Genomic DNA, 71559 nt, shown 5'->3' on the forward strand with positions numbered 1-71559 from the left:
CCGAGAAACCCCATTTATCATCTACTGATGTCCCAGCTCCAAGATGTTCCAGTAACATCCTGATGGTTAAACTCCAAAATTGAGGCTTTCTGCATACCCCCACTGTTTTATTCATTATTTTTCTTCTGTTTGTGGAACTACCTTTCTGGGGCTGTTCAATCTCACTCTTCCGTCCAAGGCTCCAAACAAGCATTGCACCACCATCTCATTCCACATTATTTTGGCTCTCCATTTGACCTACCTAATCCAACCCTCTTACTTGCATTTCCTCCCCTCCTCACACTCCTGCATTTCCTCCCCTCCTCACACTCATTTTTTTCTGTTCATTCACTCCATTGCTTATTATGTCTGACTATTACCCGACAGTCAGTTACTTGCCTTATTACCCTCTTGATCTCACTCTTGTATAATAATACATACACCAAGTTCTCCATTTATGTTGCTCCAATTTACATCATTTCACGAGAACATCGCCCATGAATTGGGGAACAGAATTCAATTTAATATGCATTTATTCATTATGTTATTTTGTAAAATTGAAAAATGATTTATTGAAAGAAAACAACTCGTGCGAAATACTTTGGGCAGTGTTCGTAATGTCACGCAACACCCATCACTCTGCAGCATACCCTAGCATAAGTGACAAAATCAATACCATATCTACTATAAATGGATGAGGTGTGTGTGTGTGTGTGTGTGTGTGTGTGTGTGTGTGTGTGTGTGTGTGTGTGTGTGTGTGTGTGTGTGTGTGTGTGTGTGTGTGTGTGTGTGTGTGTGTGTGTGTGTGTGTGTGTGTGTGTGTGTGTGTGTGTGGCATGTTTTTTGTGGAGTTCTACATGAGCATTCTGATGTGGAATGTGATACACCAAAATGATCGTCAAGACCTCCTGAGTTGATTCAGCTCATCAACGACAAAGAACCTGGAAGAATTCCCACGTATTAAATGCATGCCATGTTAAGGTGTAAAAAAACAGCTTAATAGGTCCTTCCACAGTATGTCATTTGAATTAGAAAAGAATGATAATTGTCACAAAGTATATATATTAATACTAATAATATTAACAACAATAATAATAGTAGTATCATTTGACAATAATAATATCGAACATATAATTCCCACCTTGGCCCAAGCATATCTGGGCTTGGTGAAAAGGCAAGCTAATGTTCAAGCAGTATGGCAAGCAAGTATGCTCCAAGGCCATGAAGACCAATGAAAATTTGGTCCAATGGACCAACAGGCCCACTATAGTTTGTTAAGACCCAGTTGTGTAGTGCACATTTATTTTGAGTTTTCACCTGATAAACCTGAGCAAAACGGCCTGCCAACACGAGTTCAAAACCACCAGCAAATAATTGTTACCTCTACATCAAAGGTGAGGAAAGCCATTTATTTTGGAGGTAAAAATGGATGTGTTAAAGCAGTTTGATGCATGAGAACGAGCTGTGGACAGCAGCATGACACTTGGCCAAGCAGCTACAACGGTGAGAACAATACATGCCAATGCTGATAAAATAAAAGAATGTGCTCAAAGTATGGCCCCATTAACTGCTGCTAGAATAACAAAAGGCAGAGATAAGGTGATGGATAATATGGAGAGATTGTTAAGGGTTTGGATCAAGGTCAACGGAACCTCCTGCGAGTTTGGTGATGATACAAAATCACGACTTTAGGACTGAAAGAGCATGGTGAGGTTTCAACTATGGAAACCTTTTCAGCAAGCCATGGTTGGTTTCAATGGTTGACAACCTCTGGTGAGTATTCACTTGTATTATTTATTACCCCACGTACAAAAAGCAAAAAGAGGGGTTTAGCGATCGGTTCACTTATGTCTGTCTGTCGACAAATGTCAGTTTATGAATGAGGAAAGACTTAATTTGAATTGAATGTTATACATTGAACACGAATTGGAAAACAAACCTGTAATTTAGCAGTACTTTAGCTCTGAATTTGATCCAATCACACAAGCGCAGATAGAAGTGAGATAAAAAAAAATTTACTCCATCTGTCAGACAGTCAAACAACATTGAAAATCATTCCAAACAGGAAACGTGTTTTTAAAAAGACGTCATAAAGGACACAAACAGGCACGAATAACTAATGTAATGTGTTAAATAAGGTGGTGTATAAGATGCTGCATCAATGGCAGAAAACTTCTGAGAATTTCTTTTTTCGACAATTCCAATCTTTAAAATGTTTGTTTTTATTTCAATTCAATTATATACTTGAACACTGTATAACACAAATCACCTCTTTGTTACCTTCAAAAAAACTTCCATTTAGCAGTACCTGGAAAAGTATTCATAGCTCTGAGGGCAGGTAACTGAGAATCAGCACTAATGCTGTGATGTCCTGAGGGTAGAATAACTGAGATTATGACAAATATGGAGGTGTATAGCACGGTGTGGTTACCATCACTCCTATTATGCAAGGTTTACAAACAAACGTAGATCATGTTCAGAAACGCAAAGCCAGAGCTTAAAAGACCCTTCCCATGTCCTTTTCCTCAAGACTGCACAAGATCAGGTATTCTATGAACTCTCCAGTTTAAACATGTTTTATATTTTGTGGTACATGTAATTAATATCTATTCTGCAAATTTGACCAAAATATGCCCCCAGGAATGTTTCCTAAATTTTTATCGGCAAGTCAATGGTAAAATAGGATTTTATTTATGTCGTTTTGCCGAATGTCATGTTTTCCAAGCATGCATACTGTAATAAGAAAACATATTTTGCACCACAAATAATAACTTGTCTGCTTAATTACTGTGTAATTCATGGAGTTTACAAACCCAATTAATATCCACCTATAATAATGGCTGCATATAATATAATAGGATGTACTATGGCAGGTAAACCACCCTTACTATGTCAGGTAAACCATGCTTACTATTGCAGGTAAAGCACCCTTACTATGGCAGGGAAACCACCCTTACTATGGCAGGGAAACCACCCTTACTCTGGCAGGGAAACCACCCTTACTATGGCAGGGAAACCACCATTACTATGGCAGGGAAACCACCATTACTGTGGCAGGTAAACCACCCTTAATATGGCAGGTAAACCACCCTTACTATGGCAGGGAAACCACCCTTACTATGGCAGGGAAACCACCCTTACTATGGCAGGGAAACCACCCTTACTATGGCAGGGAAACCACCCTTACTATAGCAGGTAAACCACCATTACTGTGGCAGGTAAACCACCCTTACTCTGGCAAGTAAACCACCATTACTATGGTAGGAAACCACCCTTAATATGTCAGGCAAACAATGCTTACTATGGCAGGTAAACCACCCTTAATATGGCAGGTCACTCGCAACAGCCAAAGAAGTCCCCAATTGTAACGTTTTTTGTGCAATTGAAAGCAGACTTCTGCAGCCAAGAGAGTGGAATAACCCCTGTGCAAAGGCCTCACCACTTTAAATAATTTACCAACACAAGTTTGTTTTTGTTTTTATTTGTGAGGTTAATCACTTCCCAAGTTTTCCCTTTTCCTTCTCCTCTACCTTTCCCTCTTCAATTTTCAGACCCCTTTTCCTTCTTTTAATTCCATCCTTTCAAAAGTCCTACAGCAATGGGGGAGTGACAAAACGATAGGTGAAGGTGATCACTGGCAGTCGTAGCCATAATGCTGCACATAGGTGGCATGAGACTTTGGTCATTCTGCTCTATATTTTGGAGCCACACAGAAGTTCAGCAGCATCCCAGGCTGTTGAGCAGTCCTTAGGACAGCACTGCTTACTATTTTTGAGGGAAGGGATGAGAAAAGGTACCCTAAACATTGCCTGCTCTAATTACATCTGGTCAGCAAGCCACGGCCGACAGATCATCTATATAGCGGTCGAGAAACAGAAAAAAAATCATGCTTGTAGCATGGAATGTCCAAACACTTATGGACAGAGACAATACCACAAGGCCTGAGAGAAGGATTGCCCTTCTGCCAAAAGAGCTTGCCCATGATAACATTGACATGTTGTCTGTGAATGTAAGGGGCAACAAGTCCCGCAGCAAACTATCCTATAAAAGGCATTAGACTGGCTGTTGGACTCATTTTAAACTGTGACGACGTGTGGCAGGTTTACAAGAGCTCTGCATGGTTGTTGTGGGTCTTTTTTTTGAAATGTACACACATTGGTCAAACAGCTACTGGATCCCAACCACATTTGTTGCTCGACTCCACCCACCATGGCCCCAGCCAAAATATGACCGCCATCTTGGTTTTCTGGTAGGCCTAAGACATCAGGCCTGGAGGCCTCTGCCGATTATACACTGCCCAGGTTTCCATCCATTCATTGGGACCATTCTCTGTACAGAGCATCGGTGTTGCCAGATAAGTCTCCTGGGCTATTGGGCACAATCCTAGATGGGTCACCACTCCGACACACGCTACTCGAATAGCTCAATCATCCCAGCAAGCTGGTACTCATTTTGCTGACCTCAGAAGGATGACAGGCAGAGTCAACCCCACCTGGTATTAATTCAATGGTAAAAGCGGGATTTGAACACAGGACCCTAGGATCCCAAGCCCACCACCCTAACCATAAAGCCATCACCAGGCTTTGCCCTGGTTTGTTGCATCAGATTTCCATTGGCTTTGTTTGGGTCGATTGTTACTCCTGATGAAGGACCCTGAAAAATCTAATCAATGTTGAATAAAAATTATTAGCAAGGTTTAATCAAGCCCGTACGCACCTCCCTAAAAAAATAGCGATACGTAATTTTTGAACGGCCCCATATTGGGGTTAAACAATCCGTGACCGTGTGACAAATCAATCAGCTCATTCTGACAGGTTGACATGTGGTTGACATCTGTGGCGGAGGTTGACATGGTTGAGAGGTGTCGAGTTAATCTTTGAATAAGCGCAATCAATGTGCGTTTCCCAATCGCGCCGTCATCTTTTAAGAGTGCTTTAAATGCGCATTTCTCAATCCCTGTGACCAGATTTTGTCACAGGTTGTGACCACAGTGCGGTCATTCTTGTCGAACATTAAATGTTAAAGAATTCAAGTAAATGTGATGGTCTTTGAAGGGTGAATTTAATTAATCCCAAACTATTAGAAAGAGCTGGAAATAAAAACACAATCAGATAAAATCACCAACGTGGAGCCATGTTTGAGACAACGATGAATTCCCTCAAATCACACTTCACAAAGATCCATGTCTGTCTGCTCCAGGCCGATGAGAGAAAGAGCGGCATTGTAATTGCAACAAAACACGCAGCCAGACTTGTGACCATAGTTTTGCGGCAGACTGGATGAAACGAATCGTCTCCCCCCTCCCCGGATCTACACCCACCCAATCTTGCAGTCACCCCATGCATCACCCCATGACATAATGCTTCTGGAACAGCAGTTTCCCCGCCAAAGGGCCAGACGTGACCCAAAGCACGATAGGTGAAGAGCTGTGAGTGTTCCCATTACACAGCACATAGAGCTGGAGGGAACAAAGCACCAAATCTCTCGTCGATACCCAAAACAAGGCCACGGTCAAAACTAATGGCAAAGTCATCGATATATTACATATGAAGAATTGCAAAGGTTTTAAAAACCCAACTAACCCCCTCCCCTCCCCCACCCACCCACCACCACCCCTTTCTCTAGCCCAATCCTCAAATGTCTCAGACATTTGATTCCCTTCCTTTAATCCACTTTGCAACTAACTTTTTCCATTCCCTCCCATTATATTTCCCATCATACCCCCTTTCCCTTTCTTTCCTGTTTTATTTCTTTCAATTTACAATCACTCTGTGTGTGCAATAAATCCATAATTGACCCAACAAGGGAAATGACCCTTTCAAAGTAACAGAGTGTATGCATACCTTCACTTTCCCAAGTAGTATCTCTTTGGCTTTGATCTCCCATTGCAGATCGTCCACCATACGCTCCTTCTCCGCCACCAAGCATTTCTTCTCGCTTTCCAGCAAACTATGGTCCTCCAATATTGCTGTCTTTTCTCGCTCGAGCCGCTCCGATTCCTGCTTTACATAATGCAGTTCTGCTTCATCACCTTTCTCATTGTCCATATCCCACTCCTCCTCGGTTCCTTCACTGGCCGAACTCTCCTCCCTGCTCCCTGAGTGGGTCACCTTTCTCTTGTGGCGCACGAGGCTCCTTTTCTCCAGCTGTGTCTTGAGACGTGCAATCTCCTCCTGAAACTCACGAAGAAGAGCTTCCTTAGGGTCCTCGTTGATCCGAGGTTTATTCTTGATGTTCTTGGCGCGATTGGCGTAACGGAGCGTCGTGAGCGTCTCTTCGTAATTATAAGCCGCAGGACCAACTGTTGCTACCATGATGGTCTTTGCGTTTCCTCCAAGAGAATCCTCCAGGATTCGAGTGAGCTTGGAGTCACGATAGGGAACGTGCGTGCTCCGGCCATCGACCAGAGATGAGATTACGTTGCCAAGAGCAGACAATGACAAGTTGATCTTGGTCGCCTCTTTGAGACGCTCACCTTGCGCACCAGTCTTAGCCTGCCGCTCACTCCCGGCTAGGTCCACCAGGTTGAGCTTTCCAACACGGATATGGCTCTCACCATCATCTCGCACCTCACTGGACTCCACTGTGATGACAAAAATGGCATGCGAGCGCGAGCTATGCTCATTCATATTTGTCGCTCCGATGGAACGATTCCGATTGCCAACACTCATCAGGTGATCGATCTCCTGCACACTTTTAGTCACAAGCGAAATGAGGTCTTTGACATAAACTCCAGTGTCCGGTCGCTCCTTTAGCTCCAGCCGGTGGTTCTGGTTTTTGGCAAGCAGGTCTCTGATCTCCTCCTGGTAGATCTCGAGGTACGAAGCCCGCACAAGATACTGTCGATTTTGCGAGCGCGAAATACGCGTGAAGATGTGATCGAAGGCATTGGGGATGACACCCCGGCGTTCGGGGTCTGTGTGGACACCTTCCATCGTGTAGGTCTTACCGGTGCCCGTCTGACCGTATGCGAAAATAGTTCCATTGAATCCCTGGAGAACCGAGTCGACCAGGGGCAGAAAGGTCTCATCGTACAAGTCCATCTGTTTCGAGTTGCTGTCATAGACTGCGTCGAAGGTGAAGGTCTTGGAGAGGTCTCCAGGTGCAGACCGTGGATTGTGCACACATACCTGACCCAGCTTCACGTCCAGATCGATAACACCTTCGTAACCTGCTGCAATCTCCCTGTAGTTCATGGGGCGGCAACGAAGCACGACCCGCACCGTCTCCGAGCTCTTCTGCCGCGACATCTTTTTCCTTCTGTCACGGGAGGACACCGAAACACATCTTGGTGCACACTCACACTCACAGCACACTCAATTTGAACATCATGTACGAGCACCGTTACATCCGTCCCTCTCTCTTTCTCTTCAGCAGGATCTAGTCGGAGCCACGGACATCACCCGCTCCTGGCGGTAAAGATCGAAATAAATAAACAATGCGCGCGCGCGTGCGCGCCGGCTCGACATCAAAGGGAGTGAGAAAATAACTAAATAAATAAATAAATAACGAAATAAATAAATAACTGCACGGGGGGGCGGAGCGAGAAACGGCGCGCGCTTGGATTCCGATAAGACTCCACAGACAAGAGGCACAAAACGGAGTACGACGAGCACGAGCGTCACTCTCACCGTGCCCGTCACCGTCTGTCACATTCACCTCCACATCGGCGCACTGATGCACTGGCTCGGGTGGAATCACTGGCACGAGCAGCAAAAGCGCATTGGCCGCTGCGTCATGACGTCAATCGCTCACGTTGTACCGGAACGCACGAGTGATGACGCAAGACGCCGGGCTCACTGCGCATTGATCTCCGTGGTCCGTACACAAACTGTCGTACTCGTACGGTGTTTTCATCCAAGGGATTTCTGCTTTTACCAACTTTTCCGGCGTCTTAAACTATTTTTTCCACTCACCTCTACGTTTTTGGGTTTTCTTCTTTGTTTTTCTTGATTCTTGGCGATAATATGGACTGATGGACGCAAATCGTTTGCATGGTATGTGGAGGGTGTTTGGTGACGTCATCCAATTGTGCGCACGTACCATCGCGCGGCCATGTTGGAGTACAAGTGGAGGACAAAGGAACGTCCATTCATGATCGGTGAAGTAGAAAATTTTAATGTTTTTGTGCTTTGTCACGGCCAAACAATCAGGGTAAAAGCTTGTCCTAAGCTTGAGCATGTCGATACGTTATGACAATATTATAACAATACAGGCTTAGGGACAATTCAGACCTAATATTGCTACGAATCTTAAAACCATGCGCACTCAACAATCAGGTCCCAAAGTTAGTTATGTCGATAAGTATGTATACAGTTAGAATCCATCCCCTTCTGTCTAATAGGAATTACATGTGTGCGCTACGGGTTTTTTTTTAGCTAGGTTTTTACATCAACAACTACAACAATGACAACAACATCACTCCTTCGCTCCTGCCACCATCAGCCTTCCTCACGCGCATGCGTGCTGAGCGCAAACGTGGGCGGGGCTTCCATCGCTTTGGCTCGAAGCTCCGCTCCAAAAAAGGGCATGGAATGTTTTCCTCTGCCCAATGAGCCAAGGGCGAGCATCGCATGCGTGCCCCAGCCAATGGGAGGCGAGTGTGCCGAGAAAAGAAATCGCTCAGACCTGAAAAGGAAAAAAAAAAAGAGGAGAGGACGGAGACCCGGTGATCGTGGCGACGGCAGAGTGGTGGTCGACGAGGACTCTGCAGGATCACGGCGATTGCGGTCTACGGTCATTTGTGGTGGCTCACCGTGGTGGTGGTGACCAAACAGTGCGGCGGCCGAGCAGCCAGGGACAAGGGCCGTGGACTTCGGGTCGTGGGTTCGAGTCCCACCAGTGGCTTCCAAGTCGGTGTAACCACATGAAACGGGAAGGTCCAAGACAGGCTCTCACCTCCAGCTCACCTTCCCTCTGAGCTGGGGTATCAATAAAGGCCGCGGCCACCATTTATTTTGCGTGTGTGTGTGTGTCTGTGTGTGGGCCCGTCTGATAAGTAGAATTGTTAAGTGCTTTTTGTTGTACATTATTTGCATTGCTTATTCGGATAACTCTGCTCTGCGTCTCCCTGCCTATTGTAAATAAATATCTGTTAAATGTTCCAGCTTGTTTCTGTGTTTCTTTCATTGGCTTAGCACGGTGTGTGTTGAGAAATAGCGAGGCAGTAAATTGTTCATTTGGACTGACAGGCCTTGGTAACCTCCGCTCGGGTTACACACGGTTCGGGCACGGTAATGGCTCGTCCCGCTCGAGGTCTGTCAAGGGTGTGAATTCCCCGGAAGCTTTGCCGCGTGGGTAATTAGGTATATTGAAGTTTGGCAATTGACCCGACTCCACACGGTCGAATTATTGGCGATTCATGGTCCTGTAAGGGACCCGTGCCTTCCAAACTTATCCGAGGGTCACGACCTAAATTCCCATGTGTTCGGTGGAGCCGACTCTACTGCTCCCTCTAGTGGTCGTGCTCGCCACCGATACCCGGCCCCGCAACAATATGACCAAATACTGCATGGTCCAGAAGTGTGACGACCTTTCGAATCATTTTATATCCAGGTTTCTTGAATTATCTTTTACTGACAAAAAGTTTTTACATCTTGGAAGGCATGAAGGTATGGAAAAGTTTGGATGCTTACAACCAGTTGACGTCTGGCTGGATCAGTGATGTGACTGTTTTTTGTGAATAATGGTGATCATGTTGTACGAGCAAAGGTAGGTCGATAATGCATCAATGACACTGACTCATGTTATCAAAGCAGATACGCATGATCTTATACATGTTAACATCATGCTTATCTGCTCTACCATCTCTATCAACACTCTCGGATGTTTTTTTTCGGGCCACAAAGCTTCTTCTTTCGCAAACTCTTCAAAAAAGACATCAACTAAACAAATAATGTCAGCAAATAAGACACCGAGCTTGACGTCCATCCAAGGGTTGGTGCAATCTGTGAGGCTGTGAAGAAACACCCTGCCTATGAAGCACCGATTGGATAGTTTGTCGTCTGGTCGGGGACAGCTTGAAGGTAAGTGTTCTGCCTCTTGTACTGTCTTCAGCCACGCGCAACAAACAAGGACACGAATACACCCTAACAACCAGTAGAAGAACATCCAAAAAAACAGGAAAGGTCACACACCGACTATACATGGATGATTTCAGGCTCTTCGCACCGAATGATGAAAAATTGACTGAACAGCTAAAATTAGTAAAACGGTTCTCTGAGGACATTCAAATGAAATTTGGACTAGATAAGTGTGCCAAATGCACGTTTGTGGAAGATTAACCAAAAAAGCAGACAGCATAAAAATTGACCTTGAAACAGTTAGAAAACAAGGAATCATACAAATACCTCGGAATATAAGATGGCCACCAAATACAGTCATGGCCAAAAATATTGGCACCCTTGGACTTTTCTCAAATAACTCAATTTTCTCCAAAATTGACAAAAGTATTTTGAAATTGGCAATTGAAATTGACAAAAGTATTTGGTCTCCACAATTCTTTATTTCACTATTAATATTACAGAACCTTTGTTTTTGATTCATAACTTAATATATCCTTTTAAATCAGAAAATAATAAGAAATGGCATTGACAAAATTATTGACACCCGAGACTTAATATTTGGTAGCACGGCCTTTGGACAAAATAACTGCAGTCAAGCACTTCCTCTCGCCATGAATGAGTTTCCTACACCTCTCCACTGGTGGTTTGTCCCACTCTTCTTGTGCAAACTGCTCCAGTTCTCCCAGATTTGAAGGGTGCCTTCTCCCAACTGCTGTTTCTAGATCTCCCCACATGTGTTCATTGGGATTTAAATCTGGACTCATTGCTGTCCACTTCAGAACAGTTCAGCGTTTTGTCTTGAACCATTCCTGGGTGATTTTTAAGTCTTTTGGGTCATTGTCCTGCTGCACGACCCATGATCTTCGACGGAGACCCAGCTTTCTGACACTGGGTTGAACATTGCGCTCCAAAATGCCTTGGTAATCTCCTGATTTCATGATGCTATGCGCACATTCAAGGCACCCAGTGCCAGAGGCAGCACAGCAACCCCAAAACATCAATGAACCTCCTCCATGTTTGACTGTAGGGAAGGTGTTCCTTTCTTTGAAGCCTTCATTTTGTTTTCTGTAAACATAGAGATGATGTGCTTCACCAAAAAGCTCTAATTTGGTCTCATCTGTCCATGGGACATTCTCACAGAAGGATGTTGGCTTATTCAGGTGTGTTTTGGCAAACTCCAGTCAGGCTTTCTTATGTCTCTCTATTAGCAGTGGGGTCCTCCTGGGTCTCCTACTACAGAACCCCCTTTCATCGAATTGGCGACGGATGGTGTGCGATGAATGGCGACGGATGGCAATGTAATTGAAACCGTCGTACCTTGTGTCTGATGGTCAGTTTGAATCCGTTTGGCAGCTGATCGAGGTGCTTTCTCCACCATTTGAACAATCCTTCGCTGCGATCTACGATCAAGCTTTTTCTTGTGACCAAGTCCAGGGAGGTTTGGCGATGGTGCCATGGGCCTTAAACTTACTGATAACATTGCATTGGATGGACACAGGAACATCAAAGTCTCTGGAGATGGACATGTCGCCTTGAGATTGTCCACGCTTGGCTACAGTCTTGTGCCTGACCTCTTCAGACAATTCTCTGGGTTTTTTGCTTTCTCCATGCTCATTGTGGTACATACAGTGACACAAAACAGCAGAATGACTCATTTTCTCTATTCAAACTGGTTGAATGAGTGATTTTCATATTGCAGGCACCTGCAGCTCACCACAGGTGAGTTCATTTCCAAAGTAAAGGAGAATCACCTGCTTGACATCTCATTATTTCTAACTTCTAAAAGGTACCAATAATATTGTCCAGGACATTTTAGGATTTGTGTGAAATAAAGTAAGTTTTAGGAATTTTTTTTTAGCTTTTTTTGGTTTTGTTCCACTGCAAACCAAAGAAATACGTATGTGAATACCAAAATATTTTTTAATTTCAACAATTTTCTGGAAGAAATGATGATTTATTTGAAAAAAGTGCAAGGGTGCCAATATTTTTGGCCTCGACTGTATGTCATAAACAAATGTGTAAAGCAATCGCCAAATAATACCTACGTAGAATGAAGCTGATCCTGAAAACGTACCTCTCCCCAAGAAACAAAATCAAAGCCATAAACCAACTCGCAGTACCAATGTTAAGCTGTTGAATAATAAACTGGCCCCAATCAGAAATCAATAAGTTAGACATCAAAACAGGGAAACTCCTTAACATCCACAAAATGTTCTACAAAAACCAGTGCATTCCAAGAATGTACCTGGTGAGACATGAGGGAGGGAGTGGCCTGATGGAACTCAACCAGGTGCACAGAGCGACGAGTGTAGGCCGAGCTGAGCATGTAAAATGCTCAACAGACTATCGGATTCAATTTCGAAACAAACGTGAACACAAAAAACCTGCAAAAATTATCCCAAACTCACCATGCAGATAATTTCCAAAAACAGGTGAAAATAGAAGATACCACACAGGAAAATTAAACAGCAACAAATACAGCCCCAATAATTGCAAAAAAGACAAAATAAATATATAAAAAGAAATATCAACTAATGTACACCAACAACTGGGAGAATGACAAAAGAGCAAAATATATATATATATATATATATATATATATATATATATATATATATATATAATTAAACCGAGTTGGGATTGACAAAGAAGGCTCATTGGAATGGCTAAGAAGCGGTCAGCTCAACTGGGATGGTAAAAGAAAAAGAGCAATCAGAGATTGCAGACCCTCTCTAGGACTTGTTTTGTGTAGTTTTGTGTAGTGTATTTTGTGTGGTGTATGTGTACTGGTATGCCTGGTGTTGGCTCAGTGGTTAGGGTGGCAGCTTGGGATCCAAGGGTCCTGAGTTCAAGCCTCGTTGCCCGCTGAATTACTTCACCAGGGGGTTGACTCAGCCTGCCATCCTTCCGAGGTCGGCAAAATGAGTACCAGCTTACTGGGATGATTGAGCCATTCGAGTATCGTGTGTCGGAGTGGCGACCTGTCCAGGATTGTGCCCAATAGCCAAGGAAACTGCTTTGGCAACATGACACTCTGTACCAGAGTATGGTTTCAATGGATGGATGGATGTGTCCTGGTGTGTTACGTAATTAATAAGAGACATAATTAGAACTGCCATTCTATAACAGCTCGCAGTGATGACCGGGTACCAAGACATCTCGCTTTGACGCAACCCTGCTTTGATTTGACACCACCCTGCGTTGATTTGACACCACTGACCTTGACTAATGATGTTTATTATTGTTCAACTGAATTCAGAATGGGATGAAAATAAAATTCAATTCAAATCAAATGGAAGACCAAATAGGTACAGTCTTGTATTGGAGTAATCAGAAGGAACCAAAACAAGCAAAAAGCAAAGATGAAGTCATCAGGAGAAACCTGGATAGGATTCACATTTCAGCTGCTTCTCCTCTACCCTCAAACCCACCCAGGCACAGCCAAGTGAGCTTTATTCAAAAAAAGTCAAAAGGAACCCAGTTCAAAAAAGTTAAATAATCCTGGTTGCCAGACCATGTATCCGATCAAGTTGAAATTTAATACATCTATTCCCCATCACTGCAAGATCATAATTGTGAGGTTTCATGTCGATTGATTAAGCGGTTCCAGAGAAAACGTTATTTAATATTTTTCTTCAATCCAATATGGCTACTAAACCATATGACCTATCAATTATTCCTTAAACTTGTACACCCAAGACTTGGGGAACATTTGTGTGAAGTTTCCCCTCAATCTGTCCAGCCATTCTGGAGAAGAATATTTTTTCTTCTTAGGGTAAATCCACGATGGCTGCCAAACCATGTGACCTATGACATCACATGTGTGAACATTTTGTTACTCATGGATAGGCGGTCTAACATGTAAAGTTTTGCCTCGATCTCTTCAGTCACTTCATAGCCTGGTGTTGACTTAGTGGTTAGGGTGGCGGCTTGGGATCCCAGGGTCCTATGTTCATTCCCGTTGGCTGCTGAATTAACACCAGGGGGTTGACTCGGCCTGTCATCCTTCCAAGGTCGGCGAAATGAGTACCAATGTACTGGTCCCGGTGTATGCCCTGGTTAGAATAGGTGTACCATATCCCTGTGTATGTCGTAAGAGGTGACCAGGGTTGGCATCAGCAAAGGCATCCGGCCATAAAACATTGCCTCAAGAAAAAGCCCAACCCCTGCACAGCAGGGAAAAATGGCTGTAAAAACGGTCATTTTTTTATATTTATTCTTCAGTCACTTCAGAAAGGATGGTTTTTGAAGGCTTAAAAAAAAAAAAACATAACTGCCGAATCACGTGACCAATGACGTCATCAAGTTTTTTTTGTTTTTTTTTTCCTGCGGACTATTAGAGCTTGGTGTTGGCTAAGTGGTTAGGGTGGCGGCTTGGGATCCTATGGTCCTGAATTCAAATCCCGCTCAGCGGTTGAATTAATACCAGGTGGGGTTAACTCAGCCTGTTACCTTCCGAGGTCGGCAAAATGAGTGCCAGCATGTTGGTATACTGTGTCGGAGTGGCGACCCATCCAGGATTGTGCCCAACGGCCAAGGAGACTGCTTTGGCAGCACCAACGCTCTGCACAGAGTATGGTCCCAATGAATGGATGGTTGGGGTTGACTCAGCCTGTCATCCTTCCGAGGTCGGTGAAATGAGTACCAGTGTGCATTGGTGGAGGGGCACTGCATCAGCAACACAGTCGCGTTTCCAAGAAATGATAGCTAACCCGGCAGCTAAGCTGCCATACGCAAGAAGAATGTGCACCATTTTATCCCAAGATGACACTCAAAATTTTTTATACTGATCAGATGTAGCATTCTACATATGCAATTGTGGCGTCATAATGACGTCACCTATAATGTCATTAATAAAATTACATTTAGTCCCCATGACGAGAACTGGAAAAGTGCCAAGTATCAATTTTTTCCATGGAGCGGTTTCGGAGATACAGAGTTTCAAAGTTTTTCCTTTTTCCAAAATGGCTGCCACACCACATGACCTATGATGTGATGTCATAATTATCATTAAAACATTCGACATGAGGAGTCACACCTATAATTAAAATTTTGTGTCAATCGGAGAAGTGGTTGCAGATAAAACAGAGAAAATTATCACATACAGACACACAGCTCTGGAAAAAAAATATGAGACCACTCAAATTAATTTAAATCAGCATCTCTACATGAATGGCAGCCATTCCATTCCAGTGTCTGTTGAATTCCAACACAGGCAAACCTCATTCTACTTTGTGAGATACTGATTCGGTGATCACCTGAACCGAATCTTATTCAACAAGGAAAAGTATAAAAACCACTACTGTGGTCATCACTATCCTCTTGCAATAGGACCAGCTGGATGGCAAAAACAGTGCTAGTAGAACCTCAAAAGTAATTGGAATCAAACAAATAACTATTGACCATGCCAAAAGAGTTGAAAAGAAAAGTTTTGAGTGAGGAAAAGAAGGGTTCCATTCTAGCTTTACTGGCAGAGGGATACAGTGAGCGTCACGTTGCTTCCATCCTTAACATTTCAAAGACGGCGGTTCATAAGAACAAGGTCAAGCAGCAGACATTGGGGACAACAAAGCTACAGACTGGCAGAGGGCGAAAACGATTTTCCACTGACCAGGATGACCGCCAACTCATTCGAATGTCACTCAACAACCGTAGGATGACATCAAGTGACCTACAAAAAGAATGGCAAACGGCAGCTGGGGTGAAGTGCACGGTGAGGACGGTTCGAACAGGCTCCTCGGGGCAGGGCTAAAGTCGTGCAAAGCTCGAAAAAAGCCCTTCATCAATGAGAAGCAAAGAAGAGCCAGGCTGAGGTTTGCAAAAGACCATAAAGGATTGGACCGTAGAGGACTGGAGTAAGGTCATCTTCTCTGATGAGTCCAATTTTCAGCTTTGCCCAACACCTGGTCATCTAATGGTTAGACGGAGACCTGGAGAGACCTACAAGCCACAGTGTCTTGCACCCACTGTGAAATGTGGTGGAGGATCGGTGATGATCTGGGGGTGCTTCAGCAAGACTGGAATCGGGCAGATTTGTCTTTGTGAAGGACTCATGAATCAAGCCACGTACAAGGTTGTCCTGGAAGAACACTTGCTTCCTTCTGCTCTGACAATGTTCCCCAACTCGGAGGATTGGTTTTTCCAGCAGGACAATGCTCCATGCCACACAGCCAGGTCAATCAAGGTGTGGATGGAGGACCATCAGATCAAGACCCTGTCATGGCCAGCCCAATCTCCAGACCTGAACCCCATTGAAAACCTCTGGAATGTGATCAAGAGGAAGATGGATGGTCACAAGCCATCAAACAAAGCCGAGCTGCTTGAATTTTTGCGCCAGGAGTGGCATAAAGTCACCCAGAGCAATGTGAAAGACTGGTGGAGAGCATGCCAAGACGCATGAAAGCTGTGATTGAAATCAGCGTTATTCCACAAAATATTGATTTCTGAACTCTTCCTCAGTTAAAACATTAGTATTGTGTTGTTTAAAAATGAATATGAACTTGTTTTGTTTGTATTATTTGAGGTCTGAAAACATTCAATGTTGTTCGTCTTTCGGCTGCTCCCGTTAGGGGTCGCCACAGCGGATCATCCGTTATGATCCGCATACTGATTTGGCACAGGTTTTACGCCGGATGCCCTTCCTGACGCAACCCTGGTCACCTCTTACGACACAGAAATAAGGATTGGGTTTTGCAATGATTCCGGCCTGCCCTACACCCTCTCATAGCGCGGCCCAGCACAGAGCTCCCGTCGTCAATCGATCCTCTAACCCAAGCCTCCGAGTAGCCTGATTACAGACGCACGCCACTACGCCGGTTGTATGAAAACACTGAATCTTTGTTGTTATTTTGACCAGTCATTTTCTGCAAATAAATGCTCTAAATGACAATATTTTTATTCGGAATTTGGGAGAAATGTTGTGAGTAGTTTATAGAATAAAACAAAAATGTTCATTTTACTCAAACACATACCTATAAATAGTAAAACCAGAAAAACTGATAATTTTGCAGTGGTCTCAATTTTTTCCAGAGCTGTATATACGAACATGTGGATGGACAACCTGAAAACATAATGCCTCCGGCAACTTCGTCAGAAGAGGTGTAAAAATGTAATGAAGCTGCATGTGTAAAAAACATTGGAACCCATTGGCTGCAGAGCTGGTTACTCAACCCACAATGGTTGGGAAGAAAATCCTGCGTCCACCATGTTGGTTTTTTTGGTAAGACTTGTATGAAATGCAAAATGTTACATATATCACAATGTATTATAAATGCACATAAGCATTTTTTGCTTTGTGGTACGCAAGCTGGGTTATTTGTATTTAACGAATGACGCAGCAAACTGTTGCCAATTTACACCACCCAAATAAAGGGATCAACAATTTGTATAATAAAGGAAGGCTTTTGTACATAACATCAAGGAAGGATGACTTCAGGAAACAATTGCAGGATCACATCAAACAGTGATAATTTCCACCAATTAAAACGTAACCCACTGACGAGTCCCTCCAATTTGCCATTCAACAAAACCAAAAACGTTGTATCGAGAGAATAAGTGTTTTGCCATAAAAATCTGACATTTTTTTTTGCAAGCAACACTGCAACGGGCAGTCGAGTATCTTACTATAATTCACCAAACGTCCGTCCGTCCGTCCATCTGTCTGTTCCTAGGTACCGCAAAAATGGCTGAACCGATCACAACCGTTTTTTGGGTGTGTAATCCTGGGACCCCTTGGAGTAAAATAGGCATTAACATGACCCCCTTGATGGCTCCCGTAGGGAGCGGGTGCTTCTAGTATCTATCTAATATATAAAGTTAATTCGAACCACTGACTTCTGACTGCCTGATATCAATGTTCAGTACATATCGGATGACATAGAAAGCCGAAATTTTGTGTGCTGATGAACATCGAAACTGGTAAACCAGAAAAAAAAATCACAAAACCGTCGGAAAGCGTCCATAAATGAAAATAAATAAATAAACCAATGTCACCCGCAGGGTGACCCGTATCTTGCCAAAAGGTGACCACGTGTGACTTATTTAAGGTCACACTGAGGTGAATAGAGCAGAGCTGCTATCCACCAGGAGCGACTCCTTGAGGAATATCTGCCTACGAGAGATTCCGATGAGAATCGTTCTACAGAGTAACCATGAAAAATATGCGTTTGCCTCATAACATCACCAAATGACGTCATAATGTCTCAAGCTTGACATATCTAGAAAGCATTCATCGAGGTGTTCAATTTGAGGTACTACACGATATGGTTCCTAAAACTTGAAAATTTGACCTTGGGGTCAAATATGTTTGACCTCAGGCACTAACCATGAAGGTCAAGGCCAATCGCCACCAAAAATTAATCAGCTGAGCGCCAGACCACATACTACATTCCCATAAAGTTTGGAGACGATTCGATTAAAATTACTCAAAAAATAAGGGTTTTGTCGACTCCCCTGATTTGCGAAAAAGTGACCTTGACCTTTGACCTTGACCTTCAAAATTTTGTGCGCTGAAAGGGACCTCTATAGGCCTCTGATATGCGAAGTTACAAAAATTTCCAATGATAACTGTGCTCTGCAGAATTTTTTTATACGTGATTACAGACAAACAAAAAAACAAACAAACAAAAAAAAACATACAAGCTGACTAACATATCTTGCAAAAACTTCGTTTTGGCAAGATAATGAAAAATGAAATTCAGTTGAGCGACCTGAGACAACGAGGAAGCACGGTTCGTATGCTTTTACAAAGTCCACAATGTGTAGGCATGCTTACACAATGTTTGCAATGTGTAAGCATACCCCTCTAGTATGTATGTAAATATATGTTTGTGTGCGTGTGTGTGTGTGTGTGTGTATGTATATATATATATAATATATATATATATATATATATATATATATATATATATATATATATATATATATATATATATATATATACAGGGTGAATCAAAAGTAGCACCCGATTTCTGTTTTTCGGCTGTCAATTTCTTTCTGGGAAGTCATGTTGTTAATAATTGTTTTGCAGGTTATTAATTTTCGTAATCTATTTATTGTTTATTTTGTTTTGCAGGTTATTGCTGCGAGTTTGGAAAGTTACTGAATTTGCACCAAATTGAGCTTAATGGCACAATTAAAAGACACAATTGTGTCTACTGGGCTGCGAATAACCCAAGAGTGACAGTTGAGGAGGAGGTAAATTTACCTGGAGTGACAGTTTGGGCAGCCATATCTCCATTAGGGATAATTTGACCCTTTTTCTTTGAGGGATCTGTCACTGCAGAAATTTACCTGGATATGCTGCAAACCTGATTTTGGCCCAGGGTACAAGATCAGGACTGTTATTTCCAGCATGATGGAGTTCCACCTCATTATGGACATCATGCTCGTCAGTGGCTTGATGAAAACTTTCCCAGAAAGTGGATCAGCTGCCGCGGTCCGATCGAGTGGCCGGCACGCTCCCCAGACCTTACACCTCCAGATTTCTTCCTTTGGGGGCTCATGAAAGACCTTGTTTATCGTGAAAAGCCTCGTACCATTCAGGAATTGAAGGCTCAAATTACTGCAAAGTTTGAGGAAATTGATATCAAACTCTGCAGACGTGTGTGCCGCTCTGTGCTTGCTCGGCTGCAATTGTGCATCGATCACAAGGGAGGGCACTTTGAAAATTGCAAGTAAAACAGCTTGGTACAGTTCCGTAATAATTTTTTCTTGAATAAATGGGTAGATAAAAGTAGACTTGAAATCCTGTCGACTGTTGGTTAAAACTTGAGACAACATTCTGAGGAAGGCTGCTCCATGATGGGTGAGAAAAGAGTGGTACTATGTGAGAGAATGGAGCTGATTGTTGGAGCTTATACCTGGAGAGGGTCGACACGACGGAATGGTTTCTGCCTGAACGTGGGTGACCTGGAGAGGCAGTGCCTGGCTGGAGTCAAGATGAGAGACCGTAAGGAAAGGTCTCATGGGTTTCCAATTGGAGCAACATGATGTCTTAATGAGAGGTGCTTCATGGAGAGCACCATGGTGTTTATGAACTGAGTCAAGTGAACACTGAGGTTTGAAATCCTGATTACTCCCATCGTGGTGTTCCATGCCAACTCCATGGTATATTGGGATTCGTTGTCCCGTTGAGGCTTTTATTTGCGTCGTCAAGGGTTTTTACAAGGCAAGCTTGGAGATTACATTGTATTAACTAGAGGGGGAGCACTCGGTAGAGGGCAAAACCTCTGCCGCCAATACTGCTAGGTCACTCAAGTGAACCTGATATCTTATTCATTCAATTTGACGTCAACAGTGCTCACAGAGTTATAGTTTGCAACTTTCCCTTTTACTTTTAACTTTTACATACTCAATTCATTCGTCATAACTAGATTCCTTGAGACAGAAATTGATTTTACGTGGGGATATCCACCTGAAGTTCCAAAATCAGCCGCAATTATAATTAACCTCCGCCATCTTCGAAGATGGATGGAGGTTACTGTTTTCACCCCTTTCTGTTTGTTTGTTTGTTTGTTTGTGAACAGTATTACGGAAAAACTCTTCGACGGATTTCGACGAAACTTGGTGGGGGGGTTAGGTATGGTCCAAGGATCATGCCATTAAATTTTGGACTTTGCCCCCCCCTAAAAAAAATTGTTAGAGAAAAAGAAAATGTTTTTTTTGTATTTCTTCATGTTTTAAGTGATTTCCAACCCCCCCCCAAAAAAAATTGTCACCCCCCCCAAAAAAGAGAATTTTTTTTTGCATTTCTACATGTTTTCAGTGATTTCCAACCCCCCCAAAAAATTGTTACCCCCCCCAAAAAAAATTGTTAGAGAAATTTTTTTTTGCATTTCTACATATTTTAAGTGATTTCCAGGGCCGCCCCCCAAAAAAAAATAGTTTGAGAAATTATTTTTTTGCATTTTTACGTTTTAAGTGATTTCCAACCTCCCCCCCCAAAAAAAAAAATGTTGGAGAAAAGAACTATAACTCTCAGCACTGTTGACATCATATTTAATGAATAAGATATAAGGTTCACTTGAGTGACCCAGCAGTATTGGTGGTGGAGGTTTTGCACTCTCCTGAGTGCTCCCCCTCTAGTTTTGTCATGTTTTTTTTTTTGGAAATCACTTAAAATATGTGGAAATGCAAAAAAAATCGAAATTTTGTTGAAAAAAAAAGTTGCAAAAATTTTTTTTCTCTCACACTTTTTTTTTGGGGGTGGGAGGTGGTTGGAAATCACTTAAAACATGTAGAAATGCAAAAAAAATTCAAATCTCTTTTTTCAAAATGGCCGCCATATTGGATTTTGGACCAAGTCCAAAATCTAATGGCATGATCCTTGGACCATACTTAATCCCCCCACCAAGTTTCGTCGAAATCCGTCGAGGAGTTTTTCCGTAATACTGTTCACAAACAAACAGAAAGGGGTGAAAACAGTAACCTCCGATCTTCGATGGCGGAGGTTCACTACCTTTGGACGCACCTCGCTTTGACGTCCCATGACAAACAGGAACGGCCCTTGACGTTTTGTACTTTACTGATAGGACGGATCTGGATTCGGACCTGAACCAAAAATCTTATCAATCCGACCTTGTCACCTCAACAACCTGTCCACCAAGTTATGTCCGAATCCGTTCACAACTTTTTGAGATATCCTGTTCACAGACAGACAGACAGACAGACACAAGGTGAAAACATAACGTCAGTATGTCCACCTTCGGTAGCGGAGATAATAAAACAGATTCCACAAGAAAGACGCTAAGACGTCTACTTTTACTTTAATAGGGCACACCGCACACTGTACACCGCACACTGTACACCGTACACCGCACACCGCACACCGCACACCGTACACCGTACACCGCACACCGCACACTGTACACAGGCCTAACATATGTTTTGTACAGACTAGTTTTCCAGATCAACCGTTTTACATGTTTCCCAAAACGGATGTAAAGGAAATCAATACAATCGTCAAAATGTGTATATGTCGATATATAGATGGCAGTGGGTCGGCAAAAAAAACACAATAAAGCACAAAAAAACAACAATCGGGTTCAAGCCCTGCGAGCGTTAACCGGAAATGACGTGCGGAACTTCCTCGTACTCACGTAATGACGTCATTTTAATACGAACAAAAAAAAATATATATATATATATATAGGACGAAGGGTGTAACGAGGTGGAATTAGTGTATTATATATGGTCAAGTGGAATGTTGAAGGTGAAATTGTAGGTTCGGAGACGTTGTCGAACTTATAAGACGAGTCACGTCGACTCTTTGGGATTCAGTTCGCACTGACGGCGGTTTTAATCCCCGGCGCTGGAAACGAAAGGGCGTGAATCGAAGAGAAACTTCCACGTTTGTCGGCAAACTTCGCGGATATTCCTTTGTCTCTGATTATCTTTCCCTGGACCTATTTCGCTGCGTGTGTCCGCCCGTCTCACGATGGCCAAGAAGTCGTACGATTTCCTTTTCAAGTTGTTGCTAATTGGAGACTCTGGAGTGGGGAAAACGTGCATCCTGTTCAGGTTTTCGGACGATGCTTTCAACACCACATTCATCTCGACTATAGGTAAGTAGGGGCCGTTTCAAACGGGGGACACAGTGACATGCTCTTGTTGGATGGATTCTGGTATTCTAGAACAGAGGAATGCTGGTTCTGCGTGTTGATGCCTGCCTGCCTGCTTGGTTCCTTGATGCCTGCCTGCTTGGTTCCTTGATGCCTGCCTGCTTGGTTCCTTGATGCCTGCCTGCTTGGTTCCTTGATGCCTGCCTGCTTGGTTCCTTGATGCCTGCCTGCTTGGTTCCTTGATGCCTGCCTGCTTGGTTCCTTGATGCCTGCCTGCTTGGTTCCTTGATGCCTGCCTGCTTGGTTCCTTGATGCCTGCCTGCTTGGTTCCTTGATGCCTGCCTGCTTGGTTCCTTGATGCCTGCCTGCTTGGTTCCTTGATGCCTGCCTGCTTGGTTCCTTGATGCCTGCCTGCTTGGTTCCTTGATGCCTGCCTGCTTGGTTCCTTGATGCCTGCCTGCTTGGTTCCTTGATGCCTGCCTGCTTGGTTCCTTGATGCCTGCCTGCTTGGTTCCTTGATGCCTGCCTGCTTGGTTCCTTGATGCCTGCCTGCTTGGTTCCTTGATGCCTGCCTGCTTGGTTCCTTGATGCCTGCCTGCTTGGTTCCTTGATGCCTGCCTGCTTGGTTCCTTGATGCCTGCCTGCTTGGTTCCTTGATGCCTGCCTGCTTGGTTCCTTGATGCCTGCCTGCTTGGTTCCTTGATGCCTGCCTGCTTGGTTCCTTGATGCCTGCCTGCTTGGTTCCTTGATGCCTGCCTGCTTGGTTCCTTGATGCCTGCCTGCTTGGTTCCTTGATGCCTGCCTGCTTGGTTCCTTGATGGCTGCTTGCTTGGTTCCTTGATGCCTGCCTGCCTGCCTGCTTGCTTGGTTCCTTGATGCCTGCCTGCCTGCCTGCTTGCTTGGTTCCTTGATGCCTGCCTGCCTGCCTGCTTGCTTGGTTCCTTGATGCCTGCCTGCCTGCCTGCTTGCTTGGTTCCTTGATGCCTGCCTGCCTGCCTGCTTGCTTGGTTCCTTGATGCCTGCCTGCTTGCTTGGTTCCTTGATGCCTGCCTGCTTGCTTGGTTCCTTGATGCCTGCCTGCTTGCTTGGTTCCTTGATGCCTGCCTGCCTGCCTGCTTGGTTCCTTGATGCCTTGGAGGGAACACAGTGACATGCTCTTGTTGGTTGGATTCTGGAACAGAGGAAAGCTGGTTCTGCGTGTTGATGCCTGCCTGCCTGCTTACTTCCTTGATGCCTGCTTGTTTGGTTCCTTGATGCCTGCTTGTTTGGTTCCTTGATGCCTGCTTGTTTGGTTCCTTGATGCCTGCCTGCCTGCTTGTTTGGTTCCTTGATGCCTGCCTGCCTGCCTGCCTGCTTGCTTGGTTCCTTGATGCCTGCCTGCCTGTTTGCTTGGTTCCTTGATGTCTGCCTGCCTGCATTGAATGACACATTGACACATTCCAGGTGATTCACAAGCTTCATATTTTCTCCAAATTGGCATACAAGGATGCAGGGGTGGTCTGCCTGTCATTTGATGTGTGACTTTCAGCATGGAGTTGTCGTCTCTAAAGTAATATACACGATCTTCCAAAGGGGGCAAGGGCTGAGGTCTTTGATAAAAGTCCCAAGACTGCATTGAGTGACACTAGCCTCTAAGGAGAAAACGGGAGATCGAACACCAACAAGGGCTATGCATTGCTTTTCTAACCTCTCGAAACTGAAATGCCATTGTGGTTTCTTTACTTTCTGGCCAGAGATTCTTGTTACCTCTGCCACAAAAAGTGAAGGTGGTCATGTTTTCACCCCTTTCTGTGTTTGTTTGTTTGTTTGTATGCAAGATATCTCAAGTTGTGGACGGATTCTGATGAAATTTTGTGAACAGGTTCGGTGTGTGACAAGAACAAACTGATTCGATTTTGGTGAAGATCCTAATCTGGATTTGGCGACTATTTTTTTTTTTTAAGTGATTCTTCACCATTGAGCGATAGGGCTAAAAACGATATGGTACTGGGGCATTCCATGTTAAGTGTGCACACCCTCCCAACACTAATACCTCATTTTCTCTCCATATATTGGTCATGTATTCACTTGGGTGAAAAAACTCAAAATACCAGCTTTTAGACTTGTGGACCCATCGGGGCCCATTTTAGGGGCCCCCCAAATTTGGGTGCCCCCGGCTGCCCCACAATCTTCCAGAGGCCATATCACAGGTTGTAGTGGTCCGATTTGGCTGATCTTGGTATCAAAATGCTTGTAAAAGCGAGATCCTTCGAATCGCGTAAAGTAAAATCACTCTGAAAGAGTAATTCAAAAAGTTATAGTTTGGGGCGCCCTTTGACCTTGGGCCCCTTCCCCCCAGCCAAACCGATGATCCCGTTTTTTTTTTTGGTTTTTTCGTGAGAATACACCTTCATATACTCCAACACCTCAGCATAAATTAAAATGGGTTCAAGTGTGATTATAGTTTTATTGTTCGGGGTCCACATATCACTAATTGTTGATTCGACATTGGGCGACGTTTGCCGTCATCGTTCCAATGACGTCACCTGCTGGCAGGCAACTTTATGTCTGAAATTGACAATCATCATCTCTGGACAATTATATTTTATATATATATATATATATATATATATATATATATATATATATATATATATATATATTGCATCATTTGCAAAAAATTATTCTGCCTATTGTTTCTATTGATTTTTAAGTGTACATTTTTTTTTTGTATAACCATCATCGAATTAAGTTATAAATGGGCTAATCTCAGTTTTTGCATATTTTGCAGTAAGCATGGCGACTGAAGATCGAAAGGAGTTCTGAAAATACTGTTTCGATCCGTTCAGCTGCCATAAAACGAAACAACGAAAAGATCTTCGCAATGTGTCAAATGATATGTTGATGAAATTTTCTTCAAAGGTGAAAAAAGATGACAAACTTTGTACTTTGTGCAGAAAAAAAACTTTCTCAGTTGTCACCAGAGCGGATTGAAGAATCGTCTTCGACCAGTTCAAAATTATCATCAGAAGGTACTATTGAAGGCATTGCAGAATCTATTTCGACAGATGAGGACGAGGAGGTTTTTGAGCGAGAAGCAGAAGTTGACCTATTAAACCAGTCATTATCGATGATGGGCGAAAGCCCATTCGACAAACGAAAGGCGGAAAGGAACCCAGGGTACGTTCCTGAAAAGCGAAGTAAAGTGGAAGATTCTGTACTTAATAAATTAGAACTAGTTGCTGGACCAAGCACTGCGGAGAAAACACAAAATACAGCGTCAAAATGTGATGAAAACTGCATGTCAGAGGTGATCAAAAGCCTGAAAGAAAAATACGTTGTTTCGAGCCGTTCAGAGCAAATACGTATCCTGACAATATTTGCTTGGAATATGAGCATCAGAGGGATGATGAGTGAATTCAGTTGCTCCCAAAGAATGGCTGTGCAATCCAAAAATTTAGAGAAAGAAAATGGTATGCTATCGTCTCCAAATCCCAAACAGGGTAAAATATTGCCTGACGAAGTGAAATCCGCCATAACCGAAGTGATGAAGTCAGCTAAATAATGTTGGGGAAAAAGGACTGTGTGGTGGTCAGGAATGAACATGGAAAAGACAAAATTCAAAAGCGCCAGATACTCAACAATCTCAAGGAACTGTTTCAGAAATTCAAAGAGAAGAACCCTGGCTTGAAAGTTGGATTCGCGAAGTTCGCCATGCTCCGTCCCTCGGAGTGTGTCCTGGCCGGTTCAGGTGGTACACACAGTGTATGTGTATGTACGATACATCAAAATGTGAAACTCGTGATGTTTGGTTCCAAAATGCCACAGATTGCTGAACTTCCTAGCTATCATCATGAGATAGCATGCATAGTTTGTAACCCAGCATAACTGGCATGTTATTTCAGAAGTTGTGAAAGTTGCCCATCAATTGAAGACTTCAAAACCGAGCTACTGAGTGCTTATGAACTCGAGGATATTGATGAAATTCAGTTTAAACGGTGGACATCCACCGACAGATCTGATCTGAACTGAGCTCCATGGTCCTGCCTTTGGAAGAATTCATTAATCAATTCTGTGAACGTACGGTGAAGTTCGTGAGACACGACTTCATTGCCAAGGTCCAATCTCAGTTTCTGAAAAATAAGAAAGACGAAATCGGTGAAGGAGAATTTGTCATTATTGGAGACTTCTCGGAGAACTATTCGTTTGTCGTACAGGATGCGGCCCAAGGATTCCATTGGAACTGCTCTCAAGGGACAATTCACCCCTGGGTTTATTATTTCAAATCGGACGATGGCAAATTAAACCACGATTCGTTCACGATTATATCAGAATGCAATACTCACGACGTTGTCTCAGTCCACCTCTTCCAAAGAATGCTCATTGAACACTTGAAATCTAGCTTTGGAAATGTAAAGAAACTTTACTATTTCTCAGACGGTTGCGCTGGCCAATATAAGAATTGCAAAGCCTTCATAAACCTATATCGTCACAAATCAGAGTATGGTATTGACGCAGAATGGCATTTTTTTGCCACAAGTCATGGCAAGGGCCCTTCAGATTGCGTGGGAGGTACAGTCAAACGAGAAGCAACACGTGAGAGCCTGCTACAGGTAGAACCTACACAGTCAGTAAAAAAGAAACACAGCTGTCAAATAAAACATTGGTTGGCAAAAAATCTTGACTATAATATGCTAGGAAAAACTCTTACTCGTACTAGTATCGCTTCCAGTTCCTGCATCTTCATCGAATCAACAATGTGGAAAATTTATGTACAATATAGTGTATTGGAAATCTTGTGTTCAAATATTATGCTATGTATTGTGGCGTATTGTGTCCAGCACCCGAGTCCCTGAACAATAAAACCATCATCACACTTGAACCCATTGAGATCCCATTTTCATTTATGCTGAGGTGTTGGAGTATATGAAAGGGTATTCTCACACGAAAAAAATTGGGACCATCGGTTTGGCTGGGGTACTGTATAGCATGATATTTCAAGAATGTATTGGGCCCAATATGTTCTCATGGATCAGGCATCATGTGGTGGCGGTATGCGCTCTACCAAGTGTCCTCGTTTAAAATATGATTTCCTGAGTAATTCTGCTATTCCATTAAGATTAAGGTTTAGTAACACGTTAATTGATTTTTTTTTTTCATTTGTGATGTAGTAATATCCGACAGCAATCCAAATTTCCATTTAATCGATGCCATCAAAAATATCTTCCACATAAATATAAGGACAGCGTGTGTCCCTTTGTCTGTCTTGTCTGTCTTTTCCGTCTCTCCTTTCTGCTCTCTGCATAATCACCAAACCTTGGTTATAATTAACAGTCTTACAATTCTGCTTATGGCATCTAAATTTGCTTGCAACTCCTCCAGTTATTGTTTTCAGTCCAGTTTAAAAGTGGATCTTTCTCATAGTGTTCGTCATGTGAGATGATCTCTTGGCATTCTGGTGGTCGGTGCTTCCACTGCCATTACGTCATGAGATTGCTGCTGCTGCTGCTGCTGCTATTGTTATTGCATTATGGCTCTCCCATCCAAGCAAATCCCATCACCTGTCCTTGATAGTAAAAAAAAAAGCAAGGTGGGTGACACTTACGGTGTCATTCCATTCTGGGATTGTTGTTATTTGGTCTTCCTATCCTATTGCCTGTCTTTAGCAGATATATATATATATATATATATATATATATATATATATATATATATATATATATATATATATATATATATATATCTTCGGGCCAGGGGTCGGGTAAGAAGACCACTAGGTGGGGGAAGCTATTTCGGTTCCCACCAGACTCCCCGGAATTGTAGGCCTTCGCACACACAATTCCATGACGTGGCAGGTCGCTTAACTGACTGTGGACGCCAATTTCTCAAACGCGTGACCTCGGGTCCTCCCGTCTATGGGTTAATCGGGTTACCTAATCAATCACGTGGTTTAATTACCGGGGAACACGCCCTCGGTACGCCTTGTCTGAACCGGATCGGATGCAGCCGAGAGAACACTGCCAAGGACGTACCGGCTAAAAGGAACTGATCATTGGGAATAAAGTCCTGGCTAAGCTAGGATTCAGACCATGCTGGATCAATGAAAGAAACCACAAAGACGAGCTGGGAACATTTCTCGTAATGATTTATTAACAATGGGCGAGGAAAGGTACGTGGCACGATCAAGATTTATTGTGGTGTGTTGTGCAGAGATAGGGGAGAGAGGTGTAGTGCAGCAAATAAACAAACTTACACAGAGCAGACTTAACGCAAAAATAATAACAAGTGGTGCCAGGCACAACAAATCCTGCCCATTTAAGGCATAAAGTTATTTTGGGGATCAAATTTAAATTTGATACATCCTTAACCTGAATGTTCATTATGAGGAATATTTTAGTCTTAGTTTGAAGTAAATCAGATCATTTTTGATGAAGTTATGAGCTAAAAACGATTTTGATCTTTCTGTAACCTTGACCTTTGATCCAATTGGACCCAAAAGTTAATGGGGTCATCCAAGGTTCATTGCCCACCTGTGGATTAAATTTGATAGTGTTTGCTAAAGCCATTTTGCTGTAAAGTTGCTAACAAACAAACAAGCAGTCATAGACTGGTACTTATGAAATTGTCAACTTGACCTCTGACCTTGTCTAATAAAAGCTGTCTCTAGAGAAGGTAGCGACACAAACCAGAAGTTTCTACGATGATTCTGTACCAAACCATCAAAAATCGAATGTTTTGGATGTTTGACCTCACTGTGACCTTCACCTTTGACCGATTTTGACCAAAATCTAATCAGTACTAGCCATCACCCTCCTGAATCACGTGGTGTAATTTGACATTGGTAGCTTCTTCCGTTCTCGAGTTATCGTGCCTGCAAACAAACAAACAGAAACGGAAGTCATCAATATACTTACAAAATCTTTAGATTTCGTAAGTAACAAACCAGACGATTACAATATCCCGCTCCCTCCCTCCGGGGGGGGGGGGTATAATAACGATCTTCTGCAGTCTGACTTAAGCAGATAGGTGCCAGGACACACACACACACACACACACACACACACACACACACACACACACACACACACACACACACACACACACACACACACACACACACACACACACACACACACGAAGACGGGGTATTGAAATGAGAAGGGAAAGGAGTTGAGGCTACGTTCTTGGTACCTTTGTGCTTGATAGCACGACACGACACCAATACGTTTCGGGGGGTGCTCCGTAGTGCGGCACCCAGCAGCTGGCGAGTCGTCTCTGGCTTCAGCAGAGCATGTGCGGACTGTGTTCATGAAGGAGGGGCTTGAGTGGAGCAGGGGTGGAGTCCAGGGTGCATGGGCGGAGATAAGGAGGCGTAGTCCAGACAGCAGGAGGCGGGTCGGGATGAGGGCGAGGCCAGATCGAGTGAGCGAAAGAGAAAGGCAGAGGGACCGCTCCAACCTTTATTGGACTTGCCGCGCGGGGGGAGGGGCCACCCCGAATCGAAACGTCATCACCTGAATCAGGCGCTCCGATTGGCCCCGACCCCTCACGTGGCCCGCTAACTTTGGCCGGAAAACGCCTCACTTTGTTTCTGGCAAGGCCATCTCAGACAGCGGCAATACTCCTCTCCGACCCCACGACATGACACAAATCGCCCAAACCGAGATTGGCACGCGAATCGTCCCGCAAAAATCCCCGGGCCGTGCTCCTGCAACCGGCCGAGGGTCCCCCATGCCCGCTCGGGCGTTCGACCAGCGCCGGTCAACGCGCTCGCTCCGTGTGCGCCAATGTGGCCCACACTGTACATTCACCGGCTTGATCGCAGCTTCACTGGCCGTAGAGACGAGAAGACGTTCACCATCCGTGGAGAATCCGCTGCTGCCAGCGACGGCCGAAGGTACATCGTTATGGATAAATCCATGCATGTTTGGTGAGCAGCGTACGTGTCTGCCTTCGAGCACATTCTATACAGTGCGCGTGGTTCGGCCATTATGCACGTGGTCAGCGCCCGTGTTCGCACGACGCCGTTAGCGTGTGCACGTGGTGAACACCAATATGTGTCAAATATTTGGTTGAAAAGGAACAAGCCGCTTCTACACCGTACACTCGTATCTCGCCCAACATGGCGTGGAGGAGTCTTTATCGGCGTCCGTATGCGCTTTGTGCAGTGTGGGCGACATGCTGGCTGTGTTTCCTGTGTTGTGAAAAATGCCATTCGCGCAGCCTCTTGAGAGATTCATTCGTTTGTCTTTTTAATGCAACCGGCAATCTTCCCCAGATCATTGGAAGCTCGAGTCGATAATCCCACACTGCTAAGTGCACTATATGACTCGCTGCACATGTTGGGTTTAGGGCTCGCTTTGGAACGAGGGCTCTGCGCCGTCGTTTCCTCACAGCGGCGCCGCACGCGCTGCCCTCCATGAGGGCCCACCTCACAGCGAAGATGCACGTGGCTGATTTACCTCAGGAATAATCAGACAAAAAGAAGAGTATGGACGAAATGAAGAAAAAATGATGTAAGCAAACCTTGCTATGAGATCATCGCAACGCACTCCCTTGTCCCGCTAGACAAAAGGAAAGGGATTATCTTCACATATAATAATGGAATAACTGTCTTGGGACCACTATATATTGGATGCATCTGGTTCCAAGAACTGCTACAATATATATATATATATATATATATATATATATATATATATATATATATATATATATATATATATATATATATATATATATATATATATTAGACGACCTGTGAACCCGTTGGGTTCCTGTTATAACAACGGTTGATGGAAAAAAAAAAAAAAGAGCTCCAGCGAACTACACCGCTGAGGTTGTTTGCATTGATCAAATACTCCTGAAGAGTACTTGACTGAATCAGGAATTAATTTTTTTTTTAATATTTTTTTTTCGTTTCCCGATTTGAACAAAACTTGATACTGCACATTGTAGGCGTATGGTGAGTAAGGTGGCCCTAAAATTTTTGCGCTTTCATGTACCGTTTTGGCTGTTTCGGGAACATGCGTACATACATTTATACAAGATGAGAGTTTTGGTAATACGAGTACGTGCCCGTTAAAAAATAAAACAAACAAAAAAAAAACATTTATAAATAAATATTCAAACCGCGAGCAACAAACACCAACCCCACAGGCCGTTTCTTCGCTCTCGCATACCCGTATGTGCGTGGCCCGGAAATTCACATATTATTCGCAATTTAGTTTTAATACCCAATTATTCAATTGGCGCCAACGTATTTTACCTTTTCGCAATGTCGTGGCAAGGAAAAACAAAAAGAGAAGAGAAGAGAGAAAAAAATTTACTTCCTGGTTCGGAGCATACCAGCACTCTGATGTTACCGAAATTTATGCACTGTCTAATATGAAAACGATCAGAACTTGGGGCATTGTGTTTATAAATGCGCATAAGAAATCGAGAAATTATTAGAATACACGAAGTCATCATTTTCCGGAAGCCTGTACGTTGTAACCCGTAATGGGGAACGTGGCTGTGCTTCCCTTCCCCATCGGCCACGCCCACGCAACAACGTGTCTTGTCATTGGTTTGGTAAATAAATGGCCATAACTTGGGAAGCACTTGTCCGATTAATATCAAACCTTGAAAAGGCACATCCTCAGGTCCCCAGCAATATACCTGGCAAGTTTCAATTAGATCGAAACAGCGGTCTCACACACACACACACACACACACACACACACACACACACACACACACACACACACACACACACACACACACACACACACACACACACACACACACACACACACACACACACACACACACACACACACACACACACACACACACACACACACTGCTGGAATTATAGAAGATATATATGCATCCACTACTTTAATATAAAAGCACATTAAAAATATTGTGTGCAATTCAGTACTAACCTTTATAGAAGGGCAACCCTTTGAGTTTTTGAGGCAATCTTGTTTTTCTTGCAAAACTATAAACCCATAATGCAGCTTTAAGTCGTAAAACCAAATACAGTTACTTTTGCATGCTGATACCATGCAATTGATCGTCGACATCCCATATTTGCTCTTAATGATTATTGGGGCTTTGGTGTTGGGTGGTGTGCCTGGTGTTGGCTTAATGGTTAGTGTAGTGGGGTTGGGATCCTAGGGTCCCGAGTTCAAATCTTGCTCGGCTGTTGAATTAATACCAGGTGGGCTTAACTTGGTCTGTCATCCTTCCTAGGTTGGCAAAATGAGTGCCAGCATGCTGGTATACTGTGTCGGAATGTGTCTGGTATACTTCGATCCCTACTGGCTTGCAAGTCTGTTTGCTCAATTTGGTTTTCTGTCCTTTTGTTTTTAGGCATTGATTTCAAGATAAAGACGGTGGAGCTTGGAGGAAAGAAGATAAAATTGCAAATCTGGTAAGATTAGGGTGCCTTTACTGATTTGTACACTGTATTTTCATAAAACATTTGAATGGGAACATTCACTGATGTATTGTTGCGGTTTTGCAAATGCACCCCCCCCCCCCAAAGCATACCAGAGTGAGCTATGTCATTAATTGGATTCATTGATTAGATTTCCCTCCCTGTGTCTTTGAGGTTTGAGGGTTATATGTGTTGTGTGGGTTTAGCTCAGACCTCCCCTTCTTCATCTTTCCAGTAATAGTCTAGTATCCCGTTCCCTGCCGTTCTTCATCTCCACATTTCATGCTTCCCTAAGTAATGCTTTACCTTTTCACCTCTTGCTATATAACATCACCTGCTCATCCTTTCATTATCTTGCCAAAACGAAGTTTTTGCAAGATCTGTTACTTGGTAAGTTTTTTTTTTTTTTTTTTTTTTTTTTTGTTTGTTTGTCTGTAATCATTGGATTTTTCACCTTTATATCACTCTAGAGCACAATTCTCATCGGAAACTCTTGTGGGTACACATATCGTAGTATTATTACAATACCCTTCAGCACACATAAAGGTCAAGGTCACTTTTCGGTAAATCATGTAGGTCGACGAAACCCTTATTTTTTGAGTAATTTTAATCGAATCATCTCCAAACTTTATGCGAATGTAGTATATGGTCTGGTCTGGTGCTCAGCTGATTAGTTTTTGGTGGCGATTGGCCTTGACCTTCATGGTTAGCTCCTGAGGTCAAACATATTTGACACTGAGGTCAAATTTTCAAGTTTTAGGGACCATATCGTGTAGTACCTCAAATTGAACACCTCGGTGAGTGCTTTCGAGATATGTCAAGCTTGAGACATTATGACGTCATTTGGTGACGTTATGAGGCAAACGCATATTTTTCATGGTTACCTTGTAGAACGATTCTCATCGGAATCTCTCGTAGGCAGATATTCCTCAAGGAGTCGCTCCTGGTGGATAGCAGCTCTGTTCACCTCAGTGTGACCTTAAAGAAGTCACACGTGGTCACCTTTTGGCAAGATACGGGTCACCCTGAGGGTGACATTGGTTTTTTTATTTCCTTTGTCGTTCGACTCCCATCTCCCGTAGAAAACCTTCATTTGTCGTCAAGTCATTATTATAAATAGGTCCCGACTAAAATAACCCTGTAAACCTGCACGAATAACAGTTGAGTTGGAATGTAACTGATGGACAGAAGGGGTTGCATTCTTTTTATTTTCACCAGCTAAAAACCTTTCATTTCAAACCACACATTACACTTTGCTTTAGTGGAACACCATCACCATCATAAGCATCGCTTCTTCACGGACGAGACAGCGGAAGGGCAAACAGCTGGCCTGTCTGTGGAACTGTCTGGAAGTACACCAATCTTTGATGAGCCGGGGCCAATGAGGAGATGCCGTGAGCAAGTGGGAAGGGCTTTAAATCACGCCCGTGCCATACCGGATACAAGGCAGGTACACGCCAGCGAGTGGAGAGCTGCCAGGAAGTGAAGCCGGGGAGAGCCAGAAACACCTCTGAGGGGCACGGAGACAGCACCGCTGAGGGGTCTGAGAGTGGAGATTTGCACAATTGCATTGGTGGCTGCCTATACGGCTTTGAGTGGGAGGTTATATTGTTACGAATTTGGAAGTTTACTGCACACAACATACAGGTCCTATAGATCAGTTATATCGGTAAGTACGTGTTTTCAGTTTGGGTCCCGTCCCTTGTTCAATGGGTGATTAAATGTAAATGAGCTGCGTAGTTATTTTTCTAGTTAGGGTTTTTCTTTTATTTTTTTACACCACCAACATCAACGCTGACAACACCGCATCACCCTCACCTTCACTTCGCTTCCTTCACCTCGCTTTGGCTGACGTCATGGTGGGCGGAGTTCAAGAAAGAGCCGCGCGGCTGCCCTTGACCAATCGGCGTGCTACGGGTGGGGTGACCGCCACTCAGCCAATCAGGGCCCGCGACGGGAGGAAAGGGGTCCGCGTGACGTCACCATGCCCCCAGGCCAATCGATGGACTTGCCGCTCGTTTGGCCAATGGCAGGGCGACGAGCAGTTGTGCACGCCAAAACCAGCCAGTGAGAGAGGGAGGGTCACGAGGAGGCACCCCCCCCTCTGAAGAGGGGGGTATAATTATGGGCGCAGTCTGCGCGCAAAAGGACTTGTTCTGGCAAGAAGTGAGCATCTGCGTGTACGCGGGGGGTTCTGGCAAGAAGAAGCTATCTGTGCGCGGAGTGGCCGGTGCACTGAGGGTCTTCTCCAGCCAGCCTTCGCCCTGCCGACTTTCGTTCGCCTGGAACCCAGTCGTGAGGGTGTCTGGATCGTGCTGGGGGTCCAGTTCTGCCCCGAGGACCTGGTCCTTGAAGACCACACGAGGCGAAAAGGTCAAACCGACTCTCACCTCCAGCTCAACTGTCCTCCGGGCTGGAGGTCTGAATAAAGACCACCTTGGTCCGATTCTTGTGTGTGCGTGTGCGTGGCACCAGTCTGCTAATAGACCATGTGGAGGTACTCGCTATTACCTTCAGAAAATGATTTTCGTTGTGCAGATCACCAATCTGAATGAAATTTGGCAAACTTAAAGAATTTTAGACGCTGAGTCCAAATCCACTTGTTTCCACGTCGAGGATGTGACACAATTGGTCATTTTTGGCAATTAAAGATACACCGAACATCATCTTCTTCCTCTTTCGGCTTGCTCCCGTTAGGGGTCGCCACAGCGGATCAACCGTCTCCATTTCGCTCGATCCTCCACATCTTCCATTGACACTCCAACCACCCGCATGTCCGCCCTCACCGTATCCATGAACCTCTTCTTTGGCCTTCCTCTTCTCCTCCTGCCTGGCGGCTCCATCTTCAACATCCTTCTCCCGATACACTCTGCTTCCCTCCTGTGCACATGCCCAAACCATCTCAATCTCACCTCTCTCACTTTGTCTCCAAACCGTCCTACCTGCGCTGTCCCTCTAATATACTCATTTCTTATCCTATCCATCCTCGTCACTCCCAACGAAAATCGCAGCATCTTTAACTCTGCCACCTCCAGCTCCGCTTCCTGTCTTTTTGTTAGCGCCACCGCCTCCAAACCATACAACATAGCTGGTCTCACTACCGTCTTATATACTTTCCCCTTCACTCTTGCAGCCACCCTTCTGTCACAAATCACTCCTGCAACTCTTGTCCACCCACTCCATCCTGCCTGCACTCTCTTTTTCACTTCTGTCCCACACTCTCCGTTACTTTGGACAGTTGATCCCAAGTATTTAAACCAATCCACCTTCCCCACCTTAACTCCTTGTAACCGCACAATACCACCACCCTCCCTCTCATTTACGCACATGTACTCCGTCTTACTCCGACTGACTATCATTCCCCTTCTCTCCAGAGCGTACCTCCACCTCTCGAGGCTCGCCTCAGCCTGCTCACTACTCTCGCTACAGATCATTGTCATCCGCGAACATCATAGTCCATGGGGACTCCAGTCTGATCTCGTCCGTCAACCTGTCCATCACCATTGCAAACAGGAAAGGGCTCAGAGTCGATCCTTGGTGCAATCCCACTTTTACCTTAAACCGGTCCGTCATTCCTACCGCACACCTCACCGCTGTCACACTGTCCTCATACATATCCTGCACGATCCTCACATACTTCTCCACCACTCCTGACTTCCTCATACAATGCCACAACTCCTCTCTTGGCACCCTATCATAAGCTTTCTCTAAATCCACAAACACACAATGTAACTCCTTCTGGCCTTCCCTATACTTCTCCATCAACATTCTCAAAGCAAACATTGCATCTGTAGTGCTCTTTCCTGGCATAAACCCATATTGCTGCTCACAGATCATCACCTCTCCTCTCAACCGAGCTTCCACTACTCTTTCCCACAACTTCATGGTGTGGCTTAACAACTTTATCCCTCTGTAATTTCCACAGCTCTGCACATCACCCTAATTCTTGAAAATCGGAACCAGTACACTTAATCTCCACTCCTCCGGCATCCTCTCACTTTCCAAGACTTTATTAAACAATCTGGTTAACAACCTCACTGCCATCTCTCCTAAGCACTTCCATGCCTCCACTGGTATACCATTTGTCCAACCGCCTTTCCACTTTCATTTTTTTCATAGCAGTCCTCACTTCATCCTTACTGATCCACCCCACTTCCAGATTCACTATCTCCACCTCTTCCAACCTTCTCTCTCTCTCATTTTCTTCATTCATCAGCTCCTCAAAGTACTCCATCCACCTTCTCAACACACTCTCCTCGCTCGTCAGCACATTCCCATTTGCGTCCTTTATCACCCTAACCTGCAGCACATCCTTCCCAGCTCGGTCCCTCTGTCTTGCCAATCGGTATAAATCCTTTCCCCCTTCTTTTGCATCCAACTTCTCATACAGCTCATCATATGCCTTTTCCTTGGCCTTTGCCACCTCTCTTTTTGCCTTTTGCCGCCACTTCTTGTACTCCTGCCTACTTTCTTCATCTCTCTGACTATCCCACTTCTTTTTCGCCAACCCCTTCTTCCTTATACTTTCCTGTACTTCCTCATTCCACCACCAAGTCTCCTTATCTTCCTTCCTCTGTCCAGATGTCACACCAAGTACCTTCCTAGCTATCTCCCTCACAACTTCTGCTCTCGTTGCCCAATCATCCCACCCATCTTTACCACCATCCAACGCCTGTCTCACCTCCTCCCTAAATTTCACGCAACAGTCTTCCTCCTTCAGCTTCCACCATCTGGCCCTTGGTTCAGCCCTCCCTCTCTTCCTCAACCTCACCTCTAAAGTCATCCTACAGACCACCAATCGATGCTGTCGAGCTACACTCTCCCCTGCCACCACCTTACAGTCACTAATCTCTTTCAGGTTGCATCTCCTGCTTAAGATGTAATCCACCTGTGTGCACTTTCCTCCACTCTTGTATGTCACCCTGTGTTCCTCCTTCTTCTTGAAATACGTATTTACTACTGCCATTAACATTCTTTTTGCAAACTCTACCACCATTTGCCCTTCCACATTTCTCTTGTTGAGACCGTACCTACCCATCACCTCCTCATCCTCTTTATTCCCTTCCCCAACATGCCCATTGAAATCTGCTCCAATCACCACTCTTTCATCCTTGGATACACTCTCCACCACTTCATCTAACTCACTCCAGAAATCTTTATGCTCCATCTCACACCCCATATGTGGGGCATATGCACAGATGACATTCATCATCACCCCTTCAATTTCCAACTTCACACTCATCACTCGGTCAGACACTCTCCTCACCCCCAATACCCTCTTGACATAATCTTCCTTCAGGATTACCCCGACACCATTTCTCCTTCCATCCACACCATGGTAGAACAGTTTGAAACCACCTCCAATGCTCCGAGCCTTACTCCCCATCCATTTGGTCTCTTGCACACACAGTATGTCCACCTATTCTAACCGGGGCATACACCGGGCCCAGTACAACTGGTACTCATTTCGCCGACCTTGGAAGGATGGCAGGCTGAGTCAACCCCCTGGTGTTTTCGACTTGGTTTATATATATATATATATATATATATATATATATATATATATATATATATATATATATATATATATATATATATTAATTCAGTGTCCCAACGGGGCTTGAACTCAGGACCTTTTGGGTCCCAAGCCACTGCCCGAACCACTGCGCCAACACCAGGCATAATATAGATACACCGAACATGAAAGCACGATTTTGACACATAAATGAAGAATCAAGGTTAGGCTGATATGTACGTCAAAGAAAACTCTTGTGAGGTCTTAAAATGATACAATATTGTGACGTCCACGGGACTTGAACAGTCCCGCCAACGTAGAATGAGCCGAAACGATGGAGGCGGTTTATTTTTTTTTTATAACCCAAAGATGGCGGTTTTAATTGCTCTACAGCAAACGGGACGAGGAAGGTGGCACGAGTCGCTTTTCACTGAGTTAATAATGTTTATTTCTCTAACCAGAAATAATAATAAGACTCGGCAAGAGGAGGGATCCGGGGCGATTCGACGGGATGGTGGTGTGGGTTCGGGCGTGGGGAAAACGCAAACAATTCCAATGGATATACAAATCTCAAACCCTCTAAGGCGCCAGGTACACACACGCACACGCACACGCACACGCACACCGTAGCTGGTCCTGGTGGTCAGGCTGGCCCGTGGTGTCGCCGCAACAGTCCCTGGATTGGTGCCGGACGAGCTGGCATTGCGCTCGTCAGGGGCAGGAGACACCGTGGTGCTGTTCCTGGTGGTGTTGACCTCCTGGTGTAGGCCCAAGACCGCTCACAGCCGCCTGGGAGCCAGTTCTGGTGCCAAGATGCGAGCAGGAGAGGGAGGCAGGTCCGCCCGCCGTTCGGTCCCGTACTCCGAGCCAGCAGAACTCCAGAGCCAACCGAGGTGAGGCACGAGGCACAGCAAGGCCATAAGGGACGACGAATCGAGGAACGAACCAGCGCAACAAGAGAGCGCGCTCCGAGACCCCAGCCTCGACCAGACGCTTTCTTTTTATGACTCTTCCTCCACTTCTTTTCCCGAACAGAACCTTTATATACTCGAGTCCTCGTCACTTCCAGTCGAGCCATTTTATTGGCCCTCCGCAGTCGCCTTCCGCCAATCGTGATCAAGGGGCGGAGCCATCCGCAGCACTGTCCTGTTACATCATGGCAAGCCTACAGGGAATACTAAAAGGGTTTACGAAGACACACTTACCCTAACCTGTCTCCCTATCTAATTACGTGACAATTATCATTTCCCCCTTAAAGAAATGGACATTTACTAGACAACTTATCACCACTGAATTGCTACTTATTACATCGAGATCCTGCTAAACTCGTACAGTATGGCAAACCTAATTAAACATCCTAATTACTCTTTGAATGCATACCCCCTCCCCCCCCCCCTCAGACGTAACAATGTTTATACAGAGCCCTATTCACTGTTATTAAAGGTCGTAAACCGAAGCAGTTACATATTTTTACCGCCGAAAACGTCTGGACCGACCAGACAGACCTTCAAATTGACCAAGGCAACTTTTTGCTTAAAAGGCAGCCACACTGGCTATTAAAGGTAGTTACATTGACTATTAAAGGCAGTTACAGTGCCAATTAAAGACAGTTACATTGGCTATTACGGATTAAATCAAAGACAGAGACTGCGCGACTCAGCCTGATAAAGAGTCGAACCGCCACAAGAGGATTACTGTCTTAGAACTCCAGTATTTCTTGCTCTGAAGTGGTTGCTGAACTCGGCTCTTGACTGCTGCTATTACAAAACTCAAGTCCACTATTACATGCTAACCAACCTGAATACCACTGTGTAGTAGATCACCACAGCAAAAGCAGTGTGACACCTGCATTCACAGTTCGTCGTCGGAATCATCGTCAGTTCCGCTTTCATCATCCATAAGTTCCATTTCTGCATGGGTCTGTTAATCGTTGGCGCAGTTTTGACACCCACAGCACTCTGTGCAGGACAGTCCTTATGACCGGCAAGAACACTGGTTGGTCTTGCATTTCGTCTTCTTGCAATTACATTTCGTCGCCTCTAGCAGTTCCTTCGGCGCTGGTGGTTTGTTCAGCCAGTGAAGTCAGTGCTCCGTTGCGTTCCATCCATCCGTCAAATGTAGGAGAAGGGGCTTCTATAAACCTCTCAGTCACGCGGTGGTGGATCGCAAACTGATAGTTCACTCTTTTGCAATGCAGCATCAGAGCGTCCCTTGTAGGCGGCAACTTCTGTTCTCCCAGCGACTGGCTGCAGAATAGCTTGTAGCGAGCCTCATCCACACTCTTCATGGTCGGCTGATTGTACATGGCGCAGACGAATTGTTCCAGGTTGTGAATGATATTCTGATATAGCGTGAATTCTCGACCAATGCTCCCGAAACAGGTGATGAGATGGGGACCCTTCATCATCAAGTCAAATGGCCTTGTTTTGCCCTTACCATGGAATGCACTGGTGGTATCACTCCTCGTGAAATTGTGCATACCTATCAACGCATCACAGACAGAACTTTCCAGGGCATTACTCAGCTTCCTAATGTCAACGACGATAATGTCCTTGGGACTTCCTGTGACCAGATGGAAATTTCGCGCCCGAATCGACTTCGAGTGAGCCAATGCCAACACATACACATCAGTGTCAACTCTCTATGCGCACCGACTCTTCATTCTGTCCCGCGTGAGCGGCATGTAGCAGAAGCTTCGTGTCAGCTTCCTCATGGTCACATTCAAGTTCTTTTTCTCACCTTTGCCGGCATGACTGACGTACAACAGCATATCACCCAGTTTTGATGGAGAGATGTTTCTCGTCCACGATTCGACGATGAACTCTATCAACGCCTCCTTGCTGGCTCTGCTCAGGAGATAATTGGCCCATTGTTTTGGAAGGGCTTGATCACGTCTGCAGATGGTTCGTACCTGAAGATCGCCCGTCCTGCCCGCTCGTCTGGCGTGCTCCAGGCACTTGATGCTGATACTTGGGTAAGTATCAAACACCACGTCCAGTCTCGAAGATTGGTTATATCGTGCTTTGGCCACTGCGATGTTCAGCACCATCTCTTCCAGTTTGCCGAAAGTGTTAGGCAGTGAACCAGCCTTTATCTCCTGAATAACGGCCATTCCATCCACAATCGTTGCACCTTGGATAGGCCGAGCGTCCACACGGCAATCGGGCCACAGTTTCAGTATATGGTTGCTGAGTTTGGCTTTGTCCATCTTAGCAATCGAACCATCACCGGATGCCAGCGGGAAAGATGTGTTCGCCAGTGGGTACGCGAGCAGATCATGGAGTGTTACATTGCTTTACTCGCCAATCAACAGCAGTCGTGTGAAAAGACGACGTTCATTCGCAATTTCAACCTTCAGCGTCTGCTGGTGGGGAGTCGCCGACTCGCCTCGCGCCTTCAAGAAAGTTGCCAATTTGGCCTTCGAAATCGGACTGAAGAATGGGACCTCACCCGAGAGAAGCCGATCACACATGAATTGCACGACAGCATTCTCTCCCTTGATATACGCGTTCATCAAGTCCGCGGAAGTGGCTGGCGGTGCGATGACACCTGAACTAATATTGACGAGTTCAAGGTGAGCGCCGGAGAAAGGGTTAATCATTTGAAGTACTGTGTCCATCACTTCTACCACCACTGATTCGTTCTTCTTCGAGCTCGATACATCCAAATCCTTTCTCGTTCGGGGCTCGTCGTGGATACCCGCCATGGACTCGCATTTCCTAGCGATTTCTGCATGTGCTGGTTGGGACAGGATCCACTTCTTCACAGCTGTGCTTTTCTGAGTGTAACCAATGATGCCTCCACTGGTCTTGCTGTCCCTATTTAAAGTCTGCTCTCTGATCTGATCACATGCAACACTACTAAATCCATAACGAGTATGCCGTTGGGCAGTCCATTTGCCGTCCATGAACGCTTGATAGGTGTCTGGGTGGGAGTGCTCTAGCCCAGCCAGTAAACGGGTAAGTACCTTGCATAGTTTAGGTGATCGTACGCAAAGTACCAGGGCATTGATGCTCTCGTGATCGCAAGGTGTTTCAGCCAGTTCGAAGTACGAGTTGCCTGTATAAGCTCTAGTGCTAGCTCCACCACTGCCAAGTAGGACCATGTAATGTCCACACTTTGGTGTTTGTTCAGGTCATCCCTGACCATGAGTGCTCCCGAATATAGAACATGTAAATTGAGGTCTGACTCACCCTGGCTGGCTTCATCCTCTGCAGTTGACTGTTTCTGTTGTAGAGCTACTGTCTACAACAGCAGCCTGAGCAATGGAACCAATATCAATGTCCTTCATGTACAACACTTCGCTCTCAGACATTTTTGGTGGACGATAGAAAATCATGTCTGGGTACCGTTCCTGCAGTCTTTTCTTCAGTCTTGTTGCCTGGTAGTTGGCCTTATCCTGACCTTCGCCTACTCTGAGTCGGTCATTGAACATCTCACACAACTTCTTCATATGTATAGATTGCTTTCCATCAATGAGTCTTACCTGAATTACTTTATCACAGAAAATGTCAAATGTTGAGTCATAGTTCACTTTCTGAGTTTGGAGTTTACTTTCACTTTGTCTGTGGTATGTGTCATTCACATACTCGTAATAACATTTACGATGATAACAAACTGCCAGCGCCACACAGTCTTTATCCCTTATAGTTGTCATCATTCTCGCATCACGTTCATCTCTCCTCTGCTCAGCAGTTTCCCTCAGCTTTCCTCCATCCTGTGTTTCTGCCAGGGACAACTGATCACGTTGAGATTTTCCTTTGACGCGGATGAATTTGTCTTTTTTCTGGCATATCACACAAATTCTTGGCAGTACACCAGATGATTTGCCAGCCACCCTTTCTACAGAGGTTCTGAGGGATTTTCTACGTATTTTGTGGTATAAGTGAGTGCCCCTCTTCTTCTAGTCCGCCCACCACCTCACTGGCTCTTGCAGAAACTGCAGTAGTGCTGGCTTCTGATTTCCTTTTCCTGGCTTCAGTACGTTTTATATGATCCTTGTTACAAAACGACGCATAGCAGAACCGGTGACGGCCGGCATCCGCAGGAGGATCAGTCATTGGCAGCAGTTTCATAATTTGATCAGCCAGCAAACGGCATTTGTTGATAGTTTCACTATCTGTGGCGTCGCACCAAGCCTTCGCACACTCGCATACCTTACGCTAGCTCTTATCCGTGAATTGCGTCACTTTCTCATCATCCTCCCCGCCCAAGTGTATGAAACAACGCATATTTGGTTGTTGAAAGACCAAAAAGCACTCAATCACCAGACAACCATGGGCGCCGCCATCTTGATTTGTCGTTTCCTCCGCGATTTCAAGCATGCCATGCCCACTTCACGGCGGTAATTTCAAATGGTAATAACTGTCGGTGTGTCAACTTGTGCATATGGAAACAACTAGGAATTTCAATGGTATTCTCATGAATGTACAGGGTGAATTTCGTTTAGATTGGTGATCTGCACAACGAAACTGAATGAACCGACCCACCTCCACATGACCTATAAGTAGTGAATTGTTAAGTGCCGTGCTGTACATACGTGCGTTTCTTTTAATCGGTTCAACTCTGCCCTTATGCGCTCCCCTTTTCCCAATTGTGAATAAATATCCCCAATTGTGAATGTTTCAGCTTGTTCGTGTCCCTTCCCTCCATTGGCTTAGCGTGCTGCGTATTGGGAAATTAGCCAGGCCGTTGTGCTGCTGTAAGTGGACATCTGGACCGACAGGACTTCGGCAACCGTCCGCTCAGGTTGCGCACGGTTTGGGCCCACTAATGGCTTGACTCGTACGAGCACCGTCGAGAATGAATTTCCCCGGTAGTTGGCCGACGTGGGTATTTAGGTAAATTGAAATTGGCAATCGACCCGACCCCACGTGGTCTACCTATTGGCGAAACTTCGGTCTGAAAGGGACCCGTACTTTTCAGAGTTTTCCGAAAAAGTACGATCTAAGTTCCGGATGATCGGTGGAGCCGACTCTGCTGCTCCATCTAGCGGTCATGCTCGCAGCCGATACCCAGCCCTGCAACAATATGCCTGCTCGACTCTGCCTCGACTGGAGTTTAATCGCCTTCACACAACTCTGAACGAGGTGGTAATGGGTTCCGTGGAGTGCTGATCTGCTGTCTCTTCTGTACCAACCCATGAACTCTGCACATCAAACCGACACACTCCCCCCGCCCCTCATTCACATTGGGACCAATGCAGGCCTGCACTGTGTATTGGGTGAGCCAGTCGTACCAAACTCAACTCTTCTCTCCATCTTCTCATACTCTTGCCTTTCTTTCCCAGTTGATTGATGATTTGTCATATCCTGTGTGTTGCAATCGATAAGATTGTTTTAAGTGGTTTCCCTAAGTGTTAAGATAATTACTTTTGTCATGTGTTTTTTGAATGTGCTTCTGTTGCTTTAATTATAAATACCAGTCGTTGTGTTGTTTTGACGGCGCATTAATGTGCTTTGATTTTGAATTGATGTGTTGATTAAATGTGCTTGTTAAGGTTTGAGATGTTTCCGACCAGTTCATCTGTCTTATCCTCTATTGGCCCAGCATAGTCCGCTTGTTAGTGTTCGCCAAGAACTTCTACCCCATGAGATTTGCTCTTTTTAGCTTGCGCACACTCACTATCACTTGAGGTCAAATCCTCCACCCGCCCAATCACCAATTTAGTGACGGATATTCGAAAGAGACCATACGCCATCCACCGGGAAAGCCGAATAGATCTTTACTTCGGTTTTTGGCATACAGAAAGCTCTAACAAGAATCTGACGCTCTGTCCAGATTGCCCTATAAACAGGATGAAGCTTAGACGATCCGGCAGTGGTTTTATAAAGCCTCATGTGAGGTAACGGCACCAATTTCCCACAGTCGTGCCTTTTATCCATGCTGGGATTAATAGCTAATGATGAACTTCGAAGCAGCTGATGCATGTTAATGGAAGTAATCAGATATGATAAATGGGGGAAGGGACATTGGAGGAGAGAAAAGCACGTATCAACAGGCAATTACAGATTCAATGTACGGTCCTGTACTATAATCATTTATTTGATTGAGTTGTGATTTCCCCCATGCCCACGATAACTGATTCAGCTTCACCGTTTACCTTATCCATTCACTCCACAAATACCATGATAAATTCGGGAATTCACAAACAGATGATCGGCAAACCTGGAGGTCGCTCCTGGTAACGAAAGAGTCTGGAGGTAGTTCGCTTCCAGAGGGGGGTGAGTGCGAGTGATCGTTCTGCACGCTCACCGAGGAAAGAACGAACAAGGGATGCAACTTGTTCTGTGAAGCACTACACAGAAGCCTTCTCTGCAGGCTCGGCGCATCCAGCAGCACCGAGGCAAAACAAAACTCCCGTTCGGTCTTCAGGCAGCAATTTGATCCGCGTCTGCCTTGTTAAATCTCTTCTTTCAGCCCCCTTTGTGAGCGTTCTCCAGTGCTCTATCATTTGCCGATCTCAAGCTCTTTTATCATCCGCCTAACTTTTTCACAATTTTCACAACAGCCCCAGCGCAGATTAATAAAGCCCCGGGACCAACAGTTCCATTAATTAGCTGCCGTAACATGTTTTTATTTATTTATTTATTATTATTTTTGTTTTGTTTCCAGCTCTTGCAGTTATGCTACTTGCCAGCTTAGCAGCCTTAAGAACTTGTATGCCTTTTTAAAATAAATATTTAATGAAGAAATAACAGAGGATGGAAGGATCACAATTAAATTTGTCAAGACATACTTCTGCAGAAATACCATACTCTTATGCTGAACATTTAATAATGAAATAACTATATTACGTTATCTCCTTTCACCTCAACGCCATCTCCGCAACTATATATAATCACGCACGCACTCATGTGTTCATGTGGCCTGTGCTTAGGGATACTGCAGGCCAAGAACGTTTCCATACCATCACTACATCTTATTACCGTGGTGCCATGGGGATACTGCTTGTCTACGACATCACTAACAGCAAGAGCTTTGAAAACATCAGCAAGTGGCTTCGCAACATTGATGAGGTTTGTACTGCAAACTGAATGACTGCCATAAGTTTTGAGCCCCCTTTTAATATAACCAAAGAGATCAACAGGTTTACGGGTGTGTTGAGACTTTACTGCAATGTTCCATGGAGATTCTAGTTTATTTTTCTGAGGCGCAACTTCGGGGAGCTTCATACTCTTATGACAACGGTTCAGAATTTATCAGAAGTGGCTACTCGATGCACGAGCAGATTGTAGAGTAATCTGAATTGTCATTGGTGTTTTTCTGAGTATCGGTTCACCTTTGCTGCCATCCTTTTACTGCTTTCTGGTTTGAGATTGGGATTACTTTGGGGTCAAGAGAGACAATACTGCAGGCTTGAACCTTTGAACCTTTTTTTTTTTAATTATTGTCTCTTTTATGCCGGCATTATAACTATGCTCGACATCTACCTCGCACAGCAACGTCATTTTGTTTATTTTTAAATAGTATAGTAGCTTTTTCCGCATATCATTTTGTACACATTTGATGGAGCGAGCCATTTTTTTTGTTGTTGTCCCCCCCCCCCCCACCGCTGTCCCATCCCTACATATGGAGTACTACCATACTCCGTGATGACTTTTATTCATTGAATAGTTTTGGTGCACATTTCACAATCAACAAACTCATTCATGAATCTGTGAGGACCCCTACAACCTGCCTCCCAATCCTTTTTAGTTTTTTGAGATGTCTAGCATCCCAATTGTATTTTTAGGAGAACCCCACCCACTCCACTCCCAATCCCCACCCCCTTTCCTTTTTAAGAAAAATGCATCTTCTGTTTGCAGGTCATCCTATGATTGTTCAAATATATACAGTACTGAGTTTCAAGAATGTTTGCCCCTTTACTTTTTAGGCCATTTGTGTATTCACCTTTTATTTTCTACTAATTGACTTTTATGAGATTAACTCCAATTCACTTTCTGTTCACTCTCGATCTGTGTTTGGTGCGTTTTGACTGTGTATCCAGCATGCTAGCGAGGATGTGGAGAGAATGCTGCTCGCCAACAAGTGTGACATGGAAGAGAAGCGTATGGTGTCTCGGGAGAAAGGGGAACAGGTATGATTTGTCAATTATTTAGTCATTTTGTTGTGGTTTTTTTTTGGGGGGGGGGTTCTCCTTTCGGGTTATCTGGGTGGTGGTATGGTTTTCCATGTAACCAGAGCCATAATTGTGAGAAACAATCTGCTCTGTTCCATTCAGTAGTGGGTCGAGAGGCGAGGAGGTTCGGCCCACCTCCTATTTTTTTGCATTACTTCTGATGTAGAATGGAAGGAGTGCGGGGGGTGGGGGTTGGGAGAATAATAACTGCACAACAATCGTGTTGTTATATTTTTGTTTCTTCATCCTCTTTAATGCCATGAAAGCCTGCCTTATCTGACAGCCTTGCTTGCATGACTGCTTTCCTTTGCTTGGTGAGGAAATTGAAAGTGTCATCTTTATCAAGCCGTCGTGATTCAGGTGGGACTTTCGGTAATTCCCCAATCTAGTTGCACCAGAAGGAAAATAATAATTTTTCAAAAGTTCTAAAAAACAATTCCCCCGTTAATTTTTTATAATTTTTTTCTTATTTTTTTTTTCGGTAAATAATATTATTCAAGTGAGTCGTCCATTGCGGAAACGGCAGCTTTTAATTTGATTTTGTGAGAACTTTCAACAGAAAATAAAATGGATTTGGAATGCAATGCTCAAACAAAAAAGGTGAAATCTGAAACGCTGATACACTTGATTCAAATAAGTGTCATAGTCATGTGATTCTTACCGGTTAGACAATGTAGTTTTCCAACTGTAAATGGATGTAATATTATTACGGGGATAGCGTCAGCAACCCTGAGTCCGATACAGTTCCAGCCCCAATTGTGAGGTGTTTGGGGTTGGGGGTGGGGGGTGCAAGGACAGGGATCTTGGGTCTTATCCAATCCACTGGTTCTATCTCAGTTGACTGTTTTGTTTTTTTTTCTCCCAACAAAAATCCTCTCCCCATTGCATTGCGAAAGAGGTAAGGCAAACCACCTTGGGGCAACTAGCCCTAACTAGTGAAGCGATTTAGACACCCCCCCCCCCGGTGCAAAGGAGTTCCCCATTCCATCCTCAAATCTCTCCACATGGTCGGTCATTAACATTATCTCAATTATAGCAACTGCCCCAACTCTGTGCCTGTTCAACCTCCCCAACGGACCCAAAACTACGTCCCCTCGGTAATCCCCACCGTAATCATCTGTGACTCGATTCTTTCATTGCATCAGAGCTTGATCGAAGTTTGTGACCCCTTGACTCGGCTTCACATTGCCTGCTCTGTCCACACCACCAACCCGAGCCCTCCAGAATTGCAGCCCTGGGAACCCAATCGCAAAGCCAAACTGTGCCCTTTCCAGAACCTCAACACTGCTCTAAGCATCAATCTGCTCTGTGTTTTTCTCACCATTTTTCACACTCTCGATTCTCTTCAGTTCCCTGCACCTTCTCTCTCTTTGCCATGTCTCCTTACGTTGATGCGCAAAGCTTTTCTGAAAACTTGAAGACAACTTTTTTTTTTTTGTTCTCCTTTTTATCAATCTTGTTCACATCATTCTGACCATAATTGGTTCCTTCCTAACTATGCATGGGCTCCTTTAGTAATCATTCCTGACCAATTGCTAAAATTATAATCACTTTCCCAACAGACAGGGTCTGTTCCATTTTCCTTTTAGCCCCTGGACCATGGCCACCAAGTCCCGCTGAACTACTGCCTCCAATTGAGGTGCTGGTGCCACAGCCTCCATTTTGTTAGGCAATTCACATTTCTTTTGCTTCTCCTGCTCCAGCTCAGCTCACTGGTTTTTCATCTTTTCTCCAGCCTCTCCCTTGCCTTCAGCTGTGCTTCCATTTGCATCCATTTCCTGATGCAAGTTGTGGTCCCTTTGCTTCTATTTGTCTCGTCCTTCTTTTCTTCATCATTTCTTCCATCTTCTTTTCTGTCTGCTGTAGTTCATGCTTTGTAATCTCCCTCATTTCACTCACACAGCTCATCTCCTGCTTCCCCCAACTAATGTCTCCACAAGCCCTTAGTTCACTCTCCTCTTGGTTTTCCTGGTCAGCTTTCCTCCTACCATGTTTCGGTGATCATATTCCTGCTTGGGCTTATTAAACCAACATTGCAAGTTCTCCACATCCTTCCCCAGTTGTGCCCTTGTTCTCATTTGTTCTTTTAGCTGATGCTCCGAGCATCGTGTTTCTTCCTCGGCACACTGTAGCAATCTCTGTAGGATGCACGTGTTAGCCTGCTGCTTATTCAGCTACTCCCGCAGCTTCTTTTTCATGTTTGATTATTTTCTGTATGCTTTTCCTCAACTAATGTTCCCTTTTTTTTCTTCATTGCTTTTCTTGTTCTCCTTTTCTACATCTCCTCAATCTTAATTATTATTATTTTTTTTTCTCCTGCAGTTTTGTTCCTCACTTCCTTATTTTCCACTCCGACTCAGCTGTTTCTTTCCATCCATGAATCTCTTGACGGGCTCGCATTATCTCGTTACTTTTTTTTTTTTCCTCCACTTCCTTCATGCACTTTCTGCTGGATTCCTCAATTATGTTGGACATTTTCTTCCACCATCCTCCTAAGACTCTCCTTTTGTTCCTGTCTCCTTTTTTTTGACTTTCATAAGATTCTTCTCCATCTGCTTTACCTGTTACAGTGCCTTGTCTTTTCTTTTTTCTTTTTTTTTGGAGTTTCCATTCCTCCTTGTGTAACCTTTCATACAATTCCCATTGTCGTTCCTTAGTGATTTCCTCCCTCTCCTTGAATTGACAGCCAAATGTAACAGCATAAGGTCTAGTCTGTTCCTCTCGTGTCCTTATCCCGCTGTCGACACCATTATTTTGGGGGTGGTGTAACCGTGTGTCCCATGAAGTCCCAGCCCCGCTTATGAGGGTGTTGGGGGTTCAAGGATAGATGTCATGACAGGATTGAAGTCCACAAGCTAGCTGAGCGGTATTGGAAGCTTGCACAATTTTGCAGGAGAGAGGAGCGATACCCCCCTTTGGTAGCTAGCTAGCAATGTGCCCCTTTTTATGCTCTCGGGCCAGTTTCATCTGTTCAGTGGCAACAATGGCTTCCTCATACAAGCTTTAATGAATTGATGATTCACAAGCAGCAGAGGCAAAATAAATACACATGACCCATCCCCTTAAACCACACAGAGGCTACAGAACTATCTGACAAAGGCCTACACGTTGACACATTTAGACATCTAACTAAGAGGAGAGGAGGTGTTGCAAATCTATACAATGCATACATATTTTCAAGTGTTTGTGTTTGTGTTTGTGTTTGTGCATTTGTACGTTATTCTTTCACGGTCGAACCGTAGCACCTCGAGGCCCCAAATTTTGGGTGCAGGTACTTCAGAATCTGGGCAGGGTTTTAAGCGACCACACGTTTTCAAGACACCAAAGTGTGTGTGAGATATAGATACATGGGGTGCCCGATATTGTTCATAATGACAATGTACTTTGCATCAGGAGTTCACCATAGCAACCATTTACGCTGCAAAATAGTTCATGTATTACCTCTTTCCAAAAAAAAAGGATATCTCCTGTTCTTTGCCATGGAGGTGGAGCCTCCGATATTGGGAACACTCGTCCAATTTGATTACAACACATTAGTGAAAGGTGTTTAAATTTTTTTTTTTTTTTTTTTTGAAAATGGTGGTGTAACTCGGAGATAAAAGAAAACCCAAACTGAAGCATGGGACACTTAAACAGCACTTACCACCCTTGTACACCACCTAAGCATTTGGCATTTCTCCCTTCTTTCCACCCTCGTAACAATATTGTTGTGTCCAGGTCGATTAACACCGGCGCTGGGCGGATGAGCCGAACTGGCTTTTTTTTTTTTTTTTACTCCCTCAGACGATGTTACGAATTGATGGCGGACAATGTGCGTGCGGATCGTGAGGAGAAACACTAGAACCTTAAAGCTTTTTAAACCAATGGGTTTATTCCTGAAACCATAAACAACCAGGGTAAGATTGACTGGTGGAGGGATACAATGGCAGGTTGTGGTATGGAAGAAAGGGGGACAATTGATAAATAATTGTGTACTGGAAGAAAAATGAATCTAAAGAAATACAAAACGCCACACACCAGACTCAATCACTGATTGTGAAAGGGACAAAAACCAGGGAGTTCAGCTCTGGTGGTAATGTGGATGAACAGGCAATGAGGGGACGATGAGATGAAAATGGACAAGCAAGCAGGACGACCACCTCACAACTGTCTTCGAACTTGATGGTCCTCTTTCTTTTTTTTTCCTCAGTCTGTTCTCTTCACATCGTGTTCACCTCAGACTCTCCCGTCCTCTCTCTTGAATCCCCACCCACCCGATTAGGCTCTTCCTTCTCCCCAGGGCAACGAAAAACTCTGCCCCCCCCCCGAAGGCGTCTATAGCTCCACCCCATTTGCTTGCAAAGTCTCCTGGTGCCACTGGTGGAGGTTGACATAGAGGTTATATGCACAATTACCTCACCATAATCCCTAACTAACTATTACCACACACCACCCTCTGTATGGTACACATTCAAAGAAGACAATTCTGAAGCTAACATCTCCCTACTTATTACATTGATATTGGTTAACTACATTACATGTACACAGACCATGCTACTCTAGATATTCCCATTGAGCAGTTCGGAATGTATAAACACCCCCCTCCACAAACTTAACAATGTGTTATTGGATGGCATATTTTTATCTATATTTTACGAAACTTGTTAATTTCTTGATCAACGTGCTCCCCAGAAATGATATATTTGTGCAATTGTGGAGGGCCATCCGGCGACACATGACGTGCGAGCAATCTGGGAATGAATTTGTTTGTTTATGGTTGAAGGAGCTGCTGAACCAGTTGACAACCACACTATGATAAAGCAAGCAGTTCAAGCTGGTCTTGAGGGGGAACCCAAATGCAATTTTTTTTCTTTTTTTTTTCTTTTCTTTGGGGGATCCAAGATGGTGGTTTGCATAGAGAAACGGTGCATGTCAAGCTCCGATTCTGATCCCGATTCCACCGTCATTAGCAACTCTAAAGGTTTTCAGTATGTTGAAAGTCATCAGTGTGATTTTAAAGGAACGATTGCAGAAAAAATTAGTGATGGAAACGCTTTTGGGGGAATTGTGGAGCCGTTTCGTTTCGAGCCTTGTACGAGCAATTCAGAGGAAGGCAAAAGTGTTCGTGAAGGTGAAAGCACTGGTCACTTGATCACTTCAGCTCGGTCGGGTTTTATTTATTTATATATTTATATATTTTAAAATTCCATTCAATTAACTTTTTACAAGTAAGGGATTTTGTATTGATTGATAAATGTGTGTGTGTGTGTGTGTGTGTGTGTGTGTGTATGTGTGTGTGTGTGTGTGTGTGTGTGTGTGTGTGTGTGTGTGTGTGTGTGTGTGTGTGTGTGTGTGTGTGTGTGTGTGTGTGTGTGTGTGTGTGTGTGTGTGTGTGTATGTATATATATATATATATATATATATATATATATATATATATATATATATATATATATATATATATATATATATATATATATATATATATATATAATGACTCGAGCAGATATACCCATCATTGCCTGACATCACTGGCAAAATTGGCAACGAGTGCTTTGTCCCACCATCGCAGGCTGACCAGGTGTTTTGTGTGTTAAGGGATTGTCCTGTTTCAGACTTTCTCGGGACACCATTTGTGTCCGTGCCATGTCCAATCGTTATGTCCATGAGGCGTCAATGTCTCTCCAGTGAATGGGGGATTCTGAGGTAGTGGTGGGTCTTGTGGGGTGATGATTAATGGTGGAGGGGTGGGATGGTTGTGGGTATTGTGGGGGTGATGATTGATGACTGATGATGGATTGTGGAGGGGTTTGGGTACCCTGAAAGTTTTGGCGTCCGAGGTCAAATCCTCTCGGAGTAGATGGTAATACTTTCTCTCCACTAATACATCGACGGTGGTTCATTTGACTTGCAGAAATTTTGGTTAATCATGGATAATTATTTCCAGGTGCTCTTATGGTAACTGCCAGGCATTGGTAATCGGTTATTGATCCACCGCTGACATTTTCCGTGTACATATGCTGGTAGCTGGGTCGAGATGGTGTTAGTTTCGAGCGATGGCTGTTTCTTCCACTTAATTGTGGGGATGGCATCCCCTCCCAATCGTGGCAGATGACCACAAGATCTTGCCATCTCTTTTGTTTCATAACAGTGTTCTGAGCATAAAAGTGAACATTTTCTCGGCCCAATCCACACTTGGGTATTTCAGACAAACCTTGTCCAATTTTGGCAAACTCAGGGTCTTTTGGCCATTGGTGTCGCATGAAACTATCTCAGTTTGTATTGATACACAACTACCAAGGACATATCGACCAGACATATTTGTGGAAAATCGAAAATTATTTATTGTTTTAGTTAACTCTTACCACGATATAACCCGTACACAGTACTGATCTGGTGGTTGGTCTACTTCCATGTGTGATTTCGCAGCTAATCTGAATAAGAAGTACATTTCGATATCGAGGGATAGATTCGTGTCGAGGTGGTCTGAGCGTTTGGGTTCTCCGTTAAGGGGTATCCCAGAAGACAAAAACACTTGCTGCAGTTGACGTAGCAATTTGTAATTCGTTCAGGGTGCCAGTGATAACTAATATAGTCTTCACGAAAGACGCCGTGGGATGTTTAAGATTCGTCAACCGATGCTACAATATGGGATACTTGGTTAAATGTCCATCTGAGGGATGGCACACACATCGATGCATCATCATGCATGGCATGTGAAGCATCAGGAGGAGAGTTTATAGCTGAGTCGAGATTTGAACCTCGGCTAGACAGCTTGAGGCAAGTAAACAGACCTCTAAACTATCCTGCCAGTCCATTAGGGCTTATTCCTTTTTCTAAATTTCACAATCTGTCTGTGCTATTGTAGAATTTTTGATTGATCTTGTCAGTCCAGCTAGCTACGTGAATTAACAGCACCGCTTTGTACCATGCCCTACCATCTTTCAAGTGTGAGGGTGGAGGGCCTCTATTTTTGCCTTGCTGAATGTTGTCTTTTGTTGTTTTTGTTGCGGAAAGCTCTCAAAATAATTTGAAATGCACTTCTCTTTGATTCTTTGGCAAATAATTTCATTTTGGAATCCCTGCCTGGGATTTCCCTCTTGTGTTCCAGATCGCTCGCGAGCACGGCATCCGATTTTATGAGACGAGTGCCAAAGCGAACGTGAGCATTGAGAAGGCTTTCCTCACACTGGCCGAGGACATTCTAAAAAAGGTTTGTCCATATTTCCTCTGCAGTAGTTGTCCATTCTTGGTATCTGTTAGAAGAGAAATGCCATTTTTAGCTCGCCTGTTCGAAGAACAGAGAGCGATAGTGATAGCCCCGGCGTGAGCGTGAGCGTGAAAATGTTAAAGTTTTTGGTGAAAGTTATTTCCTTTCTAATGTTTTTATCGACCACACTTTTTTACTGATTACAATGTACAAATACATATATTGCTTTAAAATTATTTGCATCAGACTTCACTGCAATGCTTTATAAAAATATATTATTAGACTAGTCTTTTAAAAACGATAAATGTATAAACAGGTGAGCATTGGGTGGCTTTGACACCAACTCTGGTTATTAGGGCTTCAAGCCAACTGGCTGGAAAGCCCTATTGTTTTCGTTAGTATTATAGTTATTATACTGACCGATTTTGAGGCGGATCTGGAGGGAAAACGGTTGGATGAAATTGATGTACAGGTAATGGACAAAAAAAACACCAATGTTAAGTCACTTAATATGGCGTTGGGCCACCATGTGTGGCCAGTACGGCCTGTGTGCGCTATGGCATCGAGTCCAACAGCATCTGAAATTCTGCAGGAGGGATGCGACACCATTCTTCCATGAGAAAGTCAATCAACTCACACCTGTTTAATCGCGAGTGATGAAGGTTGTGCTCACGTTTCGTTTCAACGTTTCATCAAAATTGTGTGTTTAGTTTCGGAGAACAGAGCAAATACCTTTTTTTCTGAGAGGGATGGGGGAGGGGGTTCAAAATATCCCCGGAACACCCTTAATGAGTGCAGATTTTAAAGTGGTGAATACACCTTTTGAAGGGATCAGATATGAAGCTTGTTGCCAAGTTTCATCCAAATTGTTTTGTTTTGTTCAAGTGATAATGACTGAAGTGTTTTTCGGACTGAATAAGTGAGTTGCTCACCTACAGACACTGCTCGATCACATAAGCTGACCTGATTAGAGTCCAGGTGAGCAAAAGATGAAAAGAACCTTTTGAAGAAAAATGTAAAACATTCTCGTGCACACACTCACGCATTCACTCCATCCATTGAGACCATACGCTCTGCAGAGCGTTGTTGCTGCCGAAGCAGTCTCTTAGGCTATTGGGCACAATCTTGGATGGGTCGCCACTCCGACGCAGGATACCAGCAAGCTGGTACTTATTTTGCCGACCTCAGAAGGATGACAGGCAGAGTCAACCTCACCTGGTATTGATTCAACAGCTGAGCAGGATGTGAACCCAGGATCCTGGGATCCCAAGCCCACCACCCTAACCATTAAGCCACCACCAAGCATGTGCGTTCACTCTTTCTCCCTCTTTCCCTCGCGTTCACTCCCTCGCCCTCTTTCCCTCGCGTTCACTCCCTCGCCCTCTTTCCCTCGCGTTCACTCCCTCGCCCTCTTTCCCTCGCGTTCACTCCCTCGCCCTCTTTCCCTCGCGTTCACTCCCTCGCCCTCGTTCCCTCGCGTTCACTCCCTCGCCCTCGTTCCCTCGCGTTCACTCCCTCGCCCTCGTTCCCTCGCGTTCACTCCCTCGCCCTCGTTCCCTCGCGTTCACTCCCTCGCCCTCGTTCCCTCGCGTTCACTCCCTCGCCCTCGTTCCCTCGCGTTCACTCCCTCGCCCTCGTTCCCTCGCGTTCACTCCCTCGCCCTCGTTCCCTCGCGTTCACTCCCTCGCCCTCGTTCCCTCGCGTTCACTCCCTCGCCCTCGTTCCCTCGCGTTCACTCCCTCGCCCTCGTTCCCTCGCGTTCACTCCCTCGCCCTCGTTCCCTCGCGTTCACTCCCTCGCCCTCGTTCCCTCGCGTTCACTCCCTCGCCCTCGTTCCCTCGCGTTCACTCCCTCGCCCTCGTTCCCTCGCGTTCACTCCCTCGCCCTCGTTCCCTCGCGTTCACTCCCTCGCCCTCGTTCCCTCGCGTTCACTCCCTCGCCCTCGTTCCCTCGCGTTCACTCCCTCGCCCTCGTTCCCTCGCGTTCACTCCCTCGCCCTCGTTCCCTCGCGTTCACTCCCTCGCCCTCGTTCCCTCGCGTTCACTCCCTCGCCCTCGTTCCCTCGCGTTCACTCCCTCGCCCTCGTTCCCTCGCGTTCACTCCCTCGCCCTCGTTCCCTCGCGTTCACTCCCTCGCCCTCGTTCCCTCGCGTTCACTCCCTCGCCCTCGTTCCCTCGCGTTCACTCCCTCGCCCTCGTTCCCTCGCGTTCACTCCCTCGCCCTCGTTCCCTCGCGTTCACTCCCTCGCCCTCGTTCCCTCGCGTTCACTCCCTCGCCCTCGTTCCCTCGCGTTCACTCCCTCGCCCTCGTTCCCTCGCGTTCACTCCCTCGCCCTCGTTCCCTCGCGTTCACTCCCTCGCCCTCTTTCCCTCGCGTTCACTCCCTCGCCCTCTTTCCCTCGCGTTCACTCCCTCGCCCTCTTTCCCTCGCGTTCACTCCCTCGCCCTCTTTCCCTCGCGTTCACTCCCTCGCCCTCGTTCCCTCGCCCTCACTCCCTCGCCCTCGTTCCCTCGCCCTCTTTCCCTCGCGTTCACTCCCTCGCCCTCGTTCCCTCGCCCTCTTTCCCTCGCGTTCACTCCCTCGCCCTCGTTCCCTCGCCCTCTTTCCCTCGCGTTCACTCCCTCGCCCTCGTTCCCTCGCCCTCTTTCCCTCGCGTTCACTCCCTCGCCCTCGTTCCCTCACCCTCTTTCCCTCGCGTTCACTCCCTCGCCCTCGTTCCCTCGCGTTCACTCCCTCGCCCTCGTTCCCTCGCGTTCACTCCCTCGCCCTCGTTCCCTCGCGTTCACTCCCTCGCCCTCGTTCCCTCGCGTTCACTCCCTCGCCCTCGTTCCCTCACGTTCACTCCCTCGCCCTCTTTCCCTAGCGCTCGCCCTCTTTCCCTCGCGCTCGCCCCTCGCCCTCAAAAAAAAAAAAATCATTGTTTTGGATGGAGATGATCTGAGATGGTGGTGAACAGCTGTCTTGAACTAAAATGTGAAAGTGAAACCTCTATTTCTCTCACACCCAAACAAGACCATCCTTCGTTTCTGCCATTTTAAATATGCAGGACATTAACATATTCAACTGAAACTTGGTACATGGCTTTATTATGATGGGTTACAGAACATGTTTGAGTTTCAGGGCATTTCTTCATTTTTCACAGTTATTCCTGGACTTTTTATTTTTATATTCAATGTTGAGGTTCGTTTAAGAGCTAACACATAGAACGTATAACAAGAGGGGTGGGAGAGGGAAGCACAGAACAGTGGGGAACAGAGACATGCAGAGATCTGTGGAAGGGTGAGGGATGGGGCGGGATACACAGGGTATACAAGATAGACACTTCAGGGACTTTCAGGAAGGAAAGCAGGGAATTTGAAGGAGGTGGGTTTGGGGTGGATTAACAGGGGTAGAAGAGATCAGGGTTTTGGATGGGGAAAGATAAGAGATGATTAACAGCTGTTTTGAAGACTTGGAGGGAAGAGTGGGATTGAATGAGTTGGCAAATATCACATCGGTAAGAGACATGCATTTCAAAGCAATTCTCACTTTTGTTTGTTTATTAACTCTTCTACACCTCCGCTCATCCCATCCCCTCTACTGCTTGCAGACGCCCTGTAAAGAGCAGGACAGGAAGGAGCCCGTGGATGTAAACAATCAGTTTGGCAATCGAAGCCAGTGCTGTTGATGGTCAAGCACACTCACCAACCCGGTGCTCCACGCACCCACGGAGACCGTCTTTTTGGCTGAGATGCCAGGGGTGATGTTGAACTTGATGGTAGCGGTTCTGTACGTGCTTTCTTTGCAATCAATTTTCATATTTTTTTTTCTTGTACATTTCCTCGTGTTTGTACGTGCAATTGGAAATATTGCAATAGTGAGTATCCTTTGCCTTTTTCATTTTTATCTTCTTTTTCCATTTACCCATGAAATAACAAATTGCTTTAAGCTCTTCCTTTTTTTTTTTTTTTATTTTTTATTTTTTTTTGTCCCCTTCCAAGGTGATACTTTTTCATTCTGCATCACCGTGTTTGTTTATTAACTGTCTTCAGTTTGCGTTTGTAGTTGTGCATTCGTATCTTGGCAAGTCGTTCCCTTTTTAATTTTTTTTTATTTTGTTCTTGTGTCTCTGACAAACTTGACCGTTCGTTCACACGGACGTGGTATCCAAGTAGGATTCGCTGTGAAATAAAACAGAACCAGGGTATATTTTTTACAGCTGGAACATAAGCCAATGCAAAGCCAAACCCCCAGAAGGTGTAGGGTTTGGTGGAGGGAGACCAGGAGTGGTTGGAGTGGCAGGGATCAAGAAATGGATTTTGTGAGGGGTTTATGCGACACTTGCCATGTTTTTGTGCAATTTAGCCTGAGTTTATCTTTTGTTGTTTTCTTTTTAAAGTGATATTTACGTTTAAAAACCACTATTGCTATTTTATCCATTTGTGGGAGTTGTAACGGCACCATTTGATATTTTCTTCTTTTTCTACTGGGGATCGTTTTTACTCCATGGGATTTGACTACAAGGACCCAATATTACCCGGTCGAGTTCTATGCAAGGACCTTTCATGACTTTCCTCGGTCTTTATTGGAGGAAAGCCTTCACTGTCAGTGTAAGATGATGATGGTGGTGGTGGTGTTGAAGGGTTGGGGTACAACGTGAATATCAATGAATCAGTCTGGCTTCTTAGCTTTGCAAAAGTCAGTCACCAATAGTTTTCACCCTGCACTGCTGCTTCCTCATTTGTAATTGCATAGTTCCTTGAGGAATGTCATCATGTCATTTTGTGATGTCATCCTACTTATCTTGCTTTTATTTTTATTCATTGGGAACTTGTAACTTTTTCCCTGTTTTTTGCCTCGATTTTTTTTTTCCCACATGTAAACATTTCCGTGCAATGTTACTGCAAATTCCCAGAGTTGGTTTCTGCCTCGTGGACGCATTCCCCAGAATTGCAACCGTTTTGTCGTAACCGTCATGCAAAATATGCTGAAAAGTTTTCTTTTGAACGCTTTGTCCTGATCACATGCATCTGGCGTCAAAAATGATTAATTTTTTTTTATTATTATTATAATTTTTTTGTGATGTCATCCTGCGAGCTTGAGCACAGCGCACGTTGTCGTGGGATTTTTGAACCGGAGCCTAAGCATTGGTGCGGCAACTTGTCTGTGTTTTGTGGGCCGGGACTTGAAAATGATGGCGGTGGTGTAAGTTCAACATCCCGTGCGAGCTCGGAGACGACATGCAGTTGCACTAGAATTTTACGTTGTTTTGCAGTAACATAGGTCACTTTCACTTTTTGCTGTTTTAATATCCTACATCCTTTCTCTCACTTCTCACGCTGCTCATTTCTTCACGGCTTTCAAAATAGTTTTTGAAATCTCTCGCTTGTAACGTGGTTTTTCTCCTGTACCTGCCTCAAGCACAAGCCAATGCCCGGGGTATGGAATGAGGAGTAGATTATTACGTGCTGTCAAGTCGGTAAGTAAATAAACATTTTGTTTTTGGAACGCAACTCTTCTCCAACCCTCTTTTTTTTTTTTTTTTTTTTTCTCCATCTTCTTTGGTTTTGAAGATGCTGCCTGTCTTTAACCAATCAGAATTCGAATTTCATTATGTAATGCTGTAGACAGCAGTAGTGGCCGAACAGTTTAACTCGCCCACTCAAAGGCTCATGTAAACCTGAGTTTAAACATCATGATGATGCATTTTACCATACATCACCAAGTGTGTGTTCACGTTTTTTTCTCCATCAGAAGACAAACCAGCACCACTACACGATCCAGACGTGGAAAATCTCTCGCCTTCACTTGTAGAGATAAGTTTGTGTTACTTCAAGAGTTTGCTCCAAAGCTGCTAAACGTAGAAAAGTAGTTGTTACCTCATTGGCAAGCTCTTGGATCGGTCAGTCGCCCTCGTCACACGTCACTGCGGATTAGCATTCGTTTTTTTTCAGGGGTACGACAGTGTGCTGTTGATACAATGCCCCTGTAGGTTAGAACAAGAATTTGTAATTTGTTCAGGGTGCTCGCCTATTCTTCGTGAAGTGACACCGTGAGATATTTAATATCCATCAACTAATTCTGGCAAACGGGATACTCGGTTTAACGTCCATCCGAGGGACGGTGGATGCAGTGAATTACTCTGTCGTGAAACGCCAGGAAGACAGTATATAGCTGGGTCAAGATTCAAACGCAGACGAGATAGCGTGGTGGTGAGTGTGCATACCTCTCGGTTATCCTGCCAGCCTGGATAGGTCAGTTTATATGGTTGTCGTATTGAGCACTCTTCATTCCTTTAACCATATTGTGCTAAAGAAGTGGTCTATAGCTATTGGATCACTTTATTGTCGTACAGCCACATGCCCGGTGCCTCTCTTCCAGAAACGCACGTATTTCTGCAACCTGCTTAGAAACACCGATAATCTTCATAGTCGACGTTTTATTCCCATACTCTCTCTGGGGACTGCGGAGCACCATTCACCTGTGTTTGTGAACTGCCAATTTACCATCATTTCAGTTCATACTTCATTAAAGGGTAAGAATTTGGAACTTCGCCAGGGTGCACGCGGCACATTAAAGCCTATTGTTTTTGAAAGGTAGTGGGAGATCTTAAATCTTCGCAAACTGGCCAGGGATAGTCGGCTTCACATCCTTTTCCAAAGGATGACGTATAACTCATTATACAGCACCTTGCCTGCGAAGCACGTCAGTGACTGCTCATAGTCGGTTTGAGGATTAACGCCCAGAATGTACATTTTGTACACTAAATCTCTGAGCTATCCTGTCAGCACTGTTACCACCAACATGGATGATAATGATGTTGCTTATCTGTGATTATAATTTGGTTACATTTTGGAGACAATTGAATATAGTTTTTATTTTTTTTAAATGAACACAAAATTAATGCTCCCCCCCCTCCACCATATGTCCCATTATTATGCCCCACCCCTCTTCCACTTTGATTTTACTTACAAGGTCTAGGCTCGTGGAAGAACAAGGACACAGAACAGGAGAAAGGGTAGATGGACACATACAAGTAACAATGAGGGGTAGGGGAGAATGCAAGGGGTGTTGGACAAGATAGATACATAACCAAAATTTTGGAAGGTTGGGGGTGGTTTAACAGGTGTAGAAAACATCATGGCTTTGGATGGGGTATGACCTGAGATGGTGGTGAACAGCTATCTTGAAGACTTGGAGGGAAGAATGAGATTGAAGAGTGTGTGGAAAAAAAGAGGAATAAATGAGTGGAGGAGAGCAGTGGTTCTGGATTTGGGCGGTTTCAGTAGGAGGGGCTTGCTAGTGAACCACGTGTGTTCTGCAGATACCTGGGGTGGGACAAAGCACAGAGAGGGCAGAGCATGCAACACCAGAAATGAAGTGGAAGAAGCGACCAATCTGTTGGCGATGGTGAAGTGATGGGATGACTTATCTTCATTGCGAAAGATCTTGAAAGCCTTGGTTTCCATGATGTCAAGCTGAGCAAGAGGGCAGAGCAGTATGCCATCAAGCTGTGGATGAAAGCCTTTTAGGTGGGTAGTTGATCAGGTGTGCCAAGCAAAGACTGGATGACGGAGGATGCCCAGTCCGAGAGAGAGAGACACTTTTGGGGTCCTTTTTGTTACAAAAGTAAAAATATATGAACAATTTACAAATCAAAAATGTTCATTTGAACTCCAAGAAAAGTAAACAAAACAAAAAAAAGCAATATTACAACTTTCAAACGAGTTGCATCATTTTTGGAATGATATCAAAAAAAAAAATTATTTTCATGTACTTCACAAACACCCTCCAAGCACTATCTTTCCACAAAAATATCAACAGCCATGGCTTTGGAAAACTCTAATTCAAGTTTTAACCTTGCAGAAGCCTGCTGGTGGCTTGGGATCCTAGGGTCCTGAGTTTGAGCCCCGTTGGTTACTGAATTAACACCAGGGGTTTTCGTTTTTTGTTGACATGTTGACGTTTTTTGGAAGCAAAATAAGCACCAGTCTACTGGTAATAGGGGCACTGCATCAGCGGCATCGCCAGGCCCCCGAACCAGATGCAACCAGCAGCCAAAAAGGCATCACACTATGGAAACCTTGCAGAAACGAGCGCATTGAAAAATGACGTGACATCACATTGTTGAAGGGGTTTACCATTTCTCTTCTTTCTAGATAAATATATAGCAAGCTTTGCGGTACCTACAAAAAAAAAGCACGGCAGTTCATACTTTTTGCCATGTTGACGTTCTTTTTTTGTACCGAAAAGTAAACATGAAATTCATTTTGAGAGAGACAAAATTTAACCAATGGAATAAGTCTTTCGCAGTCAATAAAAAAGAGAAATACTTCCTCGTTTACAGAGTAAAAGGGGCACCATGCAGTTATTGGGGCAAAGTTCTTAACATATGTGTTACATAGGATGATCCAGTGAGCAAGGTGCCACTAGAGATTTCCTGTTCTTTTGGCGATTGGTTTACAATACATGGATTCCCATACAGGTTCAGTGTGGGGACCAGCAGGAAGTAGCCTCTTCCAACGTGACACTCCATTTAGTGGTGAACCGCCAAGAATTATCTTCAAACATAGCTTGTGTAGGTTCTTGCTGGAGGCAGCATGTAATTCATTTGTCCCTGTGCTAACGGGGGGGGGGGAGATCTATGGGAGGACAGTCAAAAATCATTTTTGGGAAATAGGGTTCATCAGGATGAACATGAGTGATGAGTGTTTTGAGTCCATAGTCGTCGTAATTGATGATTATTTTTTTTTTTGCACAACTTTCCTCATTTTTCGCCCAATTGTCCTCTCGGATCTAATCCCTGTTGTCGTTGAGATTTCCTCCACAGTCTTCCACCCTACACCGGAGTTTGGCCATAGGTGCCATACTTTGTTTATGCCCACATCATGAAAAACACACAAAAAAAGCCTGAACCATGAAAAACAGCTCCAGACCATTATTCCTCCTTCTCTACCAAACTTTACGGTTGGCACAATGCATTCGGGCAGGTAGCGTTCTCCTGGCATCCGCCAAACCCAGATTCGTCCGTCAGACTGCCAGATGGTGAAGCGTGATTCATCACTCCAGAGAACGTGTTTCCACTGCTCCAGAGTCCAATGGCGGTGAGCATAACACCACTCCAGCTGACGCTTGGCATTGCGCGTGGTGATCTTAGGCTTGTGTGCAGCTGCTTGGCCATTGAAACCCATTTCATGAAGCTCTTGACGAATAGAGTTTGTGCTGACGTTGCTTCCAGAGGCAGTTTGGAACTCAGTAGTGAGTGATGCAACCGACGACAGACGATTTTTCTGCACTTCGTGCTTAGGTACTCGGAGGTTCCGTGAGCTTGTGTGGCCCACCACTTCGCGACTGAGCTGTTTTTGCTCCTCGACGTTTCCACTTCATAACAACAGCACTTACAGCTGAACGGAGCAGCTCGAGCAGGGCAGAAATTTGATGAACTGACTTGTTCGAAAGGTGGCATCCTATGACGGTGCCACGCTGAAAGTCAATGAGCTCTTCAGTTCAGTGTGGCCCATTCTACTGGCAATGTTTGTCTATGGAGACTGCATGGCTGTGTGCTTGATTTTATACACCTGTCAGCAATAGGTGTGGCTGACGAGCTGAATCCACAAATTAGAAGGGGTGTTCGCATACTTTTGGCCATATAGTGTATCTTGCTCTGCGTGACATCTTTTTATTCTTTGTGTGCACGATATCTCAAAAAGTTGTGGACAGATTCGGATGAAATTTGGTGGACAGGTTGGGTGTGTTATGGGGCGAATTGAATCGATTTTGGCGAAGATCCGAATCCCAATTTGAGAAAATTTTGAGTGATTCTTCACCATTGAGAGATTGGGCCAAAACGATATATGGCATCATATTTAAAAAAAATATGGGTCCCGAGATGTTCTCTTTGATCAGGCATTGCGTGGTTCTCTAACGAGTGCCCTGCTAATATTTTATGTTCTACCCTTTATCATCTGTCTTAATGCCAGTTTTTAGTGTCTGGAAAGGCCATCAGCCTGCAGTTTAGATGGAAAAGCACCTGCCAGTCATGTCCAAGGAAGGAGGGGGGGAGGGCCACCAGGGTAACAAAGAAATTGGGCGGTCCTCCACCAATTAAACGGACCTTCAGACCAATGGTGAGAGGGGAGGGGCGTGGTACGTCATGGCAGGAGGTGGAGGGTGGACACCATAAAAGTGTGTGAAGCAGGTGGGGAGAGTAGCGGATGCCTGGGATGAACGTGAAGAGACTGCGTAAATCTGCTCAAACTGCCGTGCCACCCAGCCAGCCATGCCAACCCTCCCTTACTCAGTGCTGCGTGCGGAGTGGGCCGTTCTGCTGAAGGAACGTGACTTACTTTCTTGGTACCCTGCATCCATTCCTGTTGTGTCCCACTAAGCACAGCTAGGGTATTTCTGTCCTGTAACCTATCTGGTCTATCTCTTGTGGTGTCTGTGTGCCCAGATAAGGCTTAGATAATGAAGGATCCCGATCGATCGCTTGTTGGTTTTGTGGGCAAGGGTTTTATTTATCGCCATTTATTCTTGTTTCTTACCTGTGTTCCCTTCCACATGACCCTCATTTGCTTTAATAAATATAACTGGTCTCTGGGTGAGTTCAGGTGGTCATGGTCCCTCTGATAATTAAGGAAAGCCCGTTGAGGGTTAATTGGCTGCGGCAATTAATGCCACGCACCTGACAGTGCAACTTGTCTCTGACTCGCTCAGCCTAATTAGGACGAGATGTGTGGTACATAATTAGCATGGCGCTCGACTGATTTGGTCTCCAAATCAAGATGGTATTGTGACTGTTGGACACGTGATTCAGCTGGGTGGGGTTCAAATCAGTTAACCACTATTGTCGTATTGAGATGACTTGCCGGACTCGGACCAGGCAACTGCCACGAAAGGATGATTCCAACAATATTTACAAGGAATTTAAAAAGCAGGACGGGGCTATTGGGCCCATCAAAGCCTGTGCGATGTTTTCTTTTATCCATGCTCCATCTTTTTCAAATGCTGAGCATTAAGCAAGGAAGCAGCACGTACTATTGTGTTTTTTAAAGTCCTTTGTTTGACTCAGTCGGGTTGGGTTCAAACCGCCAACCTTGCAGGGTGATTAGTGGAAGCTAAGCATTACACCACTGAATCTGGTTGAAGAGCAGGAAGGAATATTTTGTAAACAAAAGCTTTATTTACAGTGACCCAGGCTTAAAGCAAGCACAACAATTTACTGCGCAAAGTACGTGTAAGGCACTGCGGCAACATCGGTAGCGGATGTTATTAACTTGCTCCTGGTACCATTGCAACAAAATGTGTAAATTGCCACTGAAGCTTATAAGTGTATGGTACAGTACAACAATATAGTTCCTTGAAGGTTGACACGACACAACCCAAAATGTGTTCTCACTCTGAACACGTGAAATGGATTGATCGTTTACCAGTCTTTAGGGTGTGATCATAAAGAAGTTGTACCGACAAAGACCGGTCACCCACGACTTGCACAATTCCAAATGCAGTGATGGTTGGCTCTCAACGGGCAAGTTTGCAATTTGAAACTATTAGAATTACCTGAAATTTGGGAGCCATTTGTGTGTCTGGTCTGTGCAAAAGGAACGTCATGAAATACCAATCAACAATGCTGTCCACTTGAACCTGAAAAGCATGTGCTTAAAATTGTCACTATTCAATTATGACGTCACAGCAGCTGCTTGCAGTTAATTTTTAAGTGCTCCTATTGCCTAGTCAATTTTGTGTTGCAACAGGTGTAGTGGATGTTAAAGCTAAAATGAAATGCATGCAGTTATCACAGTTATCAATATATTTTTTGTTTTCTTTCAAGCAGTTTATATTGATTGTATTGGTTTACAAAGTTTTGTTTTTTTTTGCAGTTAGATAATCCTCAATCTGTAGAGTCTGAAAACTGCCTGACATGACTCATTTGATTCCAGCTGCATCCTTTACAGTGTGTTCCAGGATTCTCAATGTTTCCGAGCAGATCCATTCACACCTTCCAATGTCCTCATTAATCAAACGGCAGTGGCAATTGATGGAAAACTAATTGGTGACAATGCATGTGCAGGTAGACAAAGGTTCATTCTAAGATATATAGGGACTGATAACAGTTTCATTGTAAAAACAGCCAGGAAACCTAAAACTTATTCATGTGTCCACCTCAAATATATTGTTCAAAAAAATATATGAAGTGTACAGAAAAGGTGAGTGAGTGTTGGAAATAAAAATTGAAAGAATAGTTGACTTGCTACCATTGAAACATCAGAACATTGCAGCTCCCTATTTACAATACACGTACTTGGGCTGCATTTGTTGTCGTGTTTGAGATTCAATTGATATTTATAGGTGAAATGCATCACGTAAAGTTCGTTGCCGAGGGGATGTGGTCATTGATCAGAAGGCCCCTACTTCAGCTCCCCAAGGTCGGTAGGCCTTGGCACTACCACCCATGGCTTGGGGCGTGAGCGCTGGTGGGGATGAGAGCATCGGAAAGGCAAAGGATGTTGGGAAAGGTGCCGCAGCGAGCAGAGATGCGATCCGTGCGTGTGCTGACATGACCGGCAGCGAAGCGTGCGGGGATGACGCAGTTGGGGCAAGTCGGGGGAGTGGCGCCTCCGGTTGTGAGGGCAGCACTGCGGGCGAAGCATCGAGTGCCCTGCAGGGCGACTTTGGCACGGGGATGAGGGCGGCCGCGGGACCAAAAGATGCGGCAGCTGCCGCCGCCGCTGCTGCCGCGGTGATGTTCCAGCAGGGGTGCGGGCGAAGCGGGGCGGCACCGATCGAGGCGGCCTCTCGTTGGCACGCACGCTGGTTCAAGTGCGAGACGAGCCGCAGCCGCAGCGCCTCAGTGCTTTCAGACCCATCCATCGTGCTCAGGAAGCGCACCACCTCTGCAAGACACTCTCGGAAACCCAGACTTCGGTAGTCCATCGCCAGGGCATGAGCATCAAAAAACCCTGCGAGGAAGAGGATAAATAGGTCATCACGAGTGGGAACAACCCTCTACATCTTCAAAGTTTCCACTCTAAATATGCAATTGTCTATTCATCGTCATCTCACATGAATGATTCTCGACAAATATATCACCCATCCTGCGCATCTGCTCTCCATTTACTGAAGACTTTTAAACAACCCTCTCAAACAACAATGACAATCAATAATATCATGGATTTAATTGATATGTATGCACAGAATGATGATGCAATTATTATTATTATTTTTTTTTCGAAATGATGCAAGACACAGCCGCCTCTAATTTTATCAATTACCTAGTCCACCGTCAGAGGGCGCTCCAGGAATGCAAATTGAAACGAGTTGAAAGTCGATTTCAAAACTGCCTTTGTCCCTCGATTCCTCTTAGGGAGGTGGATTTCAGCTTGTACACGAGAAACATTACTTTCCAAAAAAGAAACGTCTGCCGACTCTAGTTAAACCTTCAAACGAAGATCCGTGTACAGGTTGTACCAAAATTCTGGAACTATTGTACCAAAACCAAAACACCACCTTGTGGTGCAGGAAACCTCGCAGAGGACCAAAGCCTTTTTTTTTTGCAAATAGTCTTGAGAACCCTGAAGCACTCAAATTGAAGCAGAAGGAAGAGTTCCTCCACTCACGCGGTCGAGCAATTGCGGTTTTCCAAACCCACTGCATGCACCCAGAGGCGTTGTGTAATTAACGTCGTCTCATTGCCATGGAGGTTATAGGTGTGGTCGTGGGAAGGCTCGGTGCGTGCGGTGGCGGCGGCATCGCGCAGCGCCCTAGATTCGTGCGTTTAGCCCCCACACCCGACCACCTGCCGTGACGCGTCCCATTAGCTGCGTGAGAACGCTCGCCATGGGGACATGATGGAGGGGACAGAGCTTTACCCTTGCCTCCCGTCGCTTGCAGCAACTTTAAATGATCCACCGTCATCTGCAGGATTTCCGCTTTTTCCAGCTTGGATGAGCCCTGCGTGGCACAGAGGAACCGTCAGCAAGCAAGAAGCAAACCGTTTTGGATTCATCTATTTATTACGTACCTAAATGGTGAAATTTGACCTCCCCCCTCCATGCAAGTCCCATTCCCTTGTCTTTCCACACACTGTTCAACCTCACTCTCACTCACACCCTCCAACCTCCCTGCGTATGTAATAAATAGGCTGAATAGAATTACATGTTGTACATCCTTGTGATCAAGCCCTCGTCCTCTTTGCACTCTTGGAAGGAGGTTCAAGTTTTCCTTCACCATTTACCATTCAGCTCGAGACCAAAATGTTCCTTATACATTGTGTGTTTCAAGGGGATCCAAGACCTTTCAGCCCCAACGGTCTGCATGGAAGTACAACCAGTTACGGAAGGCAGTCGTGCGTGCCGATTACGTCAAATTCTTGGTTGTACGTCATGCAATCCTTAGGTGGGACATCGACACACAAATTTACATCGCAAATCTGAGCGGGAACGGGGATGGATCTCTCGTGCACCAGTTGGGGGTCACGTCATACAATCGATGGAACAGTGGAAACAGCCCGGGCCGTGCTCGCTCTTGCTTAGCCGTCGTCAGCGATCCCTTTCACATCCAAACCAGTCACAACTTACAATGCACGTAAACCGTATTCCGGGACACGGGAACCGTCGAGGCATTCAAGAAAAAGGCTCCAGGACCCGTGGGAACATCAATTTCCTCCCAGCTCACACCACCCTAACGTCCGTACCTGTTTCTCGCAGGCTGTGGGTACGAGCCGCCTGAGCTCGGCCAGACTGTTGTTGATCCGATCTCGTCGCCGCTTCTCGATGATCTGCAAGAAAATAAGAAACCGTACTCGAACCCGCAGTTGAATAGCATGTACACGACGCAGCATCGTAGTCGGCGTACTCATTCGGTCCATGCCATGAACTCATGATTTGCGACTCTTTCGCAACCGAATTCCGCTGCCAATGTGCACTGCCTGTAATAAGAATGTATACTGTAAGAGAGAGAGGTGTGTGTGTGTGTGTGTGTGTGTGTGTGTGTGTGTGTGTGTGTGTGTGTGTGTGTGTGTGTGTGTGTGTGTGTGTGTCGCCATTTTTTGAGATGGCTGAATGGATCTTCGTCAAACTTTGAGGTTCATCAGTGAATGCTGGAGGTGTTTTAGGCCAAAATTTTTATTTATTTATTTATTATTTGTTTTATATATTTATTTATTTTTTAACTTGGTCTCCAGTGCAGGGGTTCTTAACTGGGGGTATGGGACTCGATCTCTGAATATTTATATATATTTTATGTATTAATTTATACTTGGTTAGAATGTTAGATTATAACTAGCACTGTTATTCAATGTTTGTATATTTGTAATTTCTCGGTTATTTATTTATTTTTTTGGTAAATATATTTGATAAATGCTTATGATTGCCTTTCACGTTCTATTCCTAGCTATCCATATCTAAAATAAATTCAAGCTATTGACATCTTTGGAACTCATACTGTCAACTAATAGGACTGGTGATGATGATGATGATTTTGACAGTCAAGCGAAGGGGGTATGGAACCATGTTGGGCAATCCATTGGGGGTCTGGAATCATCAAAAGGTTAAGAACCCCTGCTCTAGTGCCTCAACCTTTGTATTTCCATGAAAGATAATATTAAATGATCCACAACTCCATTCCTTAGTGGGGTGTAGGGAAGTGTTTTATGCCCCCACCAAAAAAAAATTTTGTTATTCAAAATGCCAATAGGATGAGGAGAGCAGCACGCAATGCCGGGTACCCGTGCAAGCAATCAATGATGGTGTACTGCAGTGTATAATACTCACCCCGCGACGCTTCTTCCTCGCAATTATTTGGGAGGACGTCGTGGGTGAAAGGCATCTAGAAAATGGGCTGCAATGTGAGAAACCCACACGACACTCAACCACAACAGTTCAATCGAATTATTGCGTCATAAAGGGGGAGCCAAAAGACATTGAACGTTCAAACAGGTGCCTCGGGACGCACTCACCCGCTCCCCGCCGTATCCAGTTCGACGTCGATGGTCGTTTCGTCCAGATCGCTGTCGGAGAAGCTATCATCGAGTGATCTCTTCATGATCCCTCCTCTCTGCGGAAGTAGGGCTCCAGGAGAGCCGCGGTTGCGGCCTTGGAGGGAGGGTTGAGGCGATTGTTGAGTGCGTCTTTTGCCGCGACTACAACCTCAGCGAGCGTCTATCTAGTGTTGAGCGCACGAGCTGCCTACACACCTCTCTCTCTCTGCTTCCCAAGCCCTGCCCTGACCCTGCTCGGTGGGAAACTCAATCCTCCCTCTCGAACTCGTCCCCTCCCCCACCACCTTTGTCTCCACGTCAAGGCAAAGTCGCGCCAAGTCTTCGCGAGGGACCGCCCACTGCTGGTGCTCATTGGTGGAGAGTATTGCCCGCGGAACCTTTTTATTTATTTATTTACTTCAAAAACATACATATATATATATATATATATATATATATATATATATATATATATATATATATATATATATATATATATATGTATCCACTCTTTCGACCAATCACTGAGGTCGTTATGGTGGAATTGATTTTATACATCGACTTGCCATTGGCTCACAACCTGAGATAAGGAGAGCTCTGATCCAGGTGATCGGTGGTCCGCTCCGTTCGGGGGTAACACACCAACACCGACTCTCAACAACAAATTGCGGAATGGGGACGGAGTTGGCAAAGCTCTTGGGACACACACGCTCGTTGCATCTTTGCGACGATGGACATGGAGCGCAATAAAAGTATGTAAAAAAATTGGAA

General features: G+C 44.8%; 3 protein-coding genes across 5 annotated transcripts in view; 1 reads left to right on the forward strand and 2 right to left on the reverse strand.

Moving 5' to 3' along the window:
* The window catches only part of LOC147017464 (kinesin-like protein KIF3B), a 65143-nt gene extending 57398 nt beyond the window's left edge, over positions 1–7745 (reverse strand). Inside the window, exons 1-2 of one of the 2 annotated variants that reach the window (XM_085847140.1) lie at positions 7611–7745; positions 5823–7239 (exon numbers count right to left, since the gene is read on the reverse strand). In XM_085847140.1, the coding sequence (XP_085703266.1) occupies positions 5823–7229 (1407 nt within the window). In that variant the 5' untranslated portion in view covers positions 7230–7239; positions 7611–7745. The remainder of the gene's footprint in view (positions 1–5822; positions 7240–7610) is intronic. The other variant, XM_085847139.1, reaches the window with a different exon arrangement.
* A 14432-nt stretch (positions 7746–22177) lies between these two features.
* On the forward strand, positions 22178–60325 carry LOC147017465 (ras-related protein Rab-10-like). The gene is made up of 6 exons (XM_085847169.1): positions 22178–22606; positions 32942–33002; positions 46403–46541; positions 47513–47602; positions 54735–54836; positions 58423–60325. The coding sequence occupies exons 1-6, from the start codon at positions 22480–22482 to the stop codon at positions 58498–58500; spliced, it is 597 nt and encodes a 198-aa protein (XP_085703295.1). The 5' UTR covers positions 22178–22479; the 3' UTR covers positions 58501–60325.
* Positions 60326–65972: 5647 nt separating this feature from the next.
* HEY1 (hes related family bHLH transcription factor with YRPW motif 1) lies at positions 65973–71160 on the reverse strand. Of its 2 annotated transcripts, none has more exons than XM_085847157.1 (5): positions 70768–71160; positions 70583–70649; positions 69505–69588; positions 68681–68762; positions 65973–67771 (listed from the first exon to the last, which is right to left on the reverse strand). In XM_085847157.1, exons 1-5 carry the CDS (start codon positions 70851–70853, stop codon positions 67209–67211), a joined length of 882 nt encoding a protein of 293 aa, XP_085703283.1. In that variant the 5' UTR covers positions 70854–71160; the 3' UTR covers positions 65973–67208. The 2 variants fall into 2 exon arrangements, with proteins under 2 accessions (XP_085703283.1, XP_085703284.1); XM_085847158.1 differs by having other exon boundaries at positions 70583–70637; positions 70768–71158.
* Between the last annotated feature and the right edge of the window lie 399 nt (positions 71161–71559).

The sequence above is a fragment of the Eptatretus burgeri genome, chromosome 11 (genome assembly GCF_056783735.1).
Source record: "Eptatretus burgeri isolate ZD-2024b chromosome 11, Ebu_testis_v1, whole genome shotgun sequence".
NCBI lineage: Eukaryota > Metazoa > Chordata > Myxini > Myxiniformes > Myxinidae > Eptatretus > Eptatretus burgeri.

What these genes read in the sequence shown, in the direction of transcription:
- LOC147017465 (XM_085847169.1), top strand. Translation starts at nt 22,480, where the DNA reads ATGGCCAAGAAGTCGTACGATTTCCTTTTCAAGTTGTTGCTAATTGGA. An exon ending in AAGATAAAATTGCAAATCTG is followed by an intron (nt 33,003 to 46,402) that starts GTAAGATTAGGG and finishes GCCTGTGCTTAG; the next exon opens with GGATACTGCAGGCCAAGAAC. An exon ending in CCGAGGACATTCTAAAAAAG is followed by an intron (nt 54,837 to 58,422) that starts GTTTGTCCATAT and finishes TACTGCTTGCAG; the next exon opens with ACGCCCTGTAAAGAGCAGGA.
- HEY1 (XM_085847157.1), bottom strand. Translation starts at nt 70,853, where the DNA reads ATGAAGAGATCACTCGATGATAGCTTCTCCGACAGCGATCTGGACGAA. An exon ending in CGAGGAAGAAGCGTCGCGGG is followed by an intron (nt 69,589 to 70,582) that starts GTGAGTATTATA and finishes ATTTTCTTGCAG; the next exon opens with ATCATCGAGAAGCGGCGACG. An exon ending in CCACAGCCTGCGAGAAACAG is followed by an intron (nt 68,763 to 69,504) that starts GTACGGACGTTA and finishes TGTGCCACGCAG; the next exon opens with GGCTCATCCAAGCTGGAAAA.